General features: G+C 44.6%; 3 protein-coding genes across 17 annotated transcripts in view; 2 read left to right on the top strand and 1 right to left on the bottom strand.

Moving 5' to 3' along the window:
* The window catches only part of FRMD4A (FERM domain containing 4A), a 552,359-nt gene extending 550,116 nt beyond the window's left edge, over window positions 1–2,243 (top strand). For 7 of the 9 annotated variants that reach the window (XM_034765163.1, XM_034765172.1, XM_034765181.1 and 4 more), the window contains one exon: window positions 651–2,243. In XM_034765163.1, the coding sequence (XP_034621054.1) occupies window positions 651–753 (103 nt within the window). In that variant the 3' untranslated portion in view covers window positions 754–2,243. The remainder of the gene's footprint in view (window positions 1–650) is intronic. The other 2 variants (XM_034765154.1, XM_034765131.1) reach the window with 1 other exon arrangement.
* Window positions 2,244–16,488: 14,245 nt separating this feature from the next.
* On the bottom strand, window positions 16,489–41,338 carry PRPF18 (pre-mRNA processing factor 18). Of its 4 annotated transcripts, none has more exons than XM_034765088.1 (11): window positions 41,184–41,338; window positions 39,224–39,301; window positions 39,076–39,102; window positions 36,183–36,287; window positions 34,137–34,250; window positions 27,793–27,939; window positions 25,036–25,146; window positions 23,411–23,551; window positions 22,625–22,696; window positions 20,489–20,644; window positions 16,489–17,112 (listed from the first exon to the last, which is right to left on the bottom strand). In XM_034765088.1, exons 1-11 carry the CDS (start codon window positions 41,247–41,249, stop codon window positions 17,032–17,034), a joined length of 1,098 nt encoding a protein of 365 aa, XP_034620979.1. In that variant the 5' UTR covers window positions 41,250–41,338; the 3' UTR covers window positions 16,489–17,031. The 4 variants fall into 4 exon arrangements, with proteins under 4 accessions (XP_034620979.1, XP_034620994.1, XP_034620986.1 ...); XM_034765103.1 differs by having other exon boundaries at window positions 25,036–25,104; XM_034765095.1 differs by lacking the exon at window positions 39,076–39,102.
* A 28,020-nt stretch (window positions 41,339–69,358) lies between these two features.
* The window catches only part of BEND7 (BEN domain containing 7), a 104,485-nt gene continuing 102,279 nt past the window's right edge, over window positions 69,359–71,564 (top strand). The window contains exon 1 of one of the 4 annotated variants that reach the window (XM_034765048.1): window positions 69,359–69,925. In XM_034765048.1, coding sequence (XP_034620939.1) covers window positions 69,865–69,925 — 61 coding nt within the window. In that variant the 5' untranslated portion in view covers window positions 69,359–69,864. The remainder of the gene's footprint in view (window positions 69,926–71,564) is intronic. The other 3 variants (XM_034765057.1, XM_034765066.1, XM_034765037.1) reach the window with 3 other exon arrangements.

The raw sequence follows: 71,564 nt of genomic DNA, 5'->3' as shown, positions 1-71,564 counted from the left end.
CACCATTATAAATGCTGGAGGCAAGCGGGGTGGAGGCTGACGTCTCGTGACCCCCCATGTAGTAACCTCACGACCTCCTGAGGGGTCCCAACCCCCAGCTCGAGAACCCCTGCTCTAGCCACTCATCCACCATCTCATTTAGGGACGAATGCATGTAGAAACAAGTATTGGTGCATGTACATGACCCCTGTCCTTTCAGCCATCAGTCATATGAAAAGCGCCCATGAGAACAGATGCTACTGACTAGAGGATTCACTTTACCGCTAAATGGGGACAATGAGACAGATATACAATTCTGTGCATTCCTTTGTGAGGAGGGGCCAGGAAATGCCATTTGAACTCAGTTTTGTCCAGAGAAATTAGCTTAACTGGCATGGAGAGATCTGAGCGAGAACTGTTCATCCAGTACTGCTTCCGCAGAGGTGAGCTGTTCTGGAGAGGACTACTGGGTGGCTCCTTCTTGCTGAATCGGCCCCAGCTGCCAGCTCCATGATTGTCTGCAGAACCAACACCAACCCAAAGTGCCAATGAACATGCTGCATTTTCTTTCCTTTCCCATTCTTGTCACATGGTGGTGTGTCTGTGGTTGAATTTTTGCATGAACTCTTGCGGCAGCATTCATTCTAATGGCAGTCTCCTTTCTTCTGTAGGAGCTACAACGATAGCTGTTTCCTGGATTCTCCCCTCTATCCAGAACTAGCAGATGTCCAGTGGTATGGACAGGAAAAAGCCAAGCCTGGGACTCTAGTGTGAACCCCTGACCTCAATCTGATCACATCAATGCCATTCGGAGATCACCTCACTGCCTCTCATTTGCCTTACCCAGATGCACTGTCGCCCGGCACCAGCTTCAACGCTAAGCACTTTTCTCGAAATGCGATTCAAGACGCCATTACAGATACTAGCCCCAGAATGCATCCGCAACCACCAACGGATAGCAGTGTTTCAAATCAGATTGCCACGGACTGACATACAACTCCTATAGCCCAAAGGGCCCGGGATGGGGACAACATATATGAATAACGATGTTAGCAGCCAGATGGCAGGGTTTTTTTCTTTGAAAGCCTTTCAAGGTATAAATACAATCTTATAGGTCTATGGCATGGGAAAATAGTAAGATTTCTACAACTTGCAGTCTGAAGCCAACAGAACATTAGTTAAGGGGGCGAGAAACAGTGGTTGTGAAATATATTCCTTACTCCTGAAGTATTTATTTGGAGTAAAGAAAAGCTCCTCTTGCTTCAGAGATGTGTCAGAATATCGCAATCAGTTCAGTGCTGCCAAGATCACAGAATTACTACGAGATGAGAGCATGGGCAGCGTCTCTGTAGATGTGCCCATTTCCAGAGATGACAGCCTACAGTTTGGAAACTGTTTTTACTTGCTTCCTCACTTTAAGCCCTTCCAAAAAATAAAACAACAACCACCCATTGGGATGAAGACACACCAGAGCTCTGGGCTGGGATCGTAAAATCAATCTCGAAAAGCTGCTGTTTAAACTGGACAGACACAAAGGTTTACAAGGGTATTATCTAAAGCAGAGGCAAGTACTGCTACTCTTAGCATCTGTGGCCGGCACAGGCTAACCACCAATACATACAGTTTTTGTTTGGGGTTTTTTGTAACGCTTATGATAAATTAAGGTGAAAATTGCCAAAAGCCGTTCTATGAATAGAAATAACCAATAAAGGATATCCTATTTATGCACAAAGTGTTTAACATGAAATCAAAGGGAAGCACATTACAAGCTAATGGACGTGGTAAAGCCACATTAGCATAACGGTTCCGATTATTACGCTTTTGGTAAGTGCCAGTGTAGCAAAGGGCTCATCACCAAAGTATTGGTATCCAAGGGACCCCACTATGTTATAAAGTGGAAGGGTTCAGTAGTACTCTCTACTAACCAGCAGACTAGGCAAATTTTCAGATTGCAAGAAGGGACCATAATAAATAAAAGCTAATTAATTAGTAACCTTGATGCACTCGACACAGCCTCTCGTTGTCTACGGATACCAAAAGGAAACCTAGGAGAGAGTCATGACAGGAGCCGCAAGTTTACATGTACTTTGGAGCTATGCTTTACACATGTCAAGCCATCAAACGGCAAAAGGCCTCCAAGACACTTTTGTACTGAACTAGTGCACAAGCTAGGTGGGGGTTGAAGCTGGCACATCTCGTCTTCGCTATGGTGCTTCGCTGTTTTTATTGCCACTAGATGGGGTGGGGTTCTCGCCCCATTTGTGCATGCGGATGACGATTTCCTATGGGAAAGGCAATTCAAGAAATGGCTGGCGGGGGTTACTTTGTGAAAAGCAGAAACTGAGGTTAGCTTTAGTTTAAAGAAATCAAGTGTGCTTGCGTGCGTGTGTGTGTGTGTGTGTGTTCAAAGAATAATGCTAGTCTACCAGACGCGGAGGGCAGGAAATTTAAAACTAAACTTGAGGGCTGCCACACCTTTTTCTTGTAATAGTGTCACTGGGAAACTGTTTTACCAGAAGCTTTCAAGAGCACAGATTGCCCATAACGAGGCTTGGAAAGATTAGGAGTAGGGGGAGTGGTTAAAAATGAATGTTAGCAGTTACTGTGAGTGCTTTTTCCTACATCGTTTATACATGTATTGACTTGTTTTAATATTCTGCACTTATCTGCTACCATGCAGTCTCCCTATACTCCTGTGAGGCACTGTAGGAGCTGTGGCTGGGGGCAAGTGAGGCCCAGGGCGGTTATCTGACTTGCCCGAGAGCATGTAGGAAGAAATAGAACTCAGATCTAACTTCTGCGCCGTTTGCTATAAAAATTACCTCTCTATAGAGCTGGCAAATTTTTGCACTTGCAGGAAATTTAAATTTAAAACACTAAAGCCTCTGTTTGCCAAAAGCTGAGAATGGGCGACGGGATGGATCACTTGATGATTACATGGTCTGTTCATTCCCTCTGGGGCACCTGACATTGGCCACCGTCGGAAGACAGGATACTGAGCTAGTTGGACCTTTGGTCTGACCCAGTATGGCCGTTCTTATGTACATTCCAAACCTAATGTCTATGGAAGTCAAGAATCATTAGATATTTAGAAATAAAAAACATAGTTGACAATAATCATCTATCTTGCTAACCAAGCACTAGGCGGATCTGACAACCAGGAGAGTGCACCTGTTCATCTAAAAGTGCAATATACCGCGTGTGTTTAATTTTCCCTCGCTCTAAATATGAATGACTAATGAGGGGATTGTTCTTATTGCCCCACTTCTGTTTTTGGATGGAGAGAAGACATCACTGATTAAGAGCCATTGCTGATTAAACGCTAATCCTTCCAAGTCTAACTACACTTCTACCTCGATATAACGCTGTCCTGGGGAGCCAAAAAATCTTACCGCGTTATAGGTGAAACCGTGTTATATTGAACTTGCTTTGATCCACCAGAGTGCGCAGCCCTGCCCCCCCGGAGCGCTGCTTTACCGTGTTATATCCGAATTCGTGTTATATCGGGTCGCATTATATTGAGGTAGAGGTGTATAAACAGAGGGCCCAGGTTAATCACCAGGCAGGAATTAGCCCAAGAAGTTCAGGGGCTTTGAGCAACTGTCTATATTTTCATTTCCCTAGTAAATAATTTTTCTGTGTAGCCTTTTTTATTTAAAAGGATTCAAGCCCAGCAGCACAACAGGGACTCTGGACCTCTGGACACTACTGTAATACAAATTGCTAATCAAAATTAATTGCTCCAGAATCAGAGCAGGCCTGCAGTTTTGCAGAGGGCAAGGGGGTGGCAGCCCTGAAGTTCATGATGGTGTAAGTCACATTGCAAACAATTTGGTCAGCCTGCCTTGCCAACAGGCTTGAGGCGAGAAAAATCTTTTGAGAAATGGATTGGGATTTGCGTTGTGGTCTGCTTTTCTGGTTTGCAATCAAGGCACACGTGAGCCAGTCTGGTAGTAAAGACATTAAGTAAAACAGGTTTTACTGTTTAGCTCAATTCAATTATACACAAATGTACATACAATGTTAATCAAATTAGATTAACATGGTTAAGTATAACATGGAGGGGTAAAACAGAACTGTTATATACGAGCACTTGACTACCAACTTACCAGCCTCTCTTTTTCTTTTTCTTTTTTAATAAAGGCCCTTTTCGGATATAAAGCCACTGTTGCATTCTTAGTCTCTATGTATGAAATTCCCTTGGTTTAGCCAGAAGCATGGTGTATGGATACACCAGGCCATATTGCGAGGCAGGGTTTATTTTTAAATACTATATGCAGTCGAGTGTTGAAAATGTTGAAAAGGTCAAATTTGTTTTCCCTCTGTATTAGTTTTAGTTTTGGACATAGCAAACCCCATTCAGGTGCTATCAGATGACCAGTTACTGCTTAGTTAACTAGATGTAAAGTTTTACATATATATTAATGTCAATAGTTTTATTACAAGTCGTGTAAAATGGACTCTCTAGTTTAAAAAAGAAAAAAATTAGGTCTCTCTGAAACTGACTTTAGAGCATGTAAAAGGATTTTACTGGATTCTGTTCACCTGTAATCAGGGGGAAAATATGTATGTTGTAGAAAAAGTTGCAGAATTTAAAAAAAAAATCTGCTTTTAATTTATTCTTTTTGTATTAAGAATTTGTATAGTTACCTTTACATTTTGCAAAACAGTGTTGTCAACACTTCCTTATTAAAGCATTTTCAAAATGAAATGTTGCAGCAGCTCTTTGAGATATTAAACAAGGTTGAACAACACTCTCCTCTCTGGGTACGTTCATTGTCTGCCTATAGCCATAGCAGAAGCCTGTAGACCCCGTGGCTGAGATTTTTGAAAGTAACCTGTGATTTTATGTGCCCACCTTGAGACCTTTAATGGGAGAGTGCTTGGAAAACTCAGCTTGTAGTTTTGCCCAATATCTGCAGCCTCTTGTCGTAAAAGGAAGGACAATGTAAGTGTCACTATGGGGCTATCTTGGGTGGTGGGAAATTACATTGCTCATTTTAATGAAAAAACAACAGGAGTACTTGTGGCACCTTAGAGACTAACAAATTTATTAGAGCATAAGCTAAATTTCTAATAAATTTGTTAGTCTCTAAGGTGCCACAAGTACTCCTGTTCTTTTTGCGGATACAGACTAACACGGCTGCTACTCTGAAACCTGTCATTTTAATGAACTCACCTAGAACCCGGTGGCAACAATAGTCCATTCTTAATACATAAAAATAATCGAACCAATGGGGCCTCTACGATGGTGCAAGGGCATTATCTGGTTCCCAGTGAAGAAGGTGTTGTTAACTTCAGCTGTTTCCCTCCCTTCAGGTACTCTTGGGGAGGACTATGAATTGGGTGCTTGCTAGTCAGAGGAGACGGCCTGTGGGAGGCTCCTCGCCCAAGGGCAGAGGGGCTGGACTGCATGCCAGCTTGGTAGAGTTTTCTGTTATCCTTTTATGCCCAGGTTAACGTACTCTGATTTGGGGTTAAACCCATTGTCCCTGGAAGAAACACCCCCCACTGCCTATGCCTGGGGGTGGACGGGAGTTCTGAGTCACTGCAACTTAGAACCTTTCAGTGTCAGAGTCCCCCTTGATGGGGGATGGGGCACTCGTTGCAGAGGGGCGTAGGCCCAGTTTAGGGGTTGCCTGGCTCTGCACTGTGTTGGAAATTGCCAAGCAAGCACTACAAGTACCAACAATTTTCACCAGCTCCCAGACAAGATCTAACATGATTTCAAGATCCTCTAGGCAGAGACCTGTGCATTTCTGTGAGGGGCTATGCACACCTCTGGCCCTGTATAAATATTAAATAAAACACCCAGAAGTAGCAGTACCTGTCTCAGCTTTATGGGTGTCCTCTGGGCCATGACCTTGCAGCTGCTCTCCTTATGGAAATCGTATGGCCACCCCTCCCCCGCAAACACCTGCTGCACCAGGAATGACATCACATGCGCCTTTAAACATTTTAAGGCGCCAATAAAGAAGCCTTACTACTGGCCGCTAGTGACGCCCACCGCAATGTGGGAAAGACCCACCAGGAACGCCGTGGAAGAGTCTGTCACCTTGACAATCGTTAGGCGTTTCTGTGATGGGGAAAACACAGCTCTGCTCATAGCCCGTAAGTCCAGACCAGCACTTGGGATAGGGCTGGTATAAAGTAAGCTGCCCACTCACACCCTGCAGGCCAAATCCAAGTACGAATGAGTAACCGTTGCAATGCCTGCCTCTTGTACCTAGACTCCCCCTCTCTGAGCAATGAGAAGGGCGTCTTCCCTGATGGTTCCTTTTGTCTCTTTCACCCACTCCAAGTGGTTTTTTTCACCTCATCATCCACCAGGAATAGCCTCCCAGGGAATAACAAGGAGTCTGGTGGCACCTTAAAGACTAACAGATTTATTTGGGCATAAGCTTTCGTGAGTAAAAACCTCACTTCTTCGGATGCAGTGAGGTTTTTACTCACGAAAGCTTATGCCCAAATAAATCTGTTAGTCTTTAAGGTGCCACCAGACTCCTTGTTGTTTTTGTAGATACAGACTAACACGGCTACCCCCGATACTTGGCTCCCAGGGAATAGATGCCGTGTCCCTTACCTTTCAACAGACACCCTATGGTGTGTGGGCTGTGTACACAGCACACGGGCTTGCTAGGCGTGTTAGTCCGAAGTGACCCTGTGTCTTGTAGCCACTCTGACTACAGCCTGCAAGCTATTTGGGGCAGGGACCAGTTTCTTGTTTGCCACAGCTCAGCCTCTGCCCAGCAGAAACTGTAGCCAGTGCCTGCTACGTGCACCAGCACTATGCTGGCCGTACTGAGTCGTAAGCTGTATGACTTTACCCTTCACCCAGGGGGCTGGGCCAGAAGGCTTTTTATAGCCAGATTTGAGATAAGCATCTTTGTAGCCATAAGACTTAGCACCACTAGCAGCATTCAGCCATGGTAGGAAAGTTTTATTAGCCCATTTTGCAGATAGGAAAACTGAGCCAGCAGTCAACTCATTTGCATTAGAGTAGCTCAGCACATAAGCTGGCGCCGAATGCAGCTACTGGGGAGCTGCTCTGTACAGGGCTTGTTGCCCCAGCCTCTGCCCACAGTTAGGGGTTGGCTAAACGTCATGTGGTAAAGTCTTCTGCTATCCCCCGGCCAGTGGGTTTTCTGGGGTGCAGCTCTAGCCCTATGAGAGCCTGAATATGGTGCGCTCTTTGGCATATGAATTAATCCGTCTAGCAGCGTAGGTCTAAAATTGGAATAACTTTAAATAGGTTTTTCAATAGCATGAAAAACAAAGTGCCTCAGCTCCCCATCTGTACAACACTTCCCTGCTCCACAGGGTGGGAACGTGAGCATGGTGTGAGGCTAAATGCACTAAACCCAGAGTCACTCAGGGTATGTCTACACTGCATTTTAAAAACCCACAACAGCAGCTTGGAGCCCAGGTCTACACAGTCTCTGGAGCTGGGGGTTGCACAATGGTGCTAAAAAATAGTTGCGTAGCTTTTCGGGCTCAGGCACTGAAGCCTGGCGAGTGGGAGTGGGTTCAGAGCCTGAGCGTCTACACAGCTGGTTTTAGCACCATTAGCATGAGCCTCGCAAGCCCAAGGCTGCAGACCTGGGCTCTGAGCCTCACTGCTGTAGGTTTTAAACCACAGTGGAGCATGTGACGTTGCACTCTATATGATTTTATGAAAATATGCTAATGAGTGTGAATATAATGTAACTGAAATATGCTTCAGGCAAACGGTCTCTTGCAAGGTATTATTACAGCGCTTATCTACTGAGTGTGATCATCCTATTTGTATACATGTACCACTCTTGTAGCTGAAACTTGAAATATAACTCTGAGGTCCTACTGTAGTTATGCAAAGTGTGGGCCATTAATGGTGGTTTGGAATTTTGATGGCTCCCATCAACCAGGACAATTGACTGTGTCTGGCTCCGTTTGCTTGCAGGCCTTCCTGTAAGTCAGGCTGGGGAGGAATGAAGGCTTGAAGTCTTACAGTGACATGTGATCATATCATCTGAACTGGAAGCCATCTTTAACCTGGTGCTTCTCCATTTAGAAGGAGGGGTGGGAACCCAGAATGGGACAAAAGATTCCCGCCTTGTGCCAAAGCTATATAAGGGAGTGGAACAGAACAAAGGAGGCTGCAATCATGAGACATCCCCTAGCTACGACCTAAGCTGGAACAAGGGCTGTACCGGGGAAAGGATTGTGCCTAGACTAGGAAGTTGTCCAGTCTGTGATAGAAGCTTATTGACACATCTGAGGGTGAGATTTTAGCTGTATTCAGTTTTCTTACTGAACTAGACTTAGACTTGCGTGTTTTATTTTATTTTGCTTGGTAATTCACTTTGTTCTGTCTGTTATTACTTGGAACCACTTAAATCCTATTTTTTGTTAATAAAATCACTTTTTACTTATTAACTCAGAGTATGTATTAATACCTGGGGGGGCAAACAACTGTGCCTATCTCTCCATCAATGTTATAGAGGGCGAACAATTTATGAGTTTACCCTGTATACTCTTTATACAGGGTAAAACAGATTTATTTGGGGTTTGGACCCCATTGGGAGTTGGCATCTGAGCGTTGGCGACAGGAACACTGCTGAAGCTGTTTTCAGTGAAGCCTGAAGTTTTTAGGGGACGTGGTTCAGACCTGGGTCTGTGTTTGCAGCAGGCTAGCGTGTCTGGCTCTAACCAGGCAGGGTACTGAAGTCCAAGCTGGCAGGGGAAACAGGCTCAGGGGTCTCAGCACATCAGTTGGCAGTTCAAAGGGTTTTCTGTGATCCAACCCGTCACAGAGAGGTACCCTCAGATACCGTGGCAATAGGCACCATATAAAGTACGTTGGTGTTGTCAATGGCAATCATCTCACTACAGTCAAAAAACGAGAGTGACCCATGCACTCTGCAAATAAACCTGCCTAGCTTGTCCTTCAACTTCCAGTCCCAGACTGTAGCTAGAGGAACAGTAACTTGAGAGAGGAAAGGGAACAGCCCACCATGATCACCCTCAATAAAGACAGCCAATTAGTCTCAGGAAGCCACACCTTAGCTATGTAAACAAACTAGGGGTTGTTCTGGTGGTGGCATAAAATGCTCCATTTAACCCTCCATCAGTTCATTGCCAATTTACAGTCGGCTTGCTTTGTGGGCTGCGGCTAAATGACATTTTGGTTTATTTTTCCTACATAATTGATGCACACGCCCTTGTTATAGAATACATTTATATCAGTAAATGTCACTCCTTGTTGATAGAGTTTGAGGTGAAAAGGGTATGATCATTCTAGCCTGATCTCTTGCATAACATATGTCATAGACATGAAGGAGCACAATTACTGTGCATTACTAAATAGGAGAGAGTCTAAGCCAGGGGTGGGCAAACTTTTTGGCCCGAGGGCTACATCTAGGTGGAGAAATTGTATGCAGGGCCATGAATGCAGGCCTGGGGCAGGGGTGCGGAAGGGATGGAGAATGGGACAGGGTGCAGTGTGCAGGAAGGGGCTCAGGGCAAGGGGTTGGGGTGCAGGTGGGATGCGGGGTGCAGCAGAGGGCTCAGGGCAGAGGGTTGGGGTGCAGAAGGGGGCTCAAGGCAGAGGGTTAGGGGGCTCAGGGCAGAGGATTGGGTTGCAGGGTGCAGGAGCGGTCCAGGATGCAGGCTCTGGCCTGGCGCCACTTACCTTGAGCGGCTCCAGGGCGGCAGTGGCGCACAGCGGGGCTAAGGCAGGCTCCCTGCCTGCCCCAGCCCCGCGCCACTCCTGGAAATGGCCAGTATGTCCAGCAGTGGCTCCTGGGGACAGTGGGGGGCAGGGGGCTCCGCTGTGCACTGCCCTTGCCTGCGGGTACCACTCCCAAAGCTCCCATTGGCTGTGGTTCCTCGTTCGTGGCCAATGGGAGCTGCGGAGGTGGGGAGGGGGCGTGAGAGAGTGCCTGCAGGCAAGGGCAGTGCACGGAGCCCTCTCTCCTCCTCACACCCAGGGGCCACAGGGACATGGTGCCAGCCACTTCTGGGAGCAGTGTGGAGCCAGGGCAGGCAGGGAGCCTGCTTTAGCCCCACTGCGCCATGGGGCTCGCAATCCTGCGGACCAGATTGAAAACCCTGACGGGCTGCAGTTTGCCCTTCTCTGGTCTATGCATACAAGCTTGAATTATATTAGGTCATGTTTTTGGAGCAGAAAGAACGATTCCAAAGATGGTGTTTAGTCTTAACAGGAAGTAGGAAGAGTTAAACAGAGCAACCTTTTCCCAACTTACTTTAGATCAGGGATCTCAAACTCAAATCACCACTAGTACATTGGACCGAGGGCCACCTCACTGAAACCTTTTCATACAACAATATAAAAGTATAGTGAAAAATGAAAAAAAATGAAGAGTGACTTTTAATAGCATACTATGTTAATGTATTAACTTTTTAAAAACTATAATGCGAAAAGTCAATGCTAATTTTGACAGTCATTTCATTTTTGGCCACTTAGCTGGCAGCGTTTTGCATCGATCAGAGCATCAATATTAGGTTTGATATCCTGAGACGAAACTAATCTCAGTGTTGCTTGCAAATGTTCATCAGTGAGCCTTTACCTTAACACAGATTTGTTCATCTTCATGGAAGAGAAAAACTGTTCATGTATACTTGTACTTCCAAACATTGCCATTACCCTTGCGGAAGCAGAGAATAACATGGGAAATCTTTCTTGTGAAAGAAACCGGTAGAATTCTGGAATTCCAACATCTGTATACTTCTGCTTCAAAATGGTACCACACTGAAGCGCCACTAACTCCATCTGCATTTCCTCTGCAACATTGTCAATTTCCACAGCAAAGGGTGTGGGAAAAAAAGTTGAAAATGTGGTTCAAGTGCCCCGCCTATTCCCACCCCTTCCCCACCCCCATTTCAACCCATTCCCCAAAGTCCCCACTCCAACTCCGCCCCCTCCCTGCCCCTATTCCAACCCCTTCCCCAAATCCCCACCCCGGCCCCGCCTCCTCCCCTGAGCACGCCACATTCCTGCTCCTCCCCCCGGCCCCCCCGGAGCAAGCAAGCAGCTGTTTGGCGGGAAGAGCTGAGGGGGGCAAGGAGCGGGGAACACGGCACGCTCAGGGAAGAAGAAGGTGGAGGTAGGGCAGGTGGAGGAGGGGAGCTTGGCTGCCGGTGGGTGCAGAGCACCCACTAATTTTTCCCCGTGGGTGCTACAGCCCCAGAGCACCCACGGAGTCGGCGCCTATGGTGGGCCAAGGAAATAACTCCGCAGGCTGCATGTGTTTGAGACCCCTGCTTTAGATAGTAGCCAAAGTATGAAAAAGTGAAGTGTTGCCGGCTCTCACCATTTTTATCACACTATTTGGTGTTTTTTCTTGAGCCCCAGCTCCTGGTGGTAAGTGATTATATGAGCTGCTCAGCTTTCATTTAAAAAAGAAGGTTCCAGCCCTGATGGCTGCAGAGAAAAGCTTGATAATCTGAAGGCAAAAGACACACTTTATTATTTTTGAAAATCTCCTGATTTTCTGGAGCCCAGCTCACAATATCTGAACACTTGGGGTTGCGGGACTGCATTACTTTGGTTATGCAGTAGTGTTAGTAAACGATCCTTCGATTTGGACTGATTCGATTTTAATCTCGGAATATCAATTACCCATTCATTTATCCTTTGTATTCTGGTAGCAGGAAGAGGCCCCATTCAGAACTGGGAGCTGTAACAGGATATGCTCTGGTCCTTTAAGGGACGCTTGGCTCCAGTCCAGGTTCAGGCATTCTCTGGGATGTGGCCCTGTGATCTGATGGAAGGTATAATCTGAACCATGTGACTGGGGGCTGGGACTATATAAGGCTAGAATCTCACTCAGCCTAGCGAGACTAAGGAGAAGGCAAGAGTTAGAGAGGGGTTCTGCCCCAGAGAGCAGGGGAAGCAAGCCAAGAGGGGCTATGGAAAAGAGCCTGTAAAGAGGCAGGAAAGCTTTAGGGAAGGGAAAGGTGCTCAAGGCCATGGAGAATAAGGGGTTGGGGAGGAGACTTAGGCTAGGTCTACACTACCCGCCTGAATCGGCATGTAGAAATCGATCTCTCGGGGATCGAATTATCGCGTCTCGTCGGGACGCGACAATCGATCCCCGAATCGATGCTCTTACTCCACCAGCGGAGGTGGGAGTAAGCACCGTCGATGGGGAGCCGCGGAGGTTGATTTTGCCGCCGTCCTCACAGCAGGGTAAGTTGGCTCCGATAGGTCGAATTCAGCTACGCGAAGCGTAGCTGAATTTGCGTATCTTAAATCGACCCCCCCCTGTAGTGAAGACCTGCCCTCAGAGACAGCCAAGACAGAGGACCTGGGAAGGAAGCTGCTCAGAGGTGACAGCTGTAACCAGGGTGGAATGAAGGATTAATTAGCAATTCTAGGTCAGAAAGACTACTGAGGCTAGGAAGGGCTGAAGGACATTTCTGTGCTTGGACTCGGAGAGCCAGGGCCAGCTCTAGGTTTTTTGCTGCCCCAAGCAAAAAAATTTTTGGCTGCCCCCCACCCCAGGCCTGGGCTCTCCCTCCCCCGCACCTCCTGCCGCCCCAGCCCTGGGCTCACCGCCCCCCGTGACCTCCTCGTTCACCACAGCAACCCCTATTTACACTTGCAGTGGGGATCAAACCGTTTCTCCTATTTTTATTTCACTTCAGTAAAAATCTCGTCCCCCACCCCGTCCCCCGCAACCCCATCTTTAGTACTCCAAATGCACATGGAAGGCATAGGGACTAACCCTCAAACCTTGTCCCCGGAAAGGGATGGTGATCTAGTAAAGAGGGTTCAGGCAGAGGAGCGGGTGTGGGGGTACTTGGGGGCTCTACATTGGCAGAGAAGCGGGGTGTGATGTACTCGTGGAGGAGGGTGGAGGAGGAGAGGGGGTATCAGGAGGGTTGCTGGAGAAGAGGTGCAGGGGAAGGGGGAGGTGTGGGAGAAGAGGGCTGGGGGAGGGTACAAGGGGAGAGGTGCAGGTGAAGGGAGAGTACAAGGGGAAGGGGTTCGGCGAAGGAGTGATGGGGGGAGGTACAAGTGAAGACGCTGCGAGCGGGATGGGGTGTGCAAGGTCTGAGAGGGGCAGGCGCTGACAGCTGCTTCCCCAGCCCCGTGCAGGCAGAGCCAAGAGGACGGACACTGACCCCCAGGTGCTCGAGCCGCGGGGGTCCCCCGGCGGGGCAGTATCCCCCGCTCGGAGCCGGGCTCTGCCTCTCCCCGCCCCTGGTGCTGTGGGGGCCCAGGGCAAGCAGCGCGGGGTTGAGGCGGGGGAGGTGCACGGCGGGCTGGGACCAGGAGGGGGCAGCTCCCTGGCAGCTCGGGCTGCCCAGCCACTTGCCCATCATCCCTCCTCCCTCCCTGCATCCCGGGCCCCGCTTCCCTCCCTCACCGGCTCCTCACACCCCGGGAGCCCCTCTTGCTGCCGCAGCCTGGGCTCGACTCCAGGGGACGATACTCTGGCTCTCCAGCGGCAGGACTTTGGCCAGGGCTGCCTCCCGGCTTTTTGCTGCCCCAAGCAAAAAAAAAATAAACAAAATAAAAGGGGGGCCGGAGTGCCACTCCTTGGAAAGTGCCGCCCCAAGCACATGCTTGGAGCACTGATGCCTAGAGCTGGCCCTGCGGAGAGCCAAGCTACCCGGAAAACCATTAGGAAAACAGAGGTATGAATTACCCAACTGGCAGGGGGCATCTTCAGAGCAGAGTGAAAACTGAGGCAGAGACGCGTGACCTGCTCCTGGAAACTGCTCCTGTGCAGGTGGCCGTCCATACCCAGTAACAGATGCCCCTGCCCCTATGCCCTTAGTTGTTTCTCTTACCACCCAAAAGCACTGCATAGATTTCTGTCCCTAGAGAGGGAAAGTCACCTATGGCCCTGTGGAGGTTTGCGGTTGGTGTTATGAATCTCATCTCGTCATTAGCTCTGCTGCTCCTCAAGACCACAGTCATTGGTATGAAAATACCCTGGCTACATTAAAGGCCTCATGCTGCAACCCTTAAGCCCACAATTAACAGATTGTCTTAAGTGGGAGCATTCATACCCAGGTTTCGTGGGCTACACTTTATATACATTATGGTAGTGCTCGGAAGGCTCAAACCGAATGAGAACCCCCGTGTGCTAGGCACTGGACAAACACAGTGAGAGTGTCACTGCCGTGAAGAGTTCATTAAATCAAGAGGCAGGACTGACTGACAGTAGACGAGGAACTGAGGCATAGAGATTAAGTGATCTGCCTAAAGTACAAGACGCCTAGTAGCAGAGTCAGGATTTGAACCCAGATCTGAGCTCCAGTCTAGAGCTTTCGCTACAAGACCATCTTTCTTCTCTAAGGCTACAGGATGAAGGCCTCCTCTGAGTAAGACAGTTTCCTGCTAATGCAAAAACGGTCAAAAAGATCTTAGAAATATACAAGCATCTGGCGAAATCCAGAGGAAAACCCCAGACCTCTAACTCCGAACATAGTGTGTCCTTCCAACCTGTAGAACAGCTTAACAGCTGCTGATTCTTGTTGGCTACATCCACCCTCTCAAACTATTTAACCTGGATTTTTTTTTTTCTTTCAGAGATACACTGTTAACTATTTCAACACAGTCTGGAAGCTGTGATTTGGGCTAGTCCGGCTGCGAGGAGCCGCAAATCTGTGATAAAAGCAGTTGCCATAACAGCATTCCCATAGTGACACTCCAGGGACTGAAGCTGGCTCGCACACTCGGGACAGCTGGAAGCTCTTACATAAAAATGCCGTGAGAAAGTATTTTTCAGTTTCTAGGCTCTCAATACGGTGCCATTCCATAAACTGCAAGGGACTCAAGTTATTCTGTCACGGGATCCGTTTGACTGGGAGGGCCATATTTTTGGGGCTGTCAGCAAGGAGACATTGCTTAAATTACATTCCTGCTGAAATCAGATTAGACTAAAGCAACATTCACATACAAAACCCAGGTCCCTCCAGGAGGAACAACCCCATTTAAACTATTAGCCGCTGCAACATTAAAACAATCCTGGTAATTCCTGAATGGGATGGGAGAGCTAGCTAATGGTGTTCTAAATCCCTAAGGGAATCTGGTTCCCACTAATGCAAATATCATCATTCTGCCTTAAATCATTCCAGGGCTATTTACTTACTGTACCTTTCCAGGCAAAGTACAGTTCTTTTCAGTCAGGGACTGTAATGTTCCTACATTATTTAGAGAGTTCAAAACTAAGGTCAAGCTAAAGAGGTAGGAACAGATCAACAAACCATTTGGGAGGATAAAGTTGTGGTGTTATAAATATTTCCTGTTGCACTAAACCCTCTCCAGGGGCTGTGTGTGTGTGTGTACGTACAAAACCCACCGGGCTCGGTTATTAACCAGGCTTCCTAGTGTGCTCTCTTGACAACTGCCCAACTCCTCCCCACAAAACCCAGTCTGTTCTCTAAAGCCCTTTCCCTACGCTCTTTTCACTGGCTCTTGCTTTTATTGCTTTTAAACCCTCCAAGCTCTCTGTGTTTTCTCTTGGGTTCCCATATTTCAACTGAAGAATTACTCTGACCAAAGAGGCACTTAAAACTCCAGAGACTACAGAAGGGCCAGGAGATTCCTCCAGAGGCTCTGCTAAGTTTTCCGAAAGCAGAACTAGATACAAAGGACCAGTGCCTCACAGCACAATGAATTTGGAGGAAAAACCTGTTTTCTTACACCACATTTCCCTTGCCCCCTTCACAGTGAGGATCAGGACTCAAATAAGCACCAACCTGCTAAATGAAACTCAGTCGTATTTCAAGAGTTTGTAGGGATGGATTCTGAATGATTCAGATTCTTAGCACCATGGAGTCTGAGCACGTACAAGTCCACATCATAAAAATGTCACTGTTCAGAAGATCTGATGGCTGATGGGACTGGTAATGGGGCAAAAAGCCTCTCTCATTGCTAAAATCAGTTTGAACCCAGCCCAGGTCAGCAGCGATTAAATGCTGTCACCACGTCAAGGCTTTCTGGTGGCCTGTGTTGTGTGGGAGTGATCTAACTCCAGTTCCTACTGGGACAATTGTCCTTTACCACAAAAACCGCTCCCATCACTGGCAGTAATGAGCATCCTCTGCAGAGAGGTCAAGGATTTAAATAAGCAAGAAAAGCGAGCGACCCTCCAAACCCGGGAAATGTCTCTCCAGGACAGGGCTAAGGCACATTGGAAGGACAGCCTGGCTGCTGAGCATGGAGGAATCACTACTGCTTTGACTTCAACAAGCATTCAATATTCCACTGTCTCTGTAGTACAGGTAAATGAGGGAGCATCATTCCCACTCCTCCCTACTCAGGGTGCATGATAGCAAAGCTCGGCGCCTGCTTGAAATACTGTACCTGGCCATGGGAGGTCTTGTTTCCACCACTAATTATTCTAACGGCAATGTCCAGCAGGCTGCAATCTTCTCCAGATGTGTAAAACAGAACTTGAAAACCTAAAGAGCCCAAAGATTCCTTACTCCAAGCTCACAAGGTTCATATTAAAAGCTCCATAACAGAAAAACCAAAACAAAACAAACAGATCCATTCAAGATCAAAAACTTTTACCAGTTTGGCTGTACTTTTCAGCTGAGAAATATATGTGTCTTTTTTCTGATAAATACCACATGAAAGATTAGACACTGAAATGTTCATATTTACAGAAATAATTAGAATTCGGTTTCAACTGTTTCCTTCTAATCATCTGCCCATGCCAACCTCAATTGGAAAGAGTCCAATAAAAGCAACAGATGACCGTGACCTAAGCTTCTGAGCTGTGGGAAAAGAAATAATGTTCGGTCCCTATGATTTCCAGAATAATTAAAATAAAGACCACCCCACCCCTTCCCCCCCAAAAAATACCAAATGGGTTCAGGATCTGTTGAGTGTAATGTACACAGTGCTTAAAAGAAATGTAAATAGATGTGGTTTGTAGAAAGCTCTAGACAAAGCCCTTGGCTTTATGCTATTGCTCCAGGCCCAACCCAAGTTTCTGGTTGATTTCAAGCAAAGTCTGGGCTGTTCTCTCCTCTCTCTCTGGGTCTTGGAGAGCAGAAAATGATTTACGCCGTGGGCAGCCGAGGGACTCACAAGGCATTGTACTCCACACATTTGGATGGGTCTGTTGGGAAGTGTTTCTGGCAAATGGTCATGAGCCTCTTCAACCCCTAGAAAGTCAAGAAAACAAGGAGAGGTCTGTAATAAACCAGCAGCAATCAAACCAACTTAACTATTTCCTGGTCAATTCTGAGTGTAGGGCACAGAAGCGACCCACACCAGTGTGACCAGGTTTTTCAAAAAGTTAGGCATCTTCCAGGAGAGACACGTCTCTTGGACAGGATAATTGCAGGGAAAGGATTTGCTGAATGCTCCAAACAGCAGAGGGAATAGTGGGGCATAATTTATTAATTTAGTCCATTGTTCAAACAGATTCATGGGACAACAAATATCACTAGCTCTTTAGACCTTAGGAAAGTGGTTACCTCCTCCAGGAGAGGAAACTGGCATTATCAGGTTAACTGTGATGATTACTTTCACCATTTATACTTTTTGCTTCTTATATTAAACTCAGGTTTAAAATTAAAAGACTGAAGAAGAACTCTGTGTAAGTTCGAAAGCGTATCTCTCTCACACCAACAGAAGTTGGTCCAATAAAAGATATTGCTTCACCCACCTTGTGTCTCTCTTATCCTGGGTACACTACTACTGCCTAAGCTATCGGACAGTATCCTAAAAAAATCCCTCGTGAACAGCACACGGAGTGAAGAGTAAAGTGACCCCAGCGTCGGTTGTGGCAGGCTAGGCTGCAATCTAGCAATGGCAAGGTACCACTAGCTGGCAGGTGTGACACATGCCTGCCATAAATTCTGCAACCTCTGCTGCTTTAGATTGGAACGTGACCTCTAGCTGACAGGAGACATGACTTGGCAGAAGGTCTAGCCCCAGCACTGTAGGAGCTGGGGTAAGTAACATTTCTGGAAATGGCCTGGCGCTGTCCATTATCACAAGGGTTTCTGGCTTTCGGGGTTCATTAATTTAATTGGGAAGGGGGGGATTTTTAGTAATTTTTGAGTTTTATGTAGATGATGTCCAAAAATGTTTCTGGGCTCTCTTTTTAGATACTGTAATGTATATTACATACATTACTCATTACAGTAGTAAATACTATAATGAGGAAACTCTTTGTAACGTTCCCAAGCACAGGGGTTCTCAACCTTTTTCTTTCCGAGCCCCCCCCCCTGCAACATGCTATAAAAATTCCATGGCCCACCTGTGTCACAGTAACTGATTTTCTGCATATAAAAGCCAGGGGCGGCATTAGGGGGTAGCAAGCAGGGAAACTGCCTGGGGCCCCATGCCACAAGCCCCAGCACAAAGCTACATTGCTCAGGCTTCAGGGTGGCAGGGCTCAGGGCCCTGGGCTTCAGCCCCATGCGCGGGGGCTTCGGTTTTCTACCCTGGGCCCCAGTGAGGCCTTGCTTGGTGGCCCCCTGAAACCTGATCACGCGCCCCCAAGGGGCACTGGACTGCTGGTTGAGAACCACTGCACTTTAATGTAGTACAGCTTCGAACAGCACTAGGTTAAAGTGCACTAGGGAACCTATACTGTGCACCAGCAGGGTCTGCGTGGTCCAATTAACGCGCAATATGTTAAAGCGCTTTAAAAGCCATGTCCCGGAGGGCACATTACTGCTCCACGTAGACAAGGGCTTAGAGACAAGTTACCATTTCTGGTGTTTTCCCAGGGCTTATTGGATAAACACCATTTATATTTTATTTTATTTTAATACAGCGGTGTTTTACTGGTGTTTATCAATTACTAAATGATCACCCTTTGGTTTGGATGCTGTAACCCTGGACTTCTAGCAAACAAATCAAAGTGCACCTGATATTGTTGGGCTGAGCAGCAAAGATATTGCATAACCCACATTCAAACAGTATCTACTAAAGAATATCCTGTGTGTTGGCAGCTAAGACAAAGCGCACACACAATTAAAGCTGACCCTGCATATGGCTGTACAGTTAGTCATGTGGTGGTGTAGCATAGTCCTGAAAATTCTTCCCACAGTGAAGGAGGATTGAGACGGATTTGTACAGAAATCTGCACAGTTGGGAGATGTACACAAGGATCCCCTCGGAAGACGAATTTACCCTGTATTAGAGATAATGGGAAGAGAAACTTCTGCAGGATACTCAAATACGCTGCAACTTGAGAAGGCTACTCGAAGAGGATATCACATTGCCCTCTGGGGTAAGGATTATCCCCACGTTAGAGAAGGAGGGACATAAATGGAGGGACTTCCCAAGGCTACAGAGGAAAGTTATATTAAAGCCACCATCAGAGCTCAGTTTTTAGCCCCCAGGGCTGAGACCCTCCTCTGACTTGAGTGCCTGAAGGCCTCTAAGTACAGTATTTTCAGAGAGAATGGCATGAAGACACTGAAGCTTAACTTGAGATACTTCAGAAAACCCCCTTTATAGAGCTTCAAACACTCCCTCCAATCAGGGTCCCCAAAAGCAATCTGAGTGACACTTCCTTTTCCTTTAAGCGACATCCCATAGTTACAGGGCCACCGCTGGCTTCTGTGAACGTCCAAAACAGGGGGAGTGTACGGAAGACATTTCCTCAGATGATCAGCAAGATAAAAGATACACTTCTTTTCCCCCCAGAGTAATGTGACAGCAGAGATGGCATCATGGTTCATAGCAGGAGATGGAAGCCATGGGAGTCTTGGTATTGCATCAGGAAGGACTGCTCAAAAGGGTCCAGAGGGTAGAGGTCACTGTCTAGTAGGGAAGTTCCTTGCCCCATGGAACTATTTCTGCAGATCCCATAGAGAAGGTGGGAGGGCTTTACTTCAGGGCTGCTGCCGCAGCAGCCGAACATGTATATATATGGGACCAGGAGAGGGGTAATTCTCTCAGAAACCACCTGCTGAGGGACCCTATCATACATCAACAGGGGTGAGAAAAACTTGTACACCAATTCTTAAAGGAATCAGTCTTTAAGTTCAGGACATAATTTATCAGGGGGCTCTCTATGAACCTGGAATGTTGTATCCATTTCGAGTTGATGTCCCTTTAAGGAGAGTTACACTAAGAGAACCACCGCGTTTGTCTGACTGCAGAAATACAAGACCAAGGTGGAAACTTGTTTCACTGTTTAGTCAATTCAGCAACAGTATCATAAACGCCACACAATATGTGATGTTAATGCTACAGGTTAGAAAATGATGGAGCCCAGGAGACTGAGGCATGTGTTTGTAGTTATTTCAGCCGTAATGTAGAATCATGATAGGTGATGGAAAAAGACTTATTAGACTCCATTTCTAAGCCACAGCAGGAGAGCCCCAACGGGTCCAGGATGCCTTGGTTATTAAACTGATCATGCATTTGGTCAGAGCCAAAAGGCAACAGCCCGTACCTACCACCTTTTATTTTTGCCATATCATTTGTGCTTATAAAATTTGCACTATTCAAAGGTCTTCCTAACTTTTAACATGAAGCCTCTGGAATCCAGTCTAACACTCCTTAAGCCCTTACCTGAATATATTTCCTCTGAGTCTCGTCATTCAAAACATGGGCCACATGCTTAGAGAAAATCTTTTCCCGGCCAGTTCGGGCATGGATGCCAACCATAGTGACGCCAATAGGCCAAGGAGCATTTCCAATGGCCATCTGAAGGTAGGCGTCATTAGCCTGAAGAAAAAAAGGTTATAAATACTTAGAAAAGCAGAGAGAGACAGACAGGCTAAAAGCACAGGGTCTAGAGTCAATACACCACTGGCCTACAGAACCTGGAAATCTACATTCCTCTGCTGCCAGCAACTAGCTGTGAAACCCCCTGGCAAAGTTTGAGTCTTATCCCCGGCTCTAGTGATTGGTCCAGAGGATAACAGCCTACTATTGCTACCAGTTACTCAATTAGGTCAAGTAACAGAGGTCTGCGCTGTAGATCAAAAGATCTATATCCAGCTCATGCTGGGGGGTCAGTATGATTTCACACAATGAAATTTTTTTTTGAGGGCTTTTTTTAAATTAGGAAATTGTATACAAAATGTTCAAAGAATGCTTACTTTTGCAATTGTAACAATCAAAAGTTGGGAAATGCCAGAATTACATGATCACATACTATATTTTCCACAGGACTCCTGCCTCATTTAGTACACAGGCTAGCATGAGTCAGGGCTGTGTAGTGAAGGATGCTGTTTGTAGGAGGAAGTTGGAAGATGTGCAACGAATGAGGCAGGGGATTGTAGGAAGAGAAAGGATGGCCTCTCCTGGTTAAGGAAGTTGAACTCCACTCTGGAGAACTGGAATCTGTTCCTGCTTTGACACAGCGTGGTATGTGATGCAGAGGTTAATTGTTTGCCTTAATTCAGGCATTTCCCCATTTTCAAGTGCTTGATTTTGCTACCTTAACATTCTTTTAACATATTTGGATGTAATTAAATACATAGCATACATAATGTACACCATTCTGTACAAACCAAAGAGTATCCAAGACAGCAGAACGTGACAAAGGACAACTCTTGCTACGAACTGAGATGGGGGACAGTGCGAAAATCAAGAAGGAGACAATGTGTTTTTAAAAGTTCCAAGCCTCACAAAAGCTTCCAAACGTGTATTTAAAATGCCCAGTTCAGTCGACTTAGTGAGTATAAAATCATGCACCTGTGAAACAGACAGGCACAGCTGATTCACCAACATAATATACCATAGGCCTATTGCTTTCCTTAGCAATGAGTTGGAAGGGGATCTTTTAGAATACACAAAGCATAACTGAAAAATACACTTTAGCCTTAAAGTGACTTGAATTAAACTTGCCCTAGGCCAGCAAATTTTAAGAAAGTCAGAGAGACAAAATCAGGCTTGTTTATTAGGCAGATTACCCCAAATTCTCACAAGTCTTCTCATAATGCTGGGAAAGCGAGGGGAATTACAAGACTCCATTTCCCCTGCCACCCACACAAGCTAGTATAGAAATACCATTGGCATTCCAGTTTCATTTCTGGAGGTGGCTACAGAACACTCAAACACTTTGATTGTTCTTGTTTGCCAAACTCCTCCTTTAAGCACACTTTGTCCACAAAACTTTTCAATCATTTACCCTCAATATCACCCCCTCTTTAAGCTTGTACAGGACTGCTGATGTGGGTATGTCCAATACAGGATGTAGGGAGGGACAAGGTCTTCCGTGTGTTCCATATTTTACATACAGCACTCATACACATAATGTGGTATTAACTGAGAGAGAATGTTGAAATTCCCATTCAAGTTTCCTCTGCAAGTCAATATAATCATTTACAGCAAGATTTTGCCTGGACTTGCAACTGCACTGACTTCAACGCTGTCTCTCAGACTGTAAATCAAGCGGGGTTTGACCATAAAGCAGGAGATGTATCCAAGACTCTTTCCAAGCTACTCTCTTTTCCTGAGAATTAAATACCATACCAGAACCTGGAAACTTGCCATTCAGTTCCAGGAACTATACAATGAGTGAATTCCCCACATCCCTTTACCTGGTGCCTAACCAGCGGAGGCTGATGTCAGTTTTGTTTGAACATGGGTTCTCTCTAACGACATGCCTTTGAGAAGCTAAATGTGAAACATTCACAGTATATCAGCTAATTAATACTACATGGTTTGAACACTTGACAAGCTTATAAGTAAGCATACCTTCACGTATTCCCTTTGCAACATGAATTTAATAATATCTGTTATTGATTCTTTGATGTCTGCAGGGAGAGTCTGAAAGAGGAAAAAACATTAGTTTTACTTCTGAGCAATACATAGCTTTTGAAAGCGATCATATTTTGCACTTACACAAAGCTTTGCGGCCACAAATCTCAAGCACTTTAAAGAGGATAAATATCTCCATTGTATAAATCAGAGGTTTTCAAACTGGGGTGTGCGAGCTCTTGTCAAGGGGGCAAGCAAGAAAAATCCTGTATTGGCAGACAACGCACTTTATTTAGTAACACTTGGCAATCTAATCATAGGTATATTGTGACCCTATCTCAGATGGGGATATGTGGTAGACTACATTATTTGGAAAGGGGTATGTAGCCTAAAATGTTTGAAAACCACTGGTACAAATAAGGTAACTGAGGCACACAGAGGTTATGTGACTTGTGCCAGAGTTGTGAATAAAACCCAGGTTCTCGACCACATAAGGAACCCATTGGATAATAGACACACATTATGACATTTGGGAAGACAATGGGCATTTATTTTAGGCAGGCACTAGGATTCAGCGGTTAAAGAGGAGTGGAAGGGAGAGACCGGGGTTCTGTTCCCAACTGTGTCACTGAATGACCTTGAGCAAGTCACTTAGCGTCTTTGTCTCCATTGTACAGATGGGGAAGTGGAGTCAATCTTACTATCAACGAGGAGCACTACACAGTTAGGAAGCAGAGGTTAGGAGAAGTCCTGCTGGGTCCTGTCGTTTTGAAGATCCCTCACCCTTTTCCGCAGTTTTCTGAAGAGAGGTCTCAGATAGGATTCTGTCTGCTTTTGTGTGGCGCTGTTTAGTTTCCCCTGCACACCACGTTTCACGTAATCCTCTCTGGCATTCAACTCCTTTGCCCAGACGCCCAGAAGAAACTGTAAAAGGAAGGAGTAAATTTATGCCACGGTGCCACCTAGTGGCTACACCAGTAAAACGTCTGCATAAAAGTGCAGCATAAATGTCAGAACTGAAAAAAGCAGGGTTTCAGGAGGGACTTGAATGAAAAGAGGCAAGGAACCAGACATGCCATAAGAGGTGGCAGGTACCAAGGTACGAAGAGGAGAGGCAGAAGGAAACTAGGGAGATGCTGAGGTGGACATCAGTGATGGAGGGAAGATGGGCTATAAATTGAAAGCAGAGATGTAGATGGGAGATGTCAACAGCCTCAGGCTCACTTGGAATGGACACGCGCCCAGCACTCCCTTCAGACCAAGGCCCACAGAATGTTAAACACATTATATGTGAAGTCGAATACATGACTAGGGGCACCACGCTTCATAGTTTGTGCAGGTCAAACTCATTGACCAGGAGCTCCCTGCATCTGTCTATTCTCGCCCGGTGCGCCACCCTCTCATCTGCCTCTATTTCTGGGACTCCCTGAAATCTCTTCCCATGCCAGAAGCTGTGTGCCACCCTTCCCTCTCCCTACCACCCAGGGTTCTGTGTGCCCCCCGCCCTGTTCCACCCTTCCCCCCCATGGCAGGAGCTCTGTGTGCCCTCAGTTTCCCCCTACACCTGCATACAGCATTCCCTGAAATTTTGCAGCATTAACGCATTCCAGACGAACATAGAAACACCACTGAATTGAACGTAGGGCCTCAAAAGCTCAGCCAACACGTCCAACTTGCCCTCAGTTTAATACCTGAACTGTCAGAGAGAGAACAATCCTGAGCCAGTGTTATCTTAAAATTCTTATGCCCGGTTACCGTCAAAAAACACTCAATATACCAACTCACATGACTAGTTACAGCTCAAAGGTCAAGAGACTTTCGATAATCTAATTAGTTACCTGAGGACCAAGATATATGACTGAAACGCCATGTGGGTTTCTTGCCAGGAAAGCAGTTTACTTTACACTAGTTGCCTAAACATGAGTTTCCTTAGTGAAGCCATAGGCGGAGGCAAGTGGAATTCTCTTTAATTCCCTTATTAAATCTGGTGAAAACAGATGGAATTTCATTTTCTCCAATATGCACTGCTTTTCTTTTTAAAAAAATGGTAATTTTTGTATGCACCATATTTGTACATAGTGACCATAATCCTGCTTAATCTTTCTGAATTTAAGAACAATTGCTACTGAATTAATTGTCACAGGACAAGGCATAATCAAAACCATGTTAATGAACCCTGGAAAATAAGGACCTATTCTTCAGAAGTGCTAAGCACCCACCAGCTCCTGCTGAAAATAATAAGAACTCCTGGGCGCTGAGCACTTTTGAGAATCTCACCCTAAGTGTGGAAATAAAAACTAACATGCAGAATAATCACAACCGGCATTTCTATCCTGAGTATCTTCTGCCACATCTGTCTCTTTGCTACTGCTCAAATATAACTAATTAACCAAGTTAAAGTTCTTTACCTTCAAGAATTTGGTTATGATGTCCATGTCTTTGTGATCATCACCTTGTCCTAAGGATTCTCCCAAAGCCTGAAAGAGGGGGGGGAAAAGCCAAAGCAATTCCTCATCCTTCTGTGATATATATTTGTCAAAAAAGGAAAGTTGTCAGATGAATCACCAGGGGTTTGAAATGCAATTTTTACAGCCAGCAGTCTAAAACATTTTGGGAACAGAGTGACAATAACCCAGCACATGTCATCAACATCCATGAAACTATGAATGACATTGAGTGATGAAGAACCAGTTTTACATTTCAGAAACCTAAAGAATGATTTTGAATCTAAAAGCATCCCTTGACTATTACTAATTGGCCTGATTTGCAAAGGTGCTCAGCACCCATCGCTCAAATGGATTTCAATGGGAATTGTGGGTGCTCAATGTTGCCAAAACCTCAACAATCACCTTGAAGTTATTCCACCGTTTATACTATTTAGCTTCTGTTTACTTTTTTACATTTCTCTTAACAGGGTCAGTTTTTCATTTTAACTTCACTTTCAGGCTCTCAGACATTACTACCCTCCTGAAATGTCACGGTTGTTAACGCTATCATGGAAATTTTTAAAAAGACCCTTTCTAGGGTATATATATATATTTAATTTCATGAATTTAATTTTTAATTCTTTCCTAAAATGGTGGTTTTGTTTTTAAAATAAAACCCAAATTTAGAACCTAACCTGTCATGTCCCTTTAAACAGCATTTTATTGTTCAACCTCAACTAAGTTTAAAGGCATAAAATTGTGGATGTATGTTCAGATACCGCTAAAATGGCCAAACAAATATAAAAAACTTTCCAAAAATATTCACTTCTTAGCCCAGACCGAGCTGGTACAAATAAAGACCCAAAAGGTCATATTTGACAAAGTTAAACAATGGAAAATAAGGTTTTAAAACATTAGCCCCCTCTCCATCATAATTAGTGATTATTAGTACTCCTATAGAAAAGAGAAAAAAACTAGTTACACGAGTGTATAGGCCAGAAACTGTACGCCTTGAAAATTAAATTAACATAACTCTTGGAAAACATGCCTCAAGAAGCCAATCTATTTCGCTAAACAAAAGGGAAGGTTAAGGGGTGACTTGCTCACAGTCTATAAGTATCTACATGGGGAACAAATATTTAATAATGGACTCTTCAATCTAGCAGAGAAAGGTGTAATGTGATCTAATGGCTGTAAATTGAAGTTAACCAAATTCAGACTGGAAATAAGGTGTACATTTTTAACAGTGAGAGTAATTAACCACTGGAACAACTTATTATGGTTTGTGGTGGATTCACCCCATCACTGACCATTTTTAAATCAAGATTGGATGCTTTTCTAAAGATTTGTTCTTGGAATTATTTTGGGGAAGTTCTCTGACCTGTGTTATACAGGAGGTCAGACTAGATGATCACAATGGCCTCTTCTGGCCTCGCAATCGACGAATGAGCTACAAGTTATAAATGAGGGTGTTGCCCTTTAACATACCTTTCAAGGGATGTTAAAAGGATTAACTTCTGCAAAGAGTTTGACAATTAAGGGTATAAGTCTTAGGGCTTGTCTACAGGCAGAAAATCGATCCATCGGGGTCGATTTATCGTGTCTAGTATAGATGCGATAAATCGAGTGCCGATCGCTCTAGCGTCATCTCCGGTACTCCACCTCAACGAGAAGTGCAAGGGCAATCGACGGGAGAGCGTCTCCCGTTGACACACTGCAGTGAAGACACCACAGTGAGTAGATCTCAGGACGTTGACTTCAGTTACGTTATTCGCATAGCTGAAGTTGCATAACTTAGCTCGATCCCCTCCCCCCCCCAGTACTATAGACTAGCCCTTAGGCTATGGCTACACTCAACTGAAAGACAAACACATAGCTGGAGTCTGGCTCACCCATGTGCTAGTTTTGTTAAAATAGGTATTAGGATTATAAGTATGCGTACAGACTTTATTGAATGTTTGTAAGTTGCTGCCTGCACTAATCTCACTTATAACATCTATATTCCATATAAGGTAATATTTGAGCATTTGTATTGTAAGCCTCTGACTGTGTAAGGGACAGGAGAGAGTCATTCACCTGCGTGAAGTGCTGGTCTCCAATAAAATTAGTTATGTCCTGTCCCAGAGGGAAGGTCCATCGACACCAGACTATCGTGGAACATTAAAGAGGACAAAAAATGTTTGTTGTTTTGCCCTTCCCGGGCTGTGAAGAAGAGGAGGAAGTGAATTCCTCCTGTCAGCTGAGTTTCCAGTGAGGAAACTAACTGGAACTAGCTAACTAACCCCTATGCTGTTTGGACTCAAAGGCAAGGTTTTCTAAGCATAAGCAAGGGATCCTCAGCTTGCTTATTACAGAAGCTTCTATTATCTTTTGAAATTTAAGATTGTAACTCATTTGTGTATATATGTTTATCTCCTTTAATCTTGTAGATAACTCATTTCTTTTTCCTATTTAATAAACCTTTAGATAGTTTATTATAGGATTGGCTACAAGCATTGTCTTTTTTGTGAGATCCAAGGGGCACCTGACTGGGGTAAGTGACTGGTCCTTTGGGACAGGGAGTAACTTGTGTATTAATGTGACTCTCAGTGGAAGAGACCATCTATCACAAAGGTTCTCTTTGATGTTGGTGCTCTAGGGAAGCACCTGTGTTTAAAACCAGCCCTTAAATTTCTCTATAACAGTACAATGACACAGAACTGTATTGAAAAACTGAGTTAAAACTCCCTCACTGCATACCTCCAATTCTTCAATAGTAGTATTTTCTTCATGGACTTTCAGATCATTCTGGGTGTCTTCTTCTCCTGGTTCCTGACCACCTACAATTTCATTCAGATACTGCTGGTCAATCTTATCCAAAGCTGCCTTCAAATCATTTCTCAAGCCCTAGGAAAGGGAGAAGAATTAGTTACTAGATAATCACAATCTTATTTTATTTTTGATAATCAAAGGAAGCTTACTACATTTGTTCATTAAGGGCCAAATCCTGAGGAGACAAATATAGCCTGCTCCGGTGGGTGGGGCCGGGTGGTACGGCTGCAGCCTGCCAGCCCCGGAGCTGCAGCTGCTTCGGAGGCTGGGGGGAGAGCAGCGTGGCCAGAAGTGCAGAGACTCTGGCCCACCTCTTCCCTTCCGTCTCTGCTGGCTGTGCTGCCTCTCCTTGCCCCCTCTGTTGGGGGGGAGGGGCTGTGTCCCACCTGTCTCTCTCTATACCCGTTCATAAGCCGACCCCCTTCTCTGATGCTTCCCTTTTTTACTAAAAAAATTCAGCTTATGAACGAGTCTATACGGCAGTTAATAACAGAAAAAAGATCTTAAAATAAAAAAAGATAAAAATAACCAAAATTAGAAAAACATTGAATTCTGCCAAACCTACGGTATTTTTACTTTTACAGTTTTGGGGGGTAGGACTGGGATTGAGGTTAGGCAGTGCTGAGAGCAGGGCTGCAGGGGGGTTCCTTGTGCGGCCGAGCAGTCCAAGACACCAGAGTGCAAGGGAAGCAGAGGTTGTCCTGGGCCAGCGGAGCAGAGATCCCTGGCCAGAACTGTAAGGAGAATGATGAGCCCCCAGCTGCAGGAGAAGTCACACTGCTGCTGGACAGCTTCTGCCTGGGGATGGCTCCCGCACTCCTGGCTGGTGAGTGAGCGAACAGGGTCGTGACAGCAGAGCTGCAGAGGGTTCCCTTCATGGCCAAACGACGGATGACACCAGATCCCCACAGACATGCCAGCTGTTACTGGATGCACTCAATGGGATCACTTGCATGCTTAAAAGTAACCACCTAGATAAGTCTCCACAGGACCACAGACTAAGAAAAAAAAACCAACCAGCGCACACTGATGTTTTCAGCAGAAAAGCAAGAAGGCTTGACTCAGCTTTCAGTATGGTACCTTTCATGATCAATAAACTCACAAAACACAAGAAATACATCAGTGGGGCCTCATCCAGCTGTCTACTCTGCCCTGAGCAAACACTGACATTTATTTACAATGACTCCAAACCTCTGTGCACTGTCCCCTTTAGTATATATAAAGATTGTTGCCTTTTTTAAAACACAACAGTGATTGAAATAAGACATTCAGTGAAAAGTGTAAATTCACTTATTCAAAAAAATGTGTGCAATTAAAACATGAAGTAAGGTGACACATTATGATTACAGTCTGGTGCTAAGTTTTTAGTAACAGAAAGAAGTGAAACTTGTGCTTACTCATATGCTAAGGAATGCTTGTCCTCTAAATAGCACAGGCCTGTAAATAAGACAATAGGCTATGCCTTACCCTGAGACAAGTTCCCTTACTCCAATAGTTTGGAGTACACTATCTACTTACACCTCTACCCCGCTATAACGTGACCCGATAGAACACGAATTCGGATATAACGCAGTAAAGCAGCGCTCCGGGGGGGTGGGGCTGCGCACTCCGGCAGATCAAAGCAAGTTCAATATAACACGGTTTCATCTATAACGCGGTAAGATTTTTTGGCTCCCGAGGACAGCGTTATATCGAGGTAGAGGTGTATTTCCATCTTTTCAGTAATTGCTCTTGACTATTAGGAGTGCTTCAATCAGCCCTTTTTGTTAGTTTCAGATATTTGAACCAAAATAGCTTTTAACTAGGGCGGTCAAGCGATTAAAAAAATTAATCACAATTAATTGTGATGTTAAACAATAATAGAATACCATTTATTTAAATATTTTTGGATGTTTTCTACATTTTCAAATATCTTGATTTCAATTACAACACAGAAAACAAAGCTCACTTTATATTTATTTTTATTACAAATATTTGTACTGTAAAAAACAAAAGAAATAGTATTTTTCAATTCACCTACTACAAGTACTGTAGTGCAATCTGTTTATCATGGAAGTTGAACTTACAAATGTAGAATTATGTACCAAAAAAACCTGCATTCAAAAATAAATAATGTAAAACTTTGGAGCCTACAAGTCCAATCAGTCCTACTTCTTGTTCAGCCAGTCGCACAAACAAGTTTGTTTACACTTATAGGAGATAATACTGCCCGTTTCTTGTTTACAATGTCACCTGAAAGTGAGAACAGTCATTCGCGTGGCACTATTGTAGCCGGCATCACAAGATATTTACATGCCAGATATGCTAAAGATTCATATGTCCCTAGATGCTTCAACCACCATTCCAGAGGACATGCTTCCATGCTTATGATGGGTACTGCTTGATAATGATCCAAATCAGTCCAGACCAATGCATGTTCATTTTCACCATCTGAGTCAGATGCCACCAACAGAAGGTTGATTTTCTTTTTTGGTGGTTTAGGTTCTGTAGTTTCTGCATCTTTGTTGCACTTCTAAGACCTCTGAAAGTATGCTCCACACTTCATCCCTCTCAGATTTTGGAAGGCACTTCAGATTCTTAAATCTTGGGTCGAGTGCTGTAGCTATCTTGAGAAATTTCACATTGGTATCTTCTTTGCATTTTGCCAAATTTGCAGTGAAAGTATTCTTAAAACAAACAACACATGCTGGGTCATCATCCAAGACTGCTATAACATGAAACGTGGCAGAATGCGGGTAAAACAGAGCAGGGAAAATACAATTCTCCCCCAAGGAGTTCAGTCACCAATTTAATTAATGCATTCTTTTTTTAACAAGCATTATCAGAACGGAAGCATGTCTGGAATGATGACCAAAGCATGAAGAGACATATGAATCTTTAGCGCATCTGGCATGTAAATATCTTGCAACACTAGCTACAACAGTGCCATGCGAATGCCTGTTCTCACTTTCAGGTGACATTGCAATTAAGAAGCAGGCAGCATTATCTCCTGCAAGTGTAAATAAATTTGTTTGTCTTAGCCATTGGCTGAACAAGAAGTAGGACTGAGTGGACTTGTAGGTTCTAAAGTTTTATATTCTTTTATTTACGAATGCAGTTATATAACAAAAAAACCCTACATTTCTAAGTTGCGTTTTCATGATAGAGATTGCACTACAGAACCTGTATGAGGTGAACTGAAAAATACTATTTTTTTATCATTTTTACAGTGCAAATATTTGCAATCAAAATATATAAAGTGAACACTGTACACCTGATATTCTGTGTTGTAATTAAAATCAATATATTTGAAAATGTAGAAAAACATCTAAAAATATTTAAATTTCAATTGGTATTCCATTGTTTAACAGTGCGATTAATCGCGATCCATTTTTTTGAGTTAATCGTGTGAGTTAACTGCGATTAATCGTCAGCCCTACTTTCAACCCTACTGAAATGGGGCTAAATGACTACACAGGCTTGAAACGGGTTAAAAAATTCCTGAATGAATTTTATTTACTGCCTTACAGGCCAGTCCTGCTTCCATTAATGGAAAGACTTATTTCAAACGTTTGTCTTGTTTATCCTGCTTCAAGTCTTCAGAGAGGAAAAGAAAGGCACAGGTACTGCACAAAACCACTGGGTTCCAGATTGACTGTGGCGGGCCCCTGTTTAGCAGCCTGATGGAGATCTTAGACAGGCTTGAGAGGGTTTTCAAACCAGTGACACCTAAGTACTGTAGCCAATAGGATTACTTTGCTAGCTATTATATCCTTCTAATCCAGCCAGCTGTATCAAATAATATGTTTCTCTTTCTGAATTAATCCATTTCATTCTTATATTTTATCAATATTAATTCCTATGAATTTAGGATGTGTTGAGGCATATGATATGTGTTTCCTAATAATTATACATAGAATAAGTTTTGCTGAAATGCAAGAAGGCTACCGCTGTGTATCCAGTAAGATCCGCTAAACAGCTAAAAGTATTATCAGTTAAGAGTAAGTCAGCATAAAAGATGGTAACCTTTGGTCCCCGAACTTTGGGAACCAAAGGGAGGAACTATACACAACACTGAACAGGTTTATCCGGCGTCTACAACCGGTTGGTAACCGCAGGGTATACCACAACTTGGAAGTTGCCAAGAGAGCCTAGGTTGGCAGTTTTGGAAGTGAGATAATCCTTATTAATATAGAGAGAGTAAGTGTCATAATCCACTAACCTATAGGATAAGGGCACCCATAAATTTCTTAGGGTATGGAAATAAGATTTGGGTATAGTAGGTTGGGCCTTAAGTACATAGCATCAGGATCCTATAAAATACCTTATAAGAATATCATAGGGAGCTTTTCTTTTAGTTCTCTTTGAGCTCTCATTTAGCACTTTGAGCGCTTCTTTTAGTCTTTAGTTCCCTCTTTAGTCTTTGTTCTCCTATATTCTATAGACTATCTTTTTATCTACCTATTATTCTATCTTCTGTCACACTATCAGCTCAGCTTGTGCAGTACAGTATAACTACTCAACATTCCTAACTACTGGGACAGCCAGCACCATCGTGTTATCGGGCATGCCAGGAGTAAGGCTGGTCCTTCACCTCCTATTACCGGGTCCTCAAGTAAGTGTGTGAGTATGTTAAGTTAAGGTACATAATAGGAATGTTACCACCAGGAGTTTTGGAATTCTTTTACTGTTTTGCAGACGTAAGTTTTATAGCATTTACTATTCTTTTGTTAATCTCAAAGTTTTTATCAATTTGGTATTGTCCTCAGTGTAAGTGTTTTTGACAAGCACCCCGAGAGCCCTCTCCAGATATAGAACTCTCTGAGTTCTTGAACCCTATAGTTTGAATTGGACAAGAACCTATAAATCTTCTGGTTGGATGCGGTCAGTGGCGAGCCATAACAACTAACCCATAAAATTCAGGTGAACAGTACCTAAGTAAACAATGCTGATGATGAATGAGAGAGAACAGAATGAAGCTCACTCTTTCTAGTTGTGTTGCAGATACCAATAGGGTACGCTGGGAAATATTCAGGGCTTGTCTACATGGTGAGTCAGTGTCCCACTGCAAGCTGGGATGTGAATTACAGTGCACAAGCCTGCCACACACTAACTCAATGTGTGCATCTTGCTATCATGCACTAAAAGTTCTGCAGTGTACTCTGACACACTCCCAAGTAGACAGACTCTAAAACACATCTCCTTCCTTGAGAGATCATGTCTGAATAAGGCTATGTCTGCCCTTACAGCGACATACAGAGTACAGGCACTACACATGTAGCTACACGCCAGAGTAAAAGGCAGGCTGCATCCACACTTGTCACTGTGGTGTGTAGCTAGACACGGCAGTGAAAGGCACTGGCAGGGGGAGAGAACAGGGAAAGCTCCAGCAGCTGGGTGCTGCTGGATTTTCCTGCTGCCTCCCCCCTCGCAGAGCCTTTCCCCACTGCTGGAGCCTCTCACTGCAGTAAGGAAAGACTGTGGCAGGGAACATTACACTGCTAAAAATAGCAGTGTAGAGGTGGGAGGCACTGCTTGGGCGTGTAGAGAGCCCATGTAGGGAATATACCCTGGAGGTTTGGGCATATAGGGCACTCTACTCTGCTCTACCTGCCTAAGACATGCCTCACCATCTACACGGACATTTATACTAGGGCTAGCTAGGTGTGCATTATCTGTGCTTTGCATGCCGCTGTATGTGTAGACCAACCCTAACACACAAGGAACATATCTGTTAACTAAGATGCTATCTTAAGTCACTTTTCAGAGCTGAACTGTACTTTACATTGGAAAAAAGTTTTATTTTTTTAAATCTAGAAGTAAGGAATTTGGAAAAATGTAACTGCCTACCAGAAACAGTGCACTCCTCCTGTTAATAATCTGTCTCTGCTCAGAGGCAAGCTATTCCAAACACTCTTCTCCAAACAGGGATGCCTATATTATAGCAGGTTAAAGTTTCAGAACAAAAGACCATAATGTACTCTCCCTCCCACCCCCTTCCCCAGTTGGAAAGCAAGCAACAGCACAGCTTTTGATGTCACTACCTTCCAGAGATCTCTTTTCCAACTCAAAGCCCTGAAAACTTTCTTCAAATTAAAATGTCCAGTTTGAGCATTTTAACAGGGCAAGAGAAAGTAAATCATATTTAAAATATCCTCCCAGAGACTTTATAGGTGGGAACTGAAGGTAATTTTCATTGCTCTATGATTTTTCATCCTTATGAAAATCCTCAGGTGCAGTAAGTGCTCCGAGAAAACTAGTTACACATACAACTGTTACTTATCTGGTCTTACCTTGTTAACTTCAGGTGCAAGAATTTCTATCTTCCTCAAACGCTGAAATGCATCATAATCTGTTTCTCCAAACAATCTGATTGGTTCACCTCTCTCTCTCAATCTCCGAATCACCTGCAAAGAGTCAACAAAGTGTTCCCTTATGCAAAATTGGAGAGAGAGGAAAAAAAAAAATCCAAATCACTTCTTTTACTTACCATAAAATAGCAACCTAAGCCAGGAGGGAAGGGAAATGCTACAAATGCAGCAGCAAAATGTTCCACTTTGTGGTTTAAATATAAAATTCCCACAGCATTTCAGTTAAAGGTCATTTCAATTCAAATATTCCTGATCTAAATTTTGTTTAGAATCGCAAGCAGACTCCTGGAGTTTCTTACTGACTTATTTTGAACTAATATGCAAGAATATAAACCTTTGATTGGAGGGTGGGATTTTTAAAAGCACCCAAGTGACTTAAGAGCCCAAATCTCATTGGCTGTGCATTTATATCATTTTGGTGCTTGAGAAAATTCCATCCAGTATTTTTAAACTTTGCAAAATTCTACTCAGCCATGAGACTGGGCCAAGAAAAACCTTTTTCATCAACATGAGTGTGGGTGAGTAGATTTAGTGCTTGGGCTGTTAAGATGTCATGATGTGTTTGCAAGGCTGACTTACATGAAGCCTTTCATCCATGGATCTCAGAGCAGTTGACAGACATTAAATACACTAAGTTTCAATATTCTGATGTGGTACTTACATATCCTCATTTTAAAGACGGGTATACCGAGGCAGAGAAATTAATTTACCCAACGTCACATACCAAATGACAGGTAGTTTCAAGACTACAATCCGAGTTCCATGCACTACCTGCTAAATCACACAGCCTCCCTCATCACCTTCACTGCAAATTTGCTAACTTGGTCTAGGTTTCCTTTTGTGCAAACAAACAACAGAGCCCATTGGTCGCTTATATTTAATACAGGCAAAGCAGCACTTTCACTGATTGACAGGACATGCTATTGGCATTGCCACCACTTTAGGATAGCAATGGACTGTCTGGAAAAGCAGCAGTTGGAAGAGTTTGAGATGTTCATTCTGTAACACGGTTCTTTGCACAGACTCCTGTATTTGGACACATTGCAAAATCGGGCCCTGTGGTTCCATGTGGCAGCCAGCTAGTCAAACATCAGTAGATACGGAGCTAGCATGTTGACACGCGAACTCCTCTCAGATGAAGTTACAGTTCTTATGAGTGGAGCTATGATGCATGGTGATGGGACATCACATTCCATACTAGACTGTATGTATGAAACCAAACATGAAACCAACAGCCTAGGGTGCACATTTTCGATACTTCACTACAGAAAGAGAAGACAAGTGTCTGGCAATGCTAAGGGGGTACAGCTAAGATGCTCTGGGTATCTTAACTTTGAATTTCCACGTTTCCACATGTTTAAGTTTATTGTAAATTTAACTTAACTCTGAATTTCCCAGCTGTCTACTGTTTTTCTGGGAGGGGTTTTGTTTTACTCATAATGATCTTGTAAGACTTTTACTCTTAAAAAGGTGAAAGAGCATATCAGTAACTTTAGCGTAACTTTTTTGGGGGGATGTATAACGATTTTTTAAAACCTAGTTTGTGTCTTGATTTGGATTTGGACTAACAAGTCACAGACACACAAGCTGGAAAAACAGAACTTGAAAAAATTCAGCCTGCAGCCTTCAATCCTCTATATTCATCAGATAGTTCAAAAGATCATCTGGAAGGGTAGCAGAAGCAAGAACTCATGCAGCGATTTGGGGCGGGGAAGTGCATTTAACTGCTACTGCTCTCTCTCATCAGTGTTTTCCACAATCACAAAAGAAGGCCCTTGTATGAGAACTAAATAGAACCACGGCAGTAAGCACTGAGATTACAATTATTTAACTAAAAACTATTATTCTGTAGCAGGACAGATACAACCTGGAATAGACGGCTACAGAGCATTAGGAAATGTTACCCTAATGGGGAAATTTAGATCCATTTGCTGTAATCTCAGGTTAGTTTGTGATATTTTATTTTACCTCTTGTCTGGAAAGAGTCATGGGTAACTTCTCTTCTGCCAGCTCTAGCTCCAACCCTGGATTTGATGAAGTCACTGGTTTCTCCTCCTCCTCCTCCTCCTGCACCTATATAATAACAATATCTATGATAACAAATCCAGGGAAGTAGACCTATAGTTTCAAAGGTATACATAGTTAGACTGTAAACTCTCTGGAACAGGGGCTACTTCTTACTATGCAATTGTATAGCACAATGGGTCCTGATTGTGCTCAGGCCTCTAGGCATACTCACAATAATAGTAAAACAATACAGATAGAATCGTATGTCAGTATACCCTTCTATGGAAGTATGCCTAAGCTTATTACTCAGTGTTAAATATTAAATATCAGTGTTTCCCTAAGTGCACTTTTAAGGGATGGCGAAGGAGACCTCTTTAAGGCAATGCAAAGAGACAGTGGATTTTGAATACAAACAGCAAAATGACTTGTTTTTTTGGAAATGCTTCTTTTAGAAGAACTTGTCAAATGAACATAGTTCATTGCAAAAACATAAAAACACGCCAACCCTTCACCATAGCTGTAGCATCATATCAGCGGTTCCCCTCCATCAGAAAAGGAGGTTCTTGAATTAAGTGGAACCACTTCTTACTTGTATGACTTGGTGTTTTCATAGTGCTGTAAACTTTTATGATTAAAGGTACTTAAAGACAGACAGCACTCATGTCAATGCAGCGTCCTTTAAAACTCTGCTATAAGTTACCCGTCAAGTTGTTGAAAATAAATGAAAATCAGATGGGCAGATTGATGCTGGTAATTTTCTGGAACAAAGGAAAAAACCAGAAGATGCGGGTGAGCAGTGTAGAAACTTTCTAGATGCTTTCTTAGGTTTTAAAAGGGTACTTTTATTTTCCATTTTATTCTACAGCATATTACATTTTGTTGGCATCTCTGCATGTTGACTGTATGTTAAGCCGGTTCCAGTTTCTAGTTTTCTCTAAAACAATGACTTGATGGATGTCCTAGACAGACTATAAATGAAGCTTTTATATTGTTGTTGGCCAAGACCCCAATCCTGCAAGGAGAAATTAGAAGGACTCTGCATGACCATAAGGGTCTACCTATTTGGACCTACACGACCAGGGCACAAATCTGTATTTAGTGCTACACTAGCAAATACAGGGACCAATCTTGCATTACTGACTCACCCAAAACACCCCTGGATATCAATGGGAGTTTTGGGCCAGCAAGCAATGAAAGATCAAGCCAATGGCTAGCATCTACAAGGCGGGTGGGGGATAGTATACTTACTGAAAATAAAACTCATCACTGCAAGGGGGGGAAATAGAAACCTCCATAAGTAAAGATAAGAAAGGAACTAGTTGAAGCACATAAAGAGAAATACACCTCAATGTCAGAAGAATTTCTACAATCTCTAGGCTACAATCATTTATTTTTTGTTTATAACAAACAGTTAGCAGCATATGAGGGAAGATTTAAGCCATTCTGTCAGCTGGACTCAAAGTTACAAGCAATAAATTTGCTGCAATTATTTTTGCTTTAGTGCTTTCTCTTTACAAGTGAGTCAAATGCTTACATGTTACTAACGCAGTATAAGCAAAGCAAAGCACCCGCTTAAAAAAAAAAAAAAAAATCAGTCGGCTTTCTACCCCTTAGTCATAAATTAAAATAATTCAAATGCAGAAATCTGGGAGGCTCTAGAAAAGCACTAAGTTAACTAGAAAGCTCATTTAAAACCTCTCTAAAGATCACGTTTTAATTCAAGAAGATTCATGTAGCAAAATAGATATTCCAACTCCAGTCCTGGGTAACCTAACTTTTGTTTGTATCTCATATCAGCCACATCCTGCATTTAAATAACAAATCTGAAACATGCAGGACTGAATTCAAATGACACATGAGTGCTGGAAACACCTACAGTTTAAGTAACTAATAAAACCTTTACTGGTTACCTAAAAATCTACAAGCATCCCCCCCCCCACTTTCACATATATGGGCCTTCTTATCCCAAGTGACTGAAATTATGCTAGAACCACTAGCCCTAGTACAGTTTTTACTTATGGTTCTTCCTCTTTTCCAAGCTGAAATGACTGTACAGTAACTAGATTCTCAGAACAGTTTCTGATGCATGTATACTGATCACAATGGTTCTTTCTTACCAGTAAACTGTATGTTTACGTCTATAAAGACCAAACATTATACAGTATCTGAGCAGGGTGTTGGATTGACTGACCAACTGGGTAAAGCTCTACTAAAAACAAGGCTTTTTATTTCTGACTAGCAAACATTAAACAAGAGTCTATTAAAGCATCCAAATTTAGAGTGAAGTGAGTACCTCCCTACCTATTCATACACACACCTGAAATAAACCACCATGCTGTCAATTCCAGCAAACTACTTAACTGATGCTGTTAAAGAGGAAATAAACAAAGCCTTCCAGATCACTCATTTGTTTCAAAATGCACCCTGAGTTTAAGATTGCTATTATTTTTGCCTGAAAGAAAGTAAGTGCTGTGTTGGACTCTTTCAAGCACTGGATCTTTTGGGCCAAGAACAACAATAACCGATCTGCATACTAAACAAGTTGCCTGGGTTTTTCCAAAGCACCCACTCAATATTGTCTCTGCTGATCTCTCTGGGATATTTCAACAGGAAGACTTTAAACTAGTTCTTAGTTTACAGGCTAGCCTTTTTTTTTTTTTTTTAAATAAGGGAAGGTGGCTATACCAGATTCAGCATTCATGCCTAAAACACAATTTAAAAAGAAAAAGGCAAGCTTTGATCCCAAGCCACTTCATGCTTTCCACAAGAAAAAAAGCCAAACCATAACACAAACTTAAATAGCTATATATCATGCATTTTTTCCTGCATTAAAAATGTTTTAGGAAACTCATACCTCTCCAGGTGGCTTCTCATTTACAGGCTAATGTATAACATTGACAAATTGAACAAAGAACAACAATTATCATCAACAATATTTAGAATGTTGATATTAAATATAGACAAAGTGAGCACACAAACCACTGAAGGAGTAATTACAGTACCTTGTAGCCACATCTTTCAAAGTACGCTGCCTCTTCTTTCTTGGCTAGCTCACTGCGCTTGAAATATTTTCTGTTTCCCTAGAGAGGAGGGAAACAAAGTTTTGCAGTTTTATACAACTTGATTCCAATCTCCGTTCAGTAATGTCTCAAAGATTTGACCAGTCCAACTAGATTTCTTTACGCAGAGGAAAATATTCTCAAAGGCACCCCCAATTTACTTTCCTTTCACGCCGGTCACTACATCAGAGTAATATGAATAAGAATTGTACAATCTGGTTGGCTGGTAAGTACACTGCATACCACAATCACTACAAAACTCCGAGAAGGTTTGAAAAAGCTGCTCTATCTATTATTGCTTTCATATTATCAGGACTTAACTGGTTTATACAACTTCCCCCCCACACACACACTTTACTGTGCATGATGAGGTCCTAGCTATGCTACAAAATTGAATGTGTAAGAAACCATTTTAATCAGTCTCAACTAGTAGTGTAGCTGCGTCACTACTGAGGAGAAGACCTAACTTTTTAAAAGATTCTGAAACCATTTGAGACAGAGAGCCTATCTTACGCTAAACAGGGACAGTGTTCAGGGATATAATTTGTCTGTAATAGCTAGCTGTTGTGTTTCTTCCTAAAAACAGTTTAGTGCATCCACATAGAAACAACTGTTTTTTGACAGGACCATGTGGACATGTCCAAATACAGCTCGGCTTGCAACCGTGATTGTACAAGCGCTTTCTAGGACCCCTAAACACCCAGTGCATAGAACCCAGCACAAAAGTCTCTCTCTCTGCCTACAAAAAGGCAACAAATCCTCTGAAATAAAACTATGTCCTGTCCATGATGGCAATTGATATTATGGTGTACTCATCTCAATACTTAATATAAAGTATCCTCAGCTACTATGTAATCTCAGCTCTTCTAACAACAACAACATGAAAGTCTGGATTTTTCAGCATAAAAGCTTATCATCTAAAGAACTAAATAAATCAGATGGCCAGCAAAGTTGGGGTGTTGTGATGCGTGCAACAGCTAAACAAAATTCCCAGATCGGGGTGGAGGTGATGTAACCATGGGTTTTTGTGTGGCTGTGTGTGACAGAACAAGTTTGATTAAAAGTTCCTGATCTTGCTGTCCTCACTCTGGCCAGACACCACACTGACTTTAAGGAGGATTTTTGCCAGTCTCAGGACTGCGTGATCACACCTCAGAGACTTTATTTTATAGCTTCATGCAGAGTTCACCAAAACAACTTCCCCCTGAGACCATTTGCAATAAACTGAGCAGCAAACTTTAGCTTCTTTTCCAGGTTTGTTACCTCGGCTAGCACAGTAAACAACAAAACTCTATACTGATGACCAAGGAAATGGGCTTAACTCTGTGATGTAAATGCAAAAGCCTGGGGAGGCAAAGAGAAAAGAACCTGGAACAATTCCCTTTGTCTCCATTTCATGGGAAGCCACCCCAAACTTTACAAGGCTGCCAATCCCCCAGGTAACAGTCGTCAGGCCCACTTCACACAGTGTGCTGGGAAATCATTTTGGGTCAACTGCAAGTGTTGCCACCTCACTGCTCCCCCTGCCCCTAACAGTGCAGAATATAACACACAGCTTGAGGATGGGGGGGGGGAGGTTTTGTGCCCCTCACTGAAGGGGGCTCAGATTTTCCTTCAGTCCAAGGTGCATTGGGGAGGGGGGATGAATATGACGGGAACAAGGGCTCTCGTGTGTGTCTCTATCATAGGAGGGGCTGTCGGGGTACCGCTAGAGGAAGAGATATGGGGCGGGTCAATGGCAGGAACTAAATCCACCCCCACCGTCCCACAAGAACCAGGGTCCATCGCACACTCCCGGTCCCCCACCCGGGGCCTCACCGCCACCCCTCCCCGCCACCGGCCAACGATCCCGGGCCCCCGCCGCGATCCAGCCCCGACCCCCGCCGCGCCGCCGGCCCCGCACCCCCACTAGCTCCTTCTCCTCCAGCAGCTGCCGCTTCCTGCTGATCTCCGCCTTGAGAATGTCCATGTCCCGCGCCGAGCTCCGCAGCCCGGCTCCCACTCCGACACCGCCGCCGGAAGCGCCGCAGCAACACAACTGACGTCAGTTCCGGGCAGGCTGGGGGGCTAGGCGGAAGTGGGGCCGCGGGAGAGAGCCTGGAGCCGAGCGCCTGCAGCGCCCCCTGCCGAGCCCCACCAACCGGGAGGGAGAGCGAGCGAGCGTTGGACGTCGTGCGGGGTTGGCTGGACTGGCGGGGGGAAGGGGAGTGTATGTACTGTGCTTAGTGTGACCGGTGATTGTGTGAGCTAGTGGGTGTGTGAGTGCGCCTGGGTGTGAGTGCATGTGCCAGGAGTGTGTCAGGGTGTGAGTGTGTGTGCTAGGAGCGCCTCAGTGTGTGAGCGTGTGTGCCAGGAGTGCGTCAGGGTGTGAGTGTGCCAGGAGCGCCGCAGTGTGTGAGCGCGTGTGCCAGGAGTGTGTCAGGGTGTGAGTGTGTGTGCCAGGAGTGTGTCAGGGTGTGAGTGTGTGTGCTAGGAGCGCCTCAGTGTGTGAGCGTGTGTGCCAGGAGTGCGTCAGGGTGTGAGTGCATGAGCCAGGAGTGCCTCAGTGTGTGAGCGTGTGTGTCAGGGTGTGAGTGCATGAGCCAGGAGCATGTCAGGGTGTGAGTGCGTGTGACAGGAGTGCATCAGGGTGTGAGTGCGTGTGCCATTCAACAGCAAACTTACAAGAGCTAGAATTCAGAGACTTAGCTGTGTTAGTCTGTATCAGCAAAAAGAACGAGGAGTACTTGTGGCACCATAGTAGCAAAAGTAGCTCACCCGCCTCACTACTTAGATCCACCCCATCATGGTAGATACTTTTCAAAACCAGTAATAATGGTTGCAGTAATTGTAAGACAACATTCAAGGATCGCTCATAGGAAAACCAGTGGGTTTTCCCAGGTTGGACTAATTTGGATTTCAGTCCCAAAACATCAATTTTTTCAGACTCTTGTTGAAAAAAAGAGTATAATGAAGACATTCAATTGATGGCTTTTTAAAATGTCTGTTGAAGATTCTGCGGCTCATACTAATGCTAGTTGAGTAGATCACAGAATCATAAAACTGGAAGGGACCTTTAGAGGTCTTCTAGTCCAGTCTACTACGCTCATAGTAGGACTAAGTATTATCTAGACCAGCGTTTCTCAAACTGGGGTCTGCGGACCCCTGGGGGTCTGTGAGGATACTCTAGGGGGTCCACAGACCCCACTGATCAACCCCTCCCTCAACTCCTCCCCCTCCCTCCTGGTTCCCTGGCGTGCAGGAGGCGCTGGGAGGGAGGGGGAGGAGCGAGGACAGGGTGCACTTGGGGGCGGTGGTAGAAAAAGGCTAGGAAGAGGAGGGGCGGCAGTGGAGCGGGGGTGGGAAGAGGTGGGGTGGGGCTGGACCGTTGGGGGAAGGATTGGGAGTGAGGCCTGGGGCTGAGCACTTGGGGCTTGAGTGGAACTTGGGGGTCTGTGAAAATTTTTTATATCAAAATGAGGGTTCCCGGGTTCCTAAAATTTGAGAATCGCTGATCTAGACCATTCCTGGTAGGTGTTTGTCTAACCTGCTCTTAAAAACCTTCAATGACAGAGATTCCACAACCCTTCCTAGGCAATTTATTCCAGTGTTTAACTACCCTGACAGGAAGTTTTTTCTGATGTCCAACCTAAACCTCCCTTGCTGCAATTTAAGCTCATTGCTTCTTCTTCTATCCTCAGAGGATAAGGAGAATAATTTTTCTGCCTCCTCCTTGAAACAACTTTTTATGTACTTGAAAACTGCTATCATGTCCCTCCTTAGTCATCTTTTCTCCAGACTAAACAAACCCAATTATTTCAATCTTTCCTCATAGTTCATGTTTTTTTAGACCTTCAATAATTTTTGTTGCTCTCCTCTGGACTTTCTCCAATATGTCCACATCTTTCCTGAAATGTGGTGCCCAGAACTGGACACAATATTCCAGTTGAGGCCTAAACAGCACAGAGTAGAGTGGAAGAATTACTTCTCGTGCTTACACTGTTGCTAATACATCCCAGAATTACGTTTGCTTTTTTTACAACAGTGTTACACTATTGACTCATATTTTGCTTGTGATCCCTATATCCCTTTCCGCAGTACTCCTTCCTAGGCAATCATTTCCCATATTGTATGCATGCAAATGATTATTCCTTTCTAAATGCAGTACTTTGCATTATCTTTATTGAATTTCACCCTATTTACTTCAGACCATTTCTCCAGTTTGTCAAGATCATTTTGAATTTTAATCCTATTCTCCAAAGCACCTGCAACCCTTTCCAGCTTCGTATCGTCTGCAAACTTCAGAAGTGTTCTCTCTATGCCATTAGCTAAATCATTGATGAAGATATTGAACAGAACCAGAAACAGGACTGATCCCTGCGGAACCCCACTCGATATGTCCTTCCAGCTTGACTATGAACCTCTGATAACTACTCTCTAGGAATGGTTTTCCAACCAGTTATGCAACCACCTTATAGTAGCTCCATCTAGGATGTATTTCCCTACTTTGTGTGAGAAAAGGTCATGTGGGACAATATCAAAAGCCTCACTAAAGTTAAGATATACCACATCTACTGCTTCCCTTCTGTCCACAAGGCTTGTTACCCTGTCAAAGAAAGCCATTAGATAGGTTTGACATGATTTGTTCTTGACAAATCTGTGCTACTGTTTCTTATCACTTATTATCTTCTAGGTGTCTGCAAATTGATTGATTAATTATTTCCTCCATTATCTTTCCGGGCACTGAAGTTAAAATGGCCTCTGCAGTGTGTATAGGAAAGATTAGAGTTATATTTTTCTCTGAGCAAAACTTGTACTCCACCATATCTTCCAGAGAAGTTTGCAGCTCCATCAAATGCACAAACAGCCATCTGTTTGGGGTCCAATTTACAAGCATTTAACTCTTCTAAGATGTGAGTTGTCACAGATGCAGCCAATGTGTCTTCTATAACCTGAACATCTAGAAATGCATGTACTGGCCTATCACTGACATGAAGATAATGTATATAATGACTTAATACTTGACGCCCATTTGCATTCATCAACCATGTATGCAAATTTTTTGAATCTGGTGAGACAATTCACTTTTTTAACTGCTGTGTAAAAAAAATATTGGGACATGAGTGAGGTGTTTGAGATTTACATCCTTCAGATGAATCCACAAAGGTTCTAATTTGCCAGTTTCACTTCAGCATATCTTTGACTTGTGCTGGAGGATCTTGCAGTCAATGAGACCTTTACAAACTCCCTTGTGTTTTTTTAAAATCTTGGTTAGTGAAGTGATTGGACCTGTGACAGCAGAATGGAGAGATTATTTTATGCACACTCACCTCTGCTGTCACACTCTTGAACACTATTCCACCCTTATCACAATCAACCACATCCAGGCACGCTCACCATCAGATACACTAATTCACCCCCTGCACACTCACACATACTTATACTCAGACACACTAGTGCACCCGCTGGAACACTCACACACTCATCCTCAAACATACTGATGCATCTCCTGGCATAATCACATGCACTCACATTCACACACACTGACACACCCCCTGGCACACACACATGCAGATACACTAACCCCCCTCCACCGCCCTGGCACAATAACATGCATTCACAGTCAGACACACTAACACATCCCCTGACAAGAAACTATTTGGGTCATTAAACAATGCCATCCAGGCATCTTCTGCAACAACAGTAGATCTTAGTTCAGCAATAGAAGCTACACTTGGATCAATCAGAGAGATGTCCATTGAAAATATACTGGAAGAAGCAAAGATTGTATTTCAGAAGTTAAAGGCACTAATATTGAATCCTTAAGTGAAGAGAACAAGAAGTGTTTGTTAAGCCAGCTGAAAAAGTACACGGACTTGATTCTTACAAATGTACAACAGTGACTTCTGGATTCTACTCAACTCTACGTAGCTTTTACAGAGGTCTGTCTTATAAAACATCCACAGTTGAGTGGAGTGAGGCACTACCAACAGTGGGGCTGCCATGTGATCAGGACAGAATGGAGAATTTGAACAATGCGTGGAATGTCATACCATGAATGAATGAAGATTTGACTTCAACTTCTTCATCATCATCACTAGTGGTTCAACCCGATCTTGATGCTATGTTTCCTGGGATGAAAGAAGTAGGAATTCATCTCTTGCTACTCCCAGTCACAATAGCTACAGTTGAGCGTTCTTTTCCATCACTGAATAGAATTTTGTGCTCTTAAAAAAAATTGCCTCCTGCCCGATCATGTGNTAATTTGTGTGATGTTTTTAAAACATGATTTAAATCTAATAATGAAACTTTTTTAGTTTTTACTATGGTGCCATAGCCCACCTTCGCCCTCACAGTCTCACCCCTCAGCCCTCACCTCCCTGTAAATTTGAACCACATCACCCCTGCATTCAATTTCTGGGGAAAATACTGACCGTCACCTCTCCCTGGGAAGAGACCAGGGATCGACCCCACTAAGCTAATGCATTCTTTCAACCATAGGCGCTGACTCCGTGGGTCTTCCGGGCCTGGAGCACCCATGGGGAAAAATTAGCGGATGCTCCGCACCCACCGGCAGCCAAGCTCCCCTCTCCTCACCTCCTTCTCCTCACCCTGAGTGCGCTGCATCCCGTCTCCTTCCCCTCCCTCCCAGCGCTTCCCGCCTCCCGCCCTGCTGCCTAACAGCTGTTTGGCAGCACTTAGGACTTTCTGGGAGGGAGGGGGAGGAGCGGGGATGCATCACGCTCAGGGGAGGAGGCGGAGAAGAGGCAGGGCAGAGGCGGGGACTTGGGAGAAGGGGGTGGAATGGGGGCCGGAAGGGGGCGTGGCTGGGGTGGAAAAGGCAGGGTGGGGCGGGGACTTTGGGGAAGGGGTGGAATGGGGGTGGGGTGAGGGCAGTGCAGGGGTGGGGCAGGGCTGGGGGGGGTCAAGCACCCACCGGGCAGAGGGGAAGTCGGCGCCTATGATTTCAACTGACTAATCTGCTCTCTGCCTTCTTTCCCATCTCTCTTATTTTAGGGCAGTGGTTCCCAAATGGGTTTGTGAACCCCTGGGGGTTCCCGAAATGTTACAGGGAGTTCCTGGGCAAAAATTTCCTAATGGTGGACAGAGCTGTCCTTAGGGATCCTGGACAACACAGGACCAGCAGCCCGACGCCATGCGGACTTCCAAGAGCTAAGCAGATCAAAGCAAGCTTATTTATCACACTGAGGAGATATAAACTTCAACACTCTTTATAAGAAATGGAAAGAGAGGTGGAAATATTTTGCTGTTTTTAAAATTAAATAGGCAGCTAGGATTGTTTTTAAAATTATTATGAAGAACAAGTTTAAGCTTTGTTGTAACGTGTGTTCTTTGCCTGGACTGCTCAAGACCTAAATGCTTGTGTAGGAGGAACTCTTTGAGTTGGCTTCTTAAATACCTTCATGTTGTTTCACATCTGATACTCCTTGATGAAACATAGAAGCCTTGTCTTATAACAGGCTTAATCAAAGTGATACAAGCTACAAAAGTGAGATCTTGGAAGAGTATTGCCGTTTTCATAATGTCATAAAATTACTGTAATGATAAATAATAATAATAGTGTGTAATAAGCATGTCATAAAAACAAATTTTATATTTCCAAGATCACTGCTTTTATAATTTATGCTCAGGTAAGGGAGAAAATTCCTGGAAATATTCATTTTTAGGAGGGGGTTCGCGAGACTTGACATTTTAGTGAAAGGGATTCGCGGGTTGTTAAAGTTTGGGAACCACTGCTTTAGGGTAACTTATACCTTGATCGTGCAGTGAGGATCCATGTGGGCACAGGGGTTTCTTTAACTCTACTCCTGGTGCAATCTTTTTTTTTGTCTGTATTGTTACAGACATACTTCCTGACTGGTATTTTGAAATAAATTATCAATATAATTGAAATTGGCATGATTATTTTGTTTTTATTTTGACAAATAAAATTTTGCAGGATTTTAAAATATTGTGTGTAGAATTTTTAATTTTTTTGTGAAGAATTCTCCCAGGCGTAAACGGTTACTACATCATTAAGGTATGGAACATTTGACGGATCCTGTAGCGGCAACTGCAGCTGACCTCAGAAACTGAACTCCAAAATGAGTTGTGCCCAATACACCTTGAAAATAAGGATCCACTCACTATGTTAGCTTGATTCATTTTTGTGATTTTATTTTCTTGTTGTCTTCATCCAGTTGAAGTTTCATAAATGAAAAAGGGATGATTGGCTTATATGGAGTTGCAGATGTAACATTGTTCATAGATAGTTTCAGAGTCTCCCCATCCGTATTATGCCTGATTCTGCAAGCTGTTCTGCACAGGCACAGGGCTCCCATCATGTGGGCAGGTTCTGGGATCAGGGCCTGAGCTAGTCAATTTCTCCTAACTGTGTGGGTCTTTCACACAGCAGCAGGGGGGAGAAAACATAGGAAACTGCAATTGTAAAATGTAGCACCCACAACGTACTGGCTGCTGGACAAACAAAAAAGAAAGCGTGGATCGTACCTTCCCCAAAGATCTCCCAATGTAAAAAAAGGGCAAACAAATAGACAAAGCAAATAGAAAGAGGTATAACAAACACGGAAAGTGAGCAAGGTGACTATGCCTTAGTAAAACAGTTTTGACTAGATTTGAAGCTAATGGTGTCCCTTTTAAAGAATATTCTTGTTTTGAAAATCCGTCTAAGATGAGGAACTCTTCTTGCAATGGGTGAGATCAGGAATTCATACTCCACTCGTCCCGGCACTTTCAGGACAATACCAGGTTTCAGAGTAGCAGCTGTGTTAGTCTGTATCCGCAAAAAGAGCAGGAGTACTCGTGGCACCTTAGAGACTAACAAATTTATTAGAGCATAAGCTTTCCTGCACATCTACCAATGTGATATATGCCATCATGTGCCAGCAATGCCCCTCTGCCATGTACATTGGCCAAACTGGACAGTCTCTACGCAAAAGAATTAATGGACACAAATCTGACATCAGGAATCATAATACTCAAAAACCAGTGGGAGAACACTTTAACCTGTCTGGTCATTCAATGACAGACCTGCAGGTGGCTATCTTACAACAGAAAAACTTCAAAAACAGACTCCAACGAGAGACTGCTGAGCTGGAATTGATATGCAAACTAGACACAATCAACTCAGGATTGAATAAGGACTGGGAATGGCTGAGCCATTACAAACATTGAATCTATCTCCCCTTGTAAGTATTCTCACACTTCTTATCAAACTTTCTGTACTGGACTATCTTGATTATCACTTCAAAAGTTTTTTTTCTCTTACTTAATTGGCCTCTCAGAGTTGGTAAGACAACTCCCACCTGTTCATGCTCTCTGTATGCGTGTATATATATCTCCTCAATATTTATTCCACTCTATATGCATCCGAAGAAGTGGGCTGTACTCCACGAAAGCTTATGCTCTAATAAATTTGTTAGTCTCTAAGGTGCCCACAAGTACTCCTGTTCTTTTTGAGGACAATACCAGTTTCCCCAGGACCAGTCTCGCATGCACAATCCTGATTTCACTTTTGTGATATCAAGAAACATTAACACATTGCAATGCTGTGTTATGCCACTAAAATTTCATGATGCCTGACTTTGTCTCAAAAATCTCAACCCCTAAAATCCCAAGGTGCTTTACAAACTATGGTCCCAATCCTGCAGTCTCCAACACCGCCTGTTAGCTGCCAGTAACCTGGATCCCTCTCAGTCAGGCTTTGGGCTAGGGCACATTAAAAAGACAGCACTCATTGCTCTGGTGGATAGCCACAAACATCGGAGTACATCCATGCTCAGTCTGCCGAACCTCTTTCCCCTAAACTGGCTCAGGTCCTTCTGCTCAGACTGAACCCAGAAGGTTGCTCCTTTACCTCCAAAGCCCTCACTTGCTGATCCCTCAAACTCAGTCCCCTCCCCTGTAATATTCATGCCTATAAAGAGAACTGAAAATGACAGCGGAAAACCGATGACATCCACAGCCTCATCACCTTTACATCATATGTAACAGCACCTTTTCCCAGCTTTCTCAATATCTGTCAGAAATCTGCACCTGGATGAAGAGCAGTTGGTTAGAGCTGACCCGAGCTGCAAGATTCAAGTGATGCTGATAGATATAATCATAATAATTAGTTCTTATATCAGGGCTTTGAAGAACACTCTTCCTCCATAATAATCTCATCCATCAAAGATATCTATAATTTGAAGTTCAGTGGAGTAGAAGTGAGCGCTGGGGTCTAATGAAAAGCCTGGAATCTCCTATTTCCAATGGGATAAACCTCTCATTCAAGTTCAGCCGGGCCATGATGCAGGCATAACATTTTTATGTACAGAAACGTAACTGGCTAATGACTGAATTTTCCTATCCTATGATAATTACTTGGATGACATTTCATATCTGGGGGAGAAGGAAGAAACATTTCTATAGCAGGTTTCTGTGACACTGCACCTCATATTCTTCAAAGTGATATTATGATATGATTATGACATAATTATAATGTATTTTATGCAAGATAAGTCATGTGAGGTGTCATTGGAAAAGTTATGATTTGCTTAATATGATTATACTATTTGTATGCATGTATCGTTTGTGTATCTGAAGTTATGAATATTGACTATGTATCTATTTCACATGTAGTTACACCTGGGTAATGCCCCGTAGACAAGATGCTTTCAGTCGAGATAGTGGGTGGGGAAGGGCCTATTCAGGGCAATGGGCCATGAGGAGAAAACAATAGGCCTTAAGAGAAGCTTATCTTCCACCTGGGGAGCCTTCTTGAGAACGCTACACACAGCCTCTGAGTAATGGCTGCTATGACACGTTACAAGGACATGTGATCAGACCACATGATGCTGGACTCCATCTTGGGATGCCAGACGACTCCTGGAAATACCTGAGGAACAAAGACTGAACTGTGGGAAGTGCTGGGCCCAGGCTAAAGGGATTTCTAGCCTGTGAATTAAACACCTGGGGATTCCAAGCTGTAAAGCAAGTGCAGCCCCTTAAGAATCTGCAGCCTGCTTGTATCATCTCTTAGGATGAGAATCTGCTATTCACATCCAAGCTATATTAAGCTTAGTTTGCATTTTTAGTTTATTTGCTAGGTAATCTGCTTTGATCTGTTTGCTATAACTTAAAATCTATCTTTTGTAGTTAATAAACTTGTTTTTGCTTTATCTAAACCAGTGAGTTGGAGTGAAATGTGTGGGAATCATAACTCAGGGGCAAAGACTGTTGCATATTCCTCTTCACATTGAGGGAGGGGGTGAATTTTATGAGCTTACACTGTACAGTTCCCTGTGCAGCGCAAGATGATATAATTTTGGGTCCATATTCCAGTGTGGGGGGGGATGAGTCTGGAAAGCTGTCTGCTGCATGTATTTGAATGGCTTGGGTGAAGCTGCTCTCTCAGATAGCTCAGTTTGGGTGTGTGGCATCACCTGCTGACGTGTTGGGTGATAACAGGGCCTGGGTAAGATTGGCTGGGCTCCCAAGCAGTGTGAGCAGGGCCCACACAACTGAGTGGTTACAGGGGCCCAGCGGTTCCCACAGCTCCCCATGAAAAATCTGTTTCCATATGCTCATTAGAAACTTGTTACAGTTTGACAGCTAAATTATCTAACATTCCATCTGCACTGAGCATGCTCCATCTGCTCATAGCACCTTTATGTGATTGGACTGCACATGTCTGATCTGCACAGAGTGAATGAGCATGCTCCATTCCAGAGCTGCAGGGGCTGAGCAGGACTTTCCCTGGAATCGCTCCATCTGGCTGCTAGGAGGGCACCATAAATGTCTCTCCTGTGCCCTCAAGGTTCCCCTGCTGGCAGCCAGGCAGTGAGGAGGAAAAAGAAGAAGCAACGTGACTGGAATGCAGAGGGTGAGAAATGATGATGGGGACACAGGAAGAGGAATTGTAGAAGCCAGAGGGTGGGAGGAAGCTGAAGTAGGAGGACAGAGGCCCAGGGTCCAGTGGGGGAGAGAGGAAGGAGCTGGGTAGATGAGGAGTTGGATGGGAGCAGAGTGATAGGGAGCAGAAGCCAGGGTGGGAGAGGGTTGATAGAGCAGAAGGGGCACAAAAATAAGGGTGCAGGGGACAATAAGCACTAGAGCACAATTATATACAAAATCTGGAATTGAACCAGGAGTCCTCTACATTCCTCTGTTAACAGCAAATAACTGAGAAATCCACTGGCAAAGTGTGTGTCTCATCCCCCTTCCACTCTCTGGTCCCCCTAGAGGATAACAGCCTACTACTGCTACTATATCAGAGGTGAAAGTAAGCCAGTACGCCCCGATACGGCATACTGGCAAGAGCTGGTGCGCCGTACCGGGGTGGCCCAGCTTCCCCAGGGGGCAATTTAAAGGGCCTGGGGCTCCCTTTAAATTGCCACCAGAGCCCCACTGCTGGAACCCTGGGGTAGAGCTGCGGGGCTCTGGGGGCTATTTAAAAAGTCTGGGGCTCCTGCTGCTTTTACCACCCCGGCCCTTTAAATAGCCGCTGGAGCCCCACTGCCACTACTCCAGGGCTCCGGCAGCTATTTAAAGGGCTGGGGCGGTACAAGCAGGGGAGCCCCGGGCCCTTTAAATAGTCCCCAGAGCCCTGGGATAGCGGGGGGCTCCCGGGGCTATTTAAAGGGCTGGGGCTCCAGCTGCCTCTGCCACCCCGGTCCTTTAAATAGCTGCTGGAGCCCTGCCACTTCCTCAGGGCTCTGGCAGCTATTTAAAGGGCTGGGGTGGTAGAAGCAGGAGAGCCCCGGGTCCTTTAAATAGCCCCCAGAGCCCAGGGGTAGCAGGGGGCTCCAGGGGCTACTTAAAGGACCAGGGTGGTAGAAGCAGGGGAGCCCCGGGCCCTTTAAATAGTCCCCGGAGCCCCGGGCTGCTGCTGCTACCCTGGTGGGGGAGGGGGGAAGAGGAGGAGGAGGAGGCACTTACCTTACAGGGTGGGCTGGGGCTGGCTCTGACCCTCTCAGCCCCACCCCTTCTGCCCTAGGCTCTGCCCCTTCCGGGGTCCAGAGCTGGCCCCAGCGTACCGGTAAGTCACTGGACTTACTTTCACCCCTGTACTATTTATTCATAAATTTTAAGGCCAGCCGGGACCATTAGAATGGAACATCTAGTCTGACCTCCTGTATAACCAGTCCACAGAATTTCACCCAGTTACCCCTGGATAGATCCCCCAGTTACCCCTGGATAGATCCCAATAATTTGTTTGACTAAAGCCTATCTTCTAGAAAGGGATCCACTTCCCTTGGTAGTTTGTTCCAATGCTTAGTCAGTCACCCTCACTGTTAAAAAACTGTGACTTATTTACTCTACAGGTTCCACGGTAGACAGTGCTCACAGCTGGAATCCTCCTGCCCTGGGGCTGACAGCTCAGGCCATGCGGGGTTCATAGCTTGGGCTGTCAGCCCCAGGGCAGGAGGAAGTCCAGCTGTCAGTGCCCCACAATGCTCCACACAGTTAAGTAGGTGGAAACGTTCCTGGTGAGGATGTGCATTGCCAACAGAAGGAGCATAATGTGAACATGAAACACCACTTTAATTACTGCAGTGGCGTATGTCAACTTAAATTAAATTGACTTAGTTTTGTAGTGTAGACATGCCCTTACTAAAGTCGAGATATATCACATCAGGTGTTCCCCTCCCCCCATCCACAAGGCTTGTTATCCTTTCAAAGGATATTAGGTTGGTTTCACATGATTTGTTCTTGACAAATCCATGTTGCCTGTTATTTATCACCTTATTATCCTCTAGCTGCTTACAAAATGAGTAATGATTATTTAGTCCATTAACTGGAGTTACCATGCCTGGTCTATAATTCCCTGGGTTATCCTTATTTCAACTTTTTATAGATAGGCATTATATTTGCCCTTTTCCAATGGGATCTCTCCTGTCCTCCATGAGTTCTCATAGATAATCACTAATGGCTAAAGATCTTGTCAGCCAGTTCATTAAGTACTCTAGGATCATGGGCAGTGAACCCCTGCTTTGGGGAGGATAGCCCGCCAGCCCCGCCCCTTTCACTCAAGGCCCCGCCCCCGCATGCCAGAGCCCCTCTCCCCTCCTCCCCCCCCGCAACACCTTATTATTCCCTAGGTGCTTACAAAATGATTATTGCCAAGAGAGCCCTGAGGGCCCCCCCATGACCGGATAATCCCCAGCCACACCAGGCCAAGCTGGCTTCCCTGACCCCTACACCCTCCCAGTGCCAGGCCGGCCCCAGTGCCAGGATGAGCCACCGGCCCCCCTACCCCTGAAGGCTGACCCGCCCGCCCCTGAAGGCTGGCCACTGGCCAAGCCGCCGGCCCCCACTGCCAGTGCCTGGCCAGCCCCAGCACTGCGCTGAGCCAGCCCGGCCCCAGCACCAAGCCAAGCCACCAAGCTGCCAGCCCCACTGCCTCTGAAGGCCCTCCCCCGGCTGAGCTGCTGGTCCCCACCAACAGCGCTGGGCCACCGGCCCCCACAAGCACCAGGCCGGCCCCAGCTCTGGTCCGGCCCCCCGAATGCCGGCCCCCGCCGTACCAACCGCCGGCCCCAGCACCCAGCTGAGTCTCCTCACTCCCCACCCGCCGCTGACTCTCTGTGTCCCTCCTCACATCCCCGTCCCCAAGGAGGAGGGATGCTGTGAGCAGCGGGGACCTCCAGAGGCTGGGTGGAGTGGAGGAGACATGGCAGGCAGGCAGCAGCAGCAGGCAGTGGGGGCCTTGAGGAAGGGACGGGGCGGGGCCACCGTAGCCCAGGTGTCCTGCGGCAGGTGGGTAGCAGCGCCAGGGCAGACTAAGCCTTCCCTGGTCTATTACACCTGCTCCCCGTGACTAGGATGTATTTCATCAGGCTTTGCTGACTTGAATACATCGAGCTTGTCAAAGTAGTTGAAGCTGTTGTCTGTAAGATCCCCCACTTGTTACAGAACTTGGAAGGTGTACAGTGAATGAAGCAGCATTGGACTGAGGGAGGGATTCTGACTAAAGGTGATTCAGCCAGTAAGACTGCTAAAACATGTGGTGAGAGAGACTTTGCCTTGAATTCACTTAGCTTGTTAAGTTAGGCATTAGTTGCATTTTACTTTTATTTTCTTGTAACCAATTCTGACTTAAAATCTGTAGTTAATAAATTTGTTTTACTAATTTATCTAAACGAGTGTGTTTGGACTGCAGTGTGTGTGAAACTCCATTTTGGATAAGAGGATTTGTGCATATCATTTTCTGTTAATAAAATGACGGACATTATATGAGCTTGTATTGTCCAGGAGAGAGCTGGGCAGTACAAGATGTACGTTTCTGGGGGAAAGTCTGGGCCTGGGAATTTGTTGGTGTTGCTCTGCAGAGTGATTGAAGAGTGGATGGCCATGACACTCATATACTATAACTGGGAGTAACTTACATGCTGGAAGCTGTGTGAGGAGACCAAGAGTGGTAACTCCAACAACAAAGGAGTGTAAAAGGCACCCCTGGTGGGACAACTGAGGGGACACAGATGTTCATTGGTCCAGAAAAACTGTGTGCTGGGTAACATCACAGAGATGTAACACCTACCAAACTTACAGGAGTGTTGTGAGGACTCGTTAATGTCTGTAAAGTGTTCTAAATATATGAAGCGCTAAGTATTACTATTACTTAGAAACAACGAGGAGTCCGGTGACACCTTAAACAGTAACAGATTTATCTGGGCATAAGCTTTCATGGGTAAAAAACCCACTTCTTCAGATGCATGTTACTTAGGAGGGACAGGAGATCTCTAAGTAAAACCTGGTTGCTTAAGAAATGGTATTGGTGATTCAATTAGTGGCACTCTTGTCATCTGAGTCCCTATTGAATCAGTATTCCACTATGTCAGGGGACAGTGTGCTCTCTTTTGATTGACAAGTAAAATGGAGGCCCTGACCACCTGTGGTCATAAGCAAGCTCACAGAACTTCTTGCAAGAAAGTGGATGTTAGCTCTGGTTTCCTGGCCACAATAAATTTATTGTTTCTATTGCTTCAGTAGCACCAGGCAAATCAAGTTATTGCTAGAATACACATAGATACCAGTCCATTTATACGCTGATATATACAATACTAATATTATCCCTCTGACACATACACAAGACAAGAAATTCAAGGAAAAACATAATTATAGACAATACTGCACAAATGTATCCAAAACATATAAAAACTTCCTGCATGAGTCAGCCCCACAGCTTGGCTTCCAGCCTACATCTATTGACCCAGCCCAGCCCTGGTTGTGATATAACAAGTACACAGCCCAAAGTGGGGCATCTGCAGGTGTGACAATGCGGTTCTGGCGGAACCCAACTGAGAGTGCCAACTCAGGACAAATTGCTCAAATAGGGCAGTTACAGCCCAAGGCTGGGGTTTTTTCCACCTCTAAGGCAAACCAAACCAGCCAGACTAAGAGGACTCCAGTCTCACCCCACTGGCTAACTGCAAGTCTCACAAGCAATCTCCTTAGACACTTCAGTTTCCCAGTATTACCACCAGTACCATTCGTTATGGGGACAAATGGTTATGAAAACCAATACCCCAGTAAAAGAAAAAGGTTCTCCTGATCCCAAAGGACCAAGCCCCAGACCCAGGTCAATATACAAATCAGATCTTACCCACAAATCACGCTGTTGCCAATCCTTTAGAATCTAAAATCTAAAGGTTTATTCAGAAAAGGAAAAAGATAGAGATGAGAGTTAGAATTGGTTAAATGGAATCAATTACATACAGTAATAGCAAAGTTTTTGGTTCAGGCTTGCAGCAGCGATGGAATAAACTGCAGGTTCAAATCAAGTCTCTGGAATACATCCCCCGCTGGGATGGGTCCTCAGTCCTTTGTTCAAAGCTTCAGCTTGTAGCAAAGTTCCTCCAGAGGTATGAAGCAGGATTGAAGACCAGATGGAGATGAGGCATCCGCCTTATATAGTCTTTTCCAGGTGTAAGAATACCTCTTTGTTCTTACTGTGGAAAATTACAGCAAAATGGAGTCTGGAGTCACATGGGCCAGTCCCTGCATACTTTGCTGAGTTACAAGGCGTATCTGCCTTCTCTCAATGGGTGCATTGTATAGCTGATGGTCCTTAATGGGCCATCAAGCAGGCTAGGCAGAGCTAACACCAGTTTGTCTGGGATGTCACCCAGCAGCATAGCATAAGTTTGAAATACAGACAGTATAGAGCCAATATTCATAACTTCAACTACAAAAGTGATACACACATATAGACAGCATAATCATAACCCGCAAACCATAACCTTGTCTTAGACACCCCATTTGACCCCCTTTATACAAGATTTGCATGCCACTACAGGACCTTGGTTGCAACAATGATCTATATGGTCCCAGATTATATCAATAACGTCACAGCAGGCAATGAAGTTTCCACACTTTGCTGGTGATATGTTGTGTCGGTGACAGCTGGAGGCATAGCTTCCAGCAGTGACCATTCAGTGCAACAGGAGCATGGTGCTGTCGTTATTAATAGAAATTCTTTCAAGGAAAGCTGCAGTGGCAGATAAGGGCTGATCAATGAAAATGCAGACTGGTCTCCAAGAATAAAAAATGAGGGTATATTTAAAAAAAAACTGGTAGAACTAGAGACCTGGGGAGGGGGGCAAGAGAGAAAGATGACACATTCAGGGAGCCTGTGAGTGCAAACCCTGATTTTTAGGATTTTTTTTTAAATTGACTTAAATTATAGTTGAATACACCGTCTATTACAGTAACCCAAATGCCAAATATTTTCCAATGAAACTGTAGAAAACCCTATGAAAGCACTTCTAGTGATTACAGCTTGGGTTTTTTGAATGGTCTTTGAAGATGAATGGCTCAGTGGTGTTAAATGGGATATTGTACCTTTAATTCCTAGATCATTCATTCAAATGCAGCCCAGGATGGTAATTATTGAAAGTTGTTTCCCAATGATTGCTAGTTGGTTTTTAGAGAGACAACATGGGTGAAGTATTTTGTTTTTTATTGGACCAACTTTTCTTGGTGAAAGAGACTAGCTTTTGAGCTTATACAGACCTCTTTTTCAGGTCTGGTTTTTGTCAGTTAATTTCCACTGAATCTGTCCATGTCGCCCAAAAAACTCACCCCCATTAACACTATCATCTGCTTCGGCACAGGGGTCAAGGATGAATGGGTCATGGAGACTTGAACTATCCTTTCATCCCTAGAGGCAGTTTCTCCACATCAAGAAAGAGACATATTAGTGGTTGGTAGGTTCAAGGAAGTTTAAACTGCTGTTGCATAAATCTTCTTGATGAATAAGGACATTGGTCTCCAGGGTTGTCAATCTCCCACAGGTATGAAATTCACGTAATCTATTTTCTAAATAGGTGCGGGGCTTTCCACATTCTCCCTGGGACAAAAATGCTTCAATTTTGAGAACTGAAAAGCAGGCTGTTATTTCCTAGCGTGGCCTAAACCATTTCAGTTGTCTGAATTTTAAACATTTGGGGAAATACAGCTTCTGAGCAGGCGCTGTCGCAACTTTTCGTGATTTTAGCTTACATCAGTGTTCTATGTTACAAGCATTATATTTTAGTACAGAGTCTCTCGTTGGAAGGGAAGATTGGAGGAGTTGACAGAGTGGCCTTGTGAGTTGACAGGGATGCTAATATAACCTCAGTGGAAGTTTAGAGACCAGATCAGAGCAGCTGGGTGGGCTGATAGAGAAGATCAGGGCAGCCCAAAGGAGCAGTAAGAGGATCCAAATAAGTGGATTAGTAGCATACCAAAGCACACATTACTTTTAGTTTGCAAAGTCCTATTGATTTTGGTGCAAATGTGCAAGAAATAGAAAAGGATCAAAACATAATCAAGGAGCAGATCCCTATGGCAAGCTGGAAGCAATGATAGGATTGAGCTGTGGAGGCATAGTATGAAGTAATGTCTCCATTACTAGCCTCAGTCAGGACTTACATGAGTGTGGCTGTTAGGGGATGTGGGGAGGTTCATTGTACAGCTTCCTATAACCCGATGGGGCTGGAGTGGCTAGTGTTGCTAAGTGCCATTGGGCCTGCAGCTGATGACAGATATTTTTTCCGGGTGTAGCTGCAATGATTGACGACTACTATGGGTGTATTCTCGTGACTGTGTTTGAGGAATGGAAGCTGAAGGGACTGCTGCAAGAGTACAGGTTACACAATGTACTGCTGTTAAAACAGCAACTGAATGTTTTGGGAAATGCCCCTTTTAGATGAGAACAGGTGGAATGTTAGCTCAGAAGGCTGTAGGGCAGCTGGGAATGACACAGGCTTGTCAGTTGTCTTTTCATGGCTCTTCCTCACTGAGGAAAAGAGAGACGTTAGGTAGCAAAAAGTTGTAAGAAGTAGTACACCCCCTTGTAGCCCTGGGTGGTTTGGGGGGTTTTGATTTTGTAATATTAGTTATATGAGAACAACCTGGGGAATGAACAAGACAAGGAGCAATTTTCAAAATACTTTCTGAAATGAAAAAGAGAATAAGAGCAGTGGAAGAGTAAGATTTCAAGTACTGTTGTAAGAGTGTTTCAGGAAGAAATTGTGGAGGGCCACAAAACAGGTTACCACAAACTTCAGAAGCATTTCTTCATGGCATCCAGATGTCCAGATCCGCAGTGGCCCAGTCTCCAGCTGTTTTAACATTCAGGCTCTATGTAAGGGATGCTTTGCAATGAGAGACAAGATATATCCCTGCTGGAATTCTGCGCCAGTGCACAATGCAGAATTTGCACAGAATTAATGTCTTCTGTAGAATTTTTTTTTTCATGCAGAATTTGTGATTTCTGCATGAAAAAATAATGGCAGCCCAGCCGCATGGGGCTGACATGATTACATTGTGTTATTTTGACAAATAAAATATGCAGAATTTTAAAATATCGTGTGTAGAATTTTTATTTTTTTGGTGCAGAATTCCCCGAGGAGTAAACATAGCATGGGTGTGTCCTATTAGCAAGCGAACAGATTAAAAAAAGGACTGCCTGAACCTGTCTAGAAAAGTGGAAACCTTCAGGGAGAAATTGTTACCACAGCTTATAAATAATCGAATACATTCAACTAAAAACAAAAAGCCTGAAATTGAATTGCTAGCCCACTAACCAGTCACCTATGGACTCATCGGCCTCTTCAACTGTCTCTTGGTCTTTCATTTCACAGTGAACTTTTCCCATCTCCAAGAAAAGTAATATTAATATTGCAACTGACAGCCACTTCTGCTTGCACAAGCTTGGCAGATTCCTTTACACATGTGAATATAATACTTTGAACGGAGTCTGGAGATTTGTAAGTCAAGGCTTTTTTTTAATGTACAATTTTTAAATTAAATGGCTAAGGGAACATAGTGCTCCTGTACCACACATAGTACTCCTGTACCATAACTCTCCTTTCCTCCTGTTTGCCCTGAGCTATCCTGCCTTCATAATAATTGTTTGCACGCAGCTAAATATTTTAAATAGCTGAACATGCCTGTTTTTAGGATAAGCCTTGGAACAAAGAAACACTGAGTGTCTAGAACATCCTGATGTAGAAAGCATTATTATTTAGTACTGCAGTAATAATACCTAGCTCTTATATAGCACTTTTTATCAGTTGATCTCAAAGTCCTTTACAAAGGAGACCCGTATCATTATCCCTATTTGCAGGTGTGTGTGTGTGTGTGTGTGTGTGAGAGAGAGAGAGAGAGAGTGTTTGTGTGTGTGTGTGTGTGCGCGCGCGTGTGCGTGCAGACATAAGATTCAACAGACCCGGAAGGACCGGTATTGATTCAGGAAATTGGTTTTGAAGGCAGAGTAACTCAGAACATAATAACTAGGAAGGAGAGAGACTGGGTCAGGGATAGAACTGATCAATTTAGGCACTGATCCTGCCTCCACATGGAGCTTGTTGTGAGATATGGCCTTGGCTTTATTTTAATTTAATGACTTTTTAAAAAAACAAATTATTCAATGAATATTTTAACTGAGCAAATAATTTTGACTGTTTGTGACTATATACAAATGTCAAGTGTTATTTTGAAATAAAACATTCCCAAATAAACCCTGACTAGAACTGGATAAATAATACTCCCATGTTTCCACCAAAGAGGAACGATATTTTCTTAAAATGTAATATTCATACAGCCCTGAGATTTAAATTGAATTAAAAGGTGAAATTAAAAGCTTTCTGCCCCTTTGATCCAGTTCCCTTTATTAAAGTCACTTGCCCTCCGCAGAAGAGCAGGTACTGAGTATGTAGGGTAGAACATGGCAGCCATGGTAACAGAATAAAGAAGACTTTTATCTGTGGGTCTCTAGTTAGAATAATCTGATGGTGGCCTGTGACAAATGAGCTGATGGTCTGAGTCCAGTTCTAGTTACGTGCCATAACTAGGCCAGCAACAGAAGGGGTTTTTCCATTAATGTAGGTAAAACCACCTCCCTGAAGGATAGTAGCTAGGTCAACAGAAGCATTCTTCCGTTGAGCTAGCTGTGTCTACACTGGGGTTAGAATAGCATAGCTACAGTGCTCCAGGGTGTGGATTTTTCACAACCTGCACGCCCAGGGCCGGCTCCAACTTTTTTGCCGCCCCAAGCAGCCAAGCGGAAAAAAAAAAATCTTTGGCGGCAATTCGGCGGAGGGTCCTTCCCTCCGAGAGGGACTAAGGGACCCGCCGCCAAATTGCTGCCGAAGACCCAGACATGTCGCCCCTTTCCATTGGCCGCCCCAGGCACCTGCTTCCTTCGCTGGTGCCTCGAGCCGATCCTGTGCGCGCCATAGCTATTTCAACATACATTCTAAGTGTAGATGAGGCCTAGTTGTCCAGAGCATAAAAATACAAACCCAGTCACAACCCATAGGCCCAGGAATGAAGATACATGGAGACCAAACTACCCTGTGATCTCTCAAGGAGGTCCCATCAGGTCATGGCTGAGGCACATTGTCAGTGTAGTAAGGACAAGTGCTCAGTAGCTACCCATGTCATATCTGTTCTATAAATAACTAAAGGACTTTGATCTAAAAGTCTATCCAATTTTCTAGTTTCTAATTCATTTCCATGCAGCACAGATTGCAGAATCAGGGCCTAAGTGTATGAGTCAGTAAAGGCTTATCTAGGTGAAGTCAGTGGGACTACTTACATGAGTAAATTGACGTGTGTGGTGTTTATGTTTGCAGGATCAGGTTCTGACTATACAGGGGAAAGAGTGAAACTGCCTGTACCCTAGTTCTGTTATATCACAAAGGCAACAAACTAGGGTTGCCAACCCTCCAGGATTGGCCTAGAGTCTCCCGGATTCAGCATCGATTTCCCGGTGACTACTGAAAGCAATCCAGGAGCTTTTAATAGGATATTTTAAGAAAGTGACATTACGTCATGTTGGGGGAAAATATCTCCTGTAATAGTTTCAGTCAGAGTTGGGAACTCTACAACAAACTGAAAAAGGAAATCGGTTTATGATAACTTTCTGTGACAATAACTTTAGGTGTTACTTGTAACTAGTGTTTACACAATTTTCAGACAGAAAATTTCAAATTGACAGTGTCCCTTCAAGGGAAAAAATATAACAAAGGGAAAGAACAGAAAGGGAAGACAACCACCAATACAATTTTATCTTGTGTATCTCTTTCACAAATTGTATCCCCAAATGCTTCACAGACATGAACAATACAAGATATAGAACACAGAAATCCTAGAAAAGATATCTTTGGCCTACGGCATATCCCTTGGTCCACTGCAGGATCCTACCATGTGATTAGATTAGCAGTGAATGAGGGACTTATGCTTCATAAAATTCCTCTATTGTCCTCATTAAAGATGAGTGCTAATCATAGCAGTCCCAGATATTTTAAATCTTTTGTCAGATTAGCAGAATAGAATCAGCAGTAATTATTAAACAGTTAACCTGATTTTTCCAAACAAAATTAAGGTACTGCACTGTAGACCTGACTTCAGTGAAGTTACAGTGGGTATTATTTTGGCCTATTTAATTTAGCACACAGTATACAACATCAACCTACCACCACTGCTTCAGCATCCACACCCAAAATATGATGTAGGATTTAAGATAGTATTTAAGTCCAACTTTCTCTGACAAAGTCTAGCATTGAAGTTTAGAAAATTCCCCAAGGCAGCATACTGATTGCCTTTTGGGATTGTCCCCAAAGCAATGTAATATAAAATGACACTCCTGTCCAAACTATGAGGTTTCTATCACTTCCCTTAGGAGTCCAATATTCTAGATTTATATCTCACCATTAGCCATATTTCCTGATATTGTGATTTGAGCCTGGGACTGTCTTTTACTTTATGTTTGTACATCGCCTAGCATAACAGGAACCCGATTCGAGTCTCTGGGCACAACTGTAATAAAAAATAATAATGGTAATATTTAGGTTGTTTTTCTTTTATTCATTTCAGATCATTACTCTTAAATATGGGTTTGATCTGTACCACTGAAATCAACAGGAATTTTCCCAGGGACTTTGATGGGAGCAGGGATACTGTTTCCTTCAAGTAGGTAGGGTTGTCACCCATCCGGCTTTTACCTGGACAGTCCGTTTTTTGGCTTCTGAGCCTGGGTACCATTTAGATTTGCCACGTGCCTGGTTTTCAACCTGAAAGTGTGGTCGAAAATGGGACCTGGCAGTGTCCGGTCAGATGTATTGACCAGATACCAAAAGCCTAGTTACCGCAGGGCAGTGGGAGGTGCTAGGTCATTAACCCATGTCAGACCCTGCTCAGTCGAGGCTACCTCCTACCTGTAGGCAACCTCCTTGTCAGGCTGCAGCAGATCCCGTCCCAGCCCCGGAGCAGAGCTAGGAGCGAGGAGGTGGAGGTGGAGGCAAGCAATGCGGGAGAGGAGCGAGCAACAGGGGCAGGGCCTTGGGGAAAGAGACGGGGAAGGGGACACGACCTTGGGGGTCTGGTTACCAGCAATTAGAAAGGTGGCAACCCTACTTGTAGGCAAGTTATAGTGTGCCCCTTTAGTTGTCATTTCACCAAGTGATTGGGGATGGGTCTGACCCACAAGATTCTGATCTGCCCTTCCCCAGAGTTTGGGAGTCTCTGGGTCCAGGATTGTGTGTCCAGGCTGTTCTCTGCAAACAAAACACTTGTCCTAAATGCACCCCTAACATATTGACTGCAAAGAAGTTACACCAGGAAAGAGTTTAGTCCTTCTACTTTAGCAGTCAGCATGAGATGTAAAATTGCAATGTGTGAAGGTGTCAACTGGTGAATAAATTAAAGCATTAATTTCAACTGTCAATCATGTTGTGACGTTGTGCAGTCTATATGGTTTTATAAAAACATGATAATAAGTGAATATAATGTAACTGGGATAGTTTTAGAAAAAATATGGTAATAAGTAAATATAACGTAACTGGGATATGCTTCATGCAAAAGGTCTCTTGTAAGGTATCATTACAAAGCTCATAATCTACTGAGTGTGATCGTCCTATTTGTAGAAATGTACCACTCTTGTATCTAAAACTAGAAATATAAAACATAACTCTGAGGGCCTATTGTAATTACGTAAAGTGTGGGCCATTAAGGATGGTTTGGAATCTTGATGACTCCCATTGTCTGCAGATGGCTGTATTTACCTGTGAGTCTTCCTGTATATGTGTGTGCTGGCAAGTGAGTAATGAAGTCTTGCAGTGACATGTGATCATGTCACCTGAACTGGAATCCATCTTTAACCTGGTGCTTTTCCAGTGCGAGGGGTGGAGGGGGGTGGAAACCCAGAGGGACAAAGGGTTCCTGCCTTATGCAAAAGATATATAAAGGGGTGGAAGAGAACAAAGGAGAGGGAAGGGCCATCATGAAGAATCCCCTAGCTATCACCTGAGCTGCAACAAGAGCTGTACCAGGGGAAAGAATTGTGCCCAGGCCTGGACGGTGTCCAGTCTGAGAAAAAACTTACCGAAGCATCTCTGAGGGTGAGATTATCTGTATTCAGTTTGATTAGACATAGATTTGCACGTTTTATTTTATTTTGCTTGGTGACTTACTTTGTTCTGTCTGTTACTACTTGGAACCACTTAAATCCTACTGTCTGTATTTAATAAAATTACTTTTTATTTAGTAATTTACTCAGAGTATGTATTAATACTTGGGGAAGCAAAGAACTGTGCATATCTCTCTATCAGTGTTATAGAGGGTGAACAATTTATGAGTTTGCCCTGCATAAGCTTTATGCAGGGTAAAATGGATTTATTTGGGTTTAGACCCCATTGGGAGTTGGGCATCTCAGTGCTAAAGACAAGCACACTTCTGTGAGCTGTTTTCAGGTAAACTTGCAGCTTTGGGGCAAGTGATTCAGACCCTGGGTCTGTGTCTGGGTAGATGGGAGTGTCTGGCTCAGCAAGACAGGGTGCTGGAGTCCTGAGCTGGCAGGGAAAACAGGAGCAGAGGTAGTCTTTGCACATCAGGTGACAGCTCCCAACGGGGTTTCTGTGATCCAACCCGTCACACATGTAAATATTAAACTGGGCCTCCTGTAATTCATTACACAGATTGCCAGCTATGCCAACACATGTTCCTTCACAGGAGAAGACTCTATCTTTCTCTTACTTTGGGTATTCACGTTAAACTAAGCTGCACGAAATTTGTCAGCCTTAATTCACAAAGGTTTGTGCAAAACTTTTTTTGATCTTGATGTGCATCCCCCCAAAATTTGATATTATTCTGATGGGTAATTTAAATATGCACATTGTAAAAATATGAAAAAATGTGCATCTAGCTTTTAGTTTTAAGTTTCAGCAAACTCAGAAATGGGGTTTGTCTACACACAGAAGTTGTACTACTTGTACTACTTGAACATATACCTATGTAGTTAAATGCAGTGTTGTAACCATGTTGGTCTCAGAATATCAGAGAGACAAAGTAGGTGAGGTAGTATCTTTTATTGGACCAACTTCTGTTGGCAAGATGCAAGTTTTGAACTTACACAGGGGGCTGTAGCGCTTAGTGAAGACATTACTTATGCTGGTAGGACAGTTTCTCCCATCTGTGTAGGTACTCCACCTCCCCGAAAGGCGGTACCTATGTCGAAGGGAGAAGCCCTCCCATCAACATAATGCTGTCTGCACTGGGAGTTAGATTGGTATAACTGTGTCGCTCAAGGGTGTGGATTTTCCACACTGCTGAATGATGTAGTTATACCAACACTGCCATCGTAGGTTAGACCAGGGGTTCTCAAACTGGGGGTCGGAACCCCTCAGGGGGTTGTGAGGTTACTACATGGGGGTCATGAGCTGTCAGCCTCCACCCCAAACCCTGCTTTGCATCCAACATTTATAATGGTGTTAAATATATTAAAAAGTGTTTTTAATTTATCGGGGGGGGGGGGTCGCACTCAGAGGCTTGCTATTTGAAAGGGTTCACTAGTACAAAAGTTTGAGAACCACTGGTGTAGACCAAGGCAGAGCTTCTCTTCTGAAGAAGAGCTCTGTGTAAGCTCAAAAGCTTGTCTCTCTCCATCAGAGGTTGGTCCAATAAAAGATACTACCTCACCCACCCTGTCTCTGTAAGTGTAGAGGTGTCTACACTACAAAATTACGTCCACCTAACTTATGTTGGCATACAGCCACTGCAGATACTAAATCACTTGTGTGCGCGCGCATACTTGACTCCTTGTGTCCAGGGCCAGTGAAAGGAAGTTTCGCGCCCTAGGCGAAACTTCCACATTGCGCCCCCCCCCAGCCCTGTGGCAGCTCCCCGCCCCCACTCCACTCTGAGGCGCCCCCCCCACCCGCGGCAGCTCCCCGCCTGCCCTGAGCTGCCCCCCCGCCCCATGGCAGCTCCTCCCCCCTAGTTGGCCTAAATGGTAGCACCGGCCCTGCTTGTGTCAACAATGCGTGTCCTCAGCAAGAATGTTTGTATTGATTGTACTGTCAGTGTGGGGCATTGTGGGACGGCTCCTGAAAGCCAGTAACAGTCATCATAACCAACGTGTTGACATAATTACATCATGTGACGAAGTAGGGATTTTCCCTTGTTATGTTGTATGTAAGCCTATGTGAGTCTTACTGTTTTGCATGAATGCTGTGTGTGACTTTTGCAGAGGCAGCTCCAGCTGCTGCATGGATGCTATGGCTGCCCCTTCATAACCTGAGATCCAGGAGGGGAATGTGACCAGGTGACTCTGGCCCGGGAAGAGAGACAAAGGCCAGAGGAGGAGCAACGGGCAGGGCAGGGGCCAGGCAGCTGGAAGCAAGTCAGTCTCAGCTCACTTGGGACACAGGAGGAGGGCCAGAGCGCTGACTCTGGGCTCCACTCCCCCCAAGATGGACTTGGCTGAAAGTCACTAATTCCTGTGCTAACAAGTTCTGCCCTACGCTGTGTTCCTGTCGACTAATAAACCTTCTGTTTTACAAGCTGGCTGAAAGTCACTGCTGACTGCGGAGTTGAGGTGCAGGGCCCTCTGCCTTCCCCAGGCCCGCCTGGGCGGACTTGCTGCGGGAAGCGCACGGTGTGGAAGGGGATGCAAGGCCAGACCCAGGAAGGTCAAAGCTGTGTAAGCTTCTTGCTCTGGAGACAGTATGCTCAGAGAGAGGAGGCATACTCCCCCAGAGTCCTGACTGGCTTCGTAGGGAGTTGTTCCAGAGCATCACCCAGGTGACTCTGTGACTCATCAACTGTGTCTGTATGCCGCTCTGGAAGGTGCTGTTACTAAATGGGTGCAAAAACAACTAGAAGTCCGGTGGCACCTTAAAGACTAACAGATTTATTTGGGCATAAGCTTTCGTGGGAAAAACCGCCCACTTCTTCAGATGCATGGAGTGAAAATTACAGATGCAGGCATAAATATACTGGCACATGACGAGAAGGGAGTTACCTTACAGGTGGAGAAACAGTGTTGACAGGGCAATTCAATCAGGGTGGATATGGTCCACTCTCAATAATTGATGAGGAGGTGTTGATACCAAGAGAGGGAAAATTGTTTTTGTGGTGAACCAGCCACTCCCAGTCCCTCTTCAAGCCCAAATTAATGGTGTTAAATTTGCAAATGAATTGTAACTCTGCAGTTTCTCTTTGAAGTCTGTTTTTGAAGTTTTTTTGTTGAAGTATGGCTACTTTTAAATCGGTTATAGAATGTCCAGGGAGACTGAAGTGTTCTCCTTCTGGGTTTTGTAAGTTACCATTCCTGATGTCTGATTTGTGTCCATTTATTCTTTTACATAGAGACTGTCTGGTTTGGCCAATGTACATGGCAGAGGGGCATTGCTGGCACATGATGGCATATATCACATTAGTAGATGTGTAGGTGAATGAGCCCCTGATGAGGTGGCTCATGTGGTTGGGTCCTCTGATGGTGTTGCTAGAGTAGATATGGGGGCAGAGTAGGCAACAGGGTTTGTTACAGGGATTGGTTCCTGGGTTAGTGTTTCTGTGGTGTGTAGTTGCTGCTGAGTATTTGCTTCAGGTTGGGGGGCTGTCTGTAAGCGAGGACTGGCCTGCCTCTAACGGTCTGTAAGAGTGAGGGATCATTTTCCAGGATAGGTTACAGATCATTGATGATATGCTGGAGAGGTTTTAACTGAGGGCTGTATGTGATGGCCGGTGATGTTCTGTTATTTTCCTTGTTGGGCCTGCCCTGTAGTAGGTGACTTCTGGGTACCCGTCTTGCTCTGTCAATCTGTCTCCTCACTTCCTCATCAGTTTTAAGAATGCTTGATAAAGATCTTGTAGGTGTTTGTCTCTGTCTGAGGGATTGGAGCAAGTTGGTTGTATCTAAGGGCTTGGCTGTAGACAATGGATCGTGTGATGTTTTCCTGGATGGAAGCTGGAGGTATGTAGGTAAGTATAGCAGTCAGTAGGTTTCTGGTATAGGGTGTTTATGTGACCATTACTTATTTGCACTGTAGTGTCCAGGAAGTGGATCTCCACTGGTTCTCCACCTGTAAGGTAACTCCCTTCTCTTCATGTGTCAGTATATGTATGCCTGCATCTGTAATTTTCACTCCATGCATCTGAAGAAGTGGGTTTTTTTACCCACGAAAGCTTATGCCCAAATAAATCTGTTAGTCTTTAAGGTGCAACATGACTCCTCGTTGTTTTTGTGGATACAGACTAACACGGCTACCCCTTTGATAAATGGGTGTAGAGAGGCCTTTACATCAGCAGAAGCCAAATTTAAATGAAGAACACTTCCACAGCTAGTTTGACGCAAGGCAGCTTACGTCAGCCTAACCCTGTAGTGTAAACCAGGTCTAATGCACTTAAAAGTGGTTTAACCCCCAGTATGGATCCAGCTATGTCAGCATAAGGCACCTCTATACTGGCATAGTTGTATCCACACTAGGACTGGTAGCAGTAGTTAAAAATCCCACCCCTAACCGAAACAGTTGTTGTGGTACAAACACTGTGCGAAGACCAGGCCTAAACAAAAATCAGGCAGAATCATCCACCTTTTTTCTTTGCTTTTAATTGAAGCCCGGTGTCAAGTATCCTGCTAGCCTGAAAGGTGCTGCCTTTGTCTGATCCAGGGCCTGACCTTTGCTTACATGACAAATCCTTCCTTGAGCAGAGCCCCAGGCATGGGGGAGAGCTGCTGGGGGGAGGCAGGATCTGACCCCCTTGGGAGCTCCCCTGCAGGCCATCGCTCCCCCTCTCCCGAGCAAAGTTGGCAGGGCAGGAGGGTGGGATTTGGCCCCAGGTGTGCCCAGCAAGCAGCCCCCCCCCCCCCCCCTGCAGTGGAGAGAAGTGGCCCTGGCTCGCTCCAGGCCCGGCTGGGGGAAATGCAGCCCCTGGGGGACTGGGGGCAATGCCACCCGCCTGCCTCGAGGTCACCCAGGTCGGGCTGACCAGAGGAGCTGGCTCGCCCCCAAGCGCCCTGCGGGGCCCCCAGCCCGTGCCTCAGGCGGGGAGCGCCCGCGGCTCTCGGAGGCAGTAGCGGGAGCCAGCCCGTGCGCGTGAGGGGACTGCACTGGGGACGGGGGGCACAAAATGGCGCCGCCCCTGCGTTCCCCTCCCCCTCCGATAACCAGACCCCGATCCACCCCCCTCCGAGACCAACCCCCCTTCCCCCGGGCCGGCCTGTAGAGGAGGGGGAGGCGCAGAATCACCTCGCCGCCCTCTTCATTCGCGACCATGAGGCTGAAACCGCTGTCCCGCGCCTCCCCCCCGCCCCCTCCCAGCTCCCTTGGGGCCCGCTGCCACCGCCGCCGCCTCGGCGTGGCGTGGGGCTGCGGGCCGGCCTCGGGGTGGCGGCCTGCGGGCCAGGCTCCCTCAGCCACCACGGGGCGCGCTGTGGTGCGCGCAGGCTTCCCCCAGCAGGTGGCAGCGGGGTCCCAGGCGCCGCTGAGGTAGCGACACACGCCAGCCGCGGAGCGCTTCCCTTGGCGGCGGCGGTGGCGGCTCCCCGGAGGCGGCCCGGCCGGCTCCCCGCACACAGCGAGGGCTTCCCCTGCGCCGGGCGAGCAGCCCCCCGCAAAGTTTGGGGTCGGATCCGGGGGGGAAGGCGGGAGCCCGGAGCCAACTTGTCCCAGCTCGCCGCCGAGCCGCAGTTGGAACTGAAATCTCCCAGCCCCGGTTTATTTTTGCTGATTAAAGGGACGGACCTTGGTCCTGCGGCTGGGTGGCTGTTCAGCCTCCAACTCGCTCTGTGCCATCCCCTTTCTCCTTCCTTTCTTCCTCCTCCTGCCCACACCATGGAGTTTACTGAGAGGAAGAGGAGCAGGAAATCCCAGAGCTTTAAACTGATCAACCAAGGTAAAGTGGCGCTGGTGGGGGGCGGCTTGGTGTGTGACTTTTTGCTTATTTGTCTCTCAAAAGGACTTTCGGCTCAACGTGTATCAAAGGAGACGAGCAGGATGTTATGAAATGTGTGCTTCTCCCTTCCCTCTGTCTCCTTCAGTGCCTTTCTGCCTCCTGTTGTTTATTATTTAACTCCTTGGATTTGTTCTGAAAACCCTCTTCCCCAGCGAGGGCATGGTTTTCAAGGTAGATGTTATCCAAAATAAAGTTGGATCGCAATTTCCGTGTAAACCCAGTCAAACAAAAAAAGCGAGTCAAGAAATTATCAAAATAATTTGGGGAACAGAGAAACCCTTTCGGTATTCAACTCCTGTGGAGGGCTTTTTTTTCCCCTGTTGATTGCGTACATACGCGTATTTCAGAGAAAAACCTAATAGAGGTTGCTTTAAAAAAAATCAACGCAGCTAATTAATTGTACATGGGTAAGGAAGAATTCCTGGCATGTAACTTGTTCGCTCGGTGTGTGTTTAGTTTGCTTTACGAAAAGAAGAGGGTGTTTTATAAGGGATGGTTAAGAAAATACTTGGATTTATGTCGGGGGAAAAAACAGACCTCTGTATTTCGATCTTTTAAAAAATAAGATAGAGTCGCTGGTGGTCATTTTCACAGGTGGACTTTACAGCCTTAGCGTTTTATTTTGGTGAGGGTATGTACTGCTACTCCAACTGATTAGATCTTTTACTCTCATTGATTTGACTTCCGTGTTTTAAAGTATTGAATTGAAATATTTCCATGGAATGCTGTGTGTGTCCTGCATGTTAAGTTCAAGGCAAGTGACTTCTTTGGTGTAATGTCACACTTTTTTTTTTTTTTTTTTTTTTTTTTTATGTGAAGGTTTTGCACTTAGTATATTTAGGCATCCCTCTTCAGTCAACGTTAGATTAAAACAAACGGGAAGCAAAGGAATTTAAAAATGAAAATAACCTCACTTTGAGGAAACATTGAACAATTAAATATTTTAATTTTAACATTACAGTACTGTAGAATCTTGAGCATTGGACATAACTTTTTTTTTAATCTAAAGGAATACTGTCAGGTCAAAATTGGCCAAAAAACTACCGTAGGTTTTGTAAAAACAAACATTTGCAAACACATTTCTGGCCATATCTGGGGTTTAACGTTCCAAAGGAAACAGTTTTTTTTTTTTTTTTAACAATTATATTCTCTTGCATTGCTTATAATATAAGCATTGCTGAATTGTGCTAGAGTATGAGGATCTGAAAATGAAACTGATTAGTTGTTTGTATTTCCAAGTTGAATAAACTGTAAGAAGTGAAGAACAACACAAATAGTCAAAAGTAAATTAATATTTTACAAACATTCAGTCTTAAGGTGTCATTTGTAATGTAGATTGATAATTTTTTGAATAATACTTTTAACTTTAAATCATAGATAACTAATTTTCACTAGTGAATTCTTAGCTATTTTTGGTTTGTCTGAGAACCCTTCTGGTTATAGAAATTTAAAGAGACCAGCCACACTAAACACAATTTCTGAAAAAGTTGTATTTTGATTCTGGGAGAATGGAGAAGATAAAAATTGTATTTTAACAAAGTAAGATTCAACTTTCATGTTACCCTCCTCCCCCCCATTT

The sequence above is a fragment of the Trachemys scripta genome, chromosome 1 (genome assembly GCF_013100865.1).
Source record: "Trachemys scripta elegans isolate TJP31775 chromosome 1, CAS_Tse_1.0, whole genome shotgun sequence".
Classification (NCBI taxonomy): Eukaryota; Metazoa; Chordata; order Testudines; family Emydidae; genus Trachemys; species Trachemys scripta.
The sequence above is the reverse complement of the archived record's forward strand: the minus strand, read 5'-3'. Positions and strand labels throughout refer to the sequence as shown.

Excerpts from the sequence above, each read along its gene's own strand:
- PRPF18 (XM_034765088.1), bottom strand. The coding sequence starts at position 41,249 with ATGGACATTCTCAAGGCGGAGATCAGCAGGAAGCGGCAGCTGCTGGAG. Across the intron at positions 22,697-23,410 it reads TCAGAAAACTGCGGAAAAGG|ACTCTCCCTGCAGACATCAA; the intron begins GTGAGGGATCTT and ends TTCCTCTTTCAG. Across the intron at positions 20,645-22,624 it reads TGCAAAGGGAATACGTGAAG|GCTAATGACGCCTACCTTCA; the intron begins GTATGCTTACTT and ends TTTTTTCTTCAG.